The following is a 60,948-nucleotide window of genomic DNA, read 5'->3' as shown; positions in this document are numbered from 1 at the left end:
TATGGAGATGATGTAATGATGAACAGCTGGAGCGAGACAATCAACACACAGGTGAATGGAATTGCTCTAACGAGCACATGACAGGGGTAAGTGAACAACACACACACACAAACATGACACGGAGGAAAACAATGGATTTTCCTACCGTGACACCTACATAACCAATACTGTATGTCCAATGCAACATTTTATACTTTGACAAAGAAGCTTTATTTTTGGAAGGGGGGTATTAACTGGGCACTGCTATTTTACTCATCTGCCTGAATTCTACCCCCCCCCCCATTTCTTCTTTCTGTATACCCAAATATGTATTCAAATGAGTTTGATATACACCTACATAACCAATATTGTATGTCCAATGCAACATTTTATACTATAACAAAGAAAGCTTTATTTTTTTAGGGGGGTATTAACTGGGCACTGCTATTTTACTCATCTGCCTGAATTCTACCCCCCCCATTTCTTCTTTCTGTCTACCCAAATATGTATTCAAATGAGTTTGATATACACCTACATACCAATACTGTATGTCCAATGCAACATTTTATACTATAACAAAGAAAGCTTTATTTTTTAGGGGGGTATTAACTGGGCACTGCTATTTTACTCATCTGCCTGAATTCTACCCCCCCATTTCTTCTTTCTGTATACCCAAATATGTATTCAAATGAGTTTGATATACACCTACATAACCAATACTGTATGTCCAATGCAAAATTTTATACTATAACAAAGAAGCTTTATTTTTGGAAGGGGGGTATTAACTGGGCACTGCTATTTTACTCATCTGCCTGAATTCTACCCCCCCCCCCATTTCTTCTTTCTGTATACCCAAATATGTATTCAAATGAGTTTGATATACACCTACATACCAATACTGTATGTCCAATGCAACATTTTATACTATAACAAAGAAAGCTTTATTTTTTAGGGGGGTATTAACTGGGCACTGCTATTTTACTCATCTGCCTGAATTCTACCCCCCCCCCCCCCATTTCTTCTTTCTGTATACCCAAATATGTATTCAAATGAGTTTGATATACACCTACATAACCAATACTGTATGTCCAATGCAACATTTTATACTTTGACAAAGAAGCTTTATTTTTGGAAGGGGGGTATTAACTGGGCACTGCTATTTTACTCATCTGCCTGAATTCTACCCCCCCCCATTTCTTCTTTCTGTATACCCAAATATGTATTCAAATAAGTTTGATATACACCTACATAACCAATACTGTATGTCCAATGCAACATTTTATACTTTGACAAAGAAGCTTTATTTTTGGAAGGGGGGTATTAACTGGGCACTGCTATTTTACTCATCTGCCTGAATTCTACCCCCCCCCCATTTCTTCTTCTACTGGGTTCATTCACTTGTACGTCCATAGTAAATGCATGGCAACAGGAATGTAAAATAAAGTGTTACCATTTTACACAGTTATTACAGAGGACCTACCCACCACAATGCTCTCGCGGTATTTTCATACTAATAAATAATAATGCTGAAACTAAATAATACTGGGCTTGTTTGCAACTGCAGCTTCAAACACAAGTCCAAAACAAGCCCAATATTATAATATTGTTTAGTTTCAGCATTATAATTTATAATTAATTACCAATTAATGAACGTGATGAAAACGCTATAAGAGACACAATGTAGGTCATCTCTTTTGGCATTCCTATTCTGACACTCAAGAGCACAACAAGACATTTTCTAGTGAGTTATATTGTTCGTTTCACTCGTGTCTCATTCATTTCCACTGTTTTTCTGCCACCACGTTGCGCGCGTGACGTAACTGTGATGTCAACTCGCAAAAGGTCTATAATAATCAGAGTTGTTACTGTGTAACGCATTACTGTACTCTAATTACTTTTCCTGATAACGCAGTAACGTAACGCTTTACATTTTAAATGTATGTAATTTGATTACAGTTACCAATGACAACAAAATTACGTTACTAGCGTTACAAATTAAGCGTTGAAAAATTTATTAAAATATATTTTAAAATGACGTTTTGCCATTCCACGGCAACGTCTGTTAACGAGCATGCGCGCAGCATATGCTTTACTCACTCGTCGGAGACGCAAGCAAATGGATGCTATGTGAGCGGTGGTTCATCCTTCAAGTGGAATACAGACAATACATGTCCAAAACCTTGGCATTTCAGAGTGTGCTTTGCGCGATGACATCTGGTGTTTTTAAATCACTAATGTACAATAAGGTTTAATTTGTTAACATTATTTAACTATGTTATTTTATCATGAGCTCAATGCATGCACTGCGTTAAGTAATCATATGTTTATTTAAACAATTACCAAAACAACTTTTAATTGTTATATTAAATGAACTAACATGAATATTAACATTCTTTAACTTGACCAAAAAGCCCTCGCGAATGCGACGCCGTGTTAAAACTCTAGTTTCTGTCTCCGCGACCGCGAATGAACGTAGATAGTGTAGCATTCAAGAGAAATGCACTTGTTTGACAAAACTCCTGGCTTTATTTTAACAGAGCACCCGTAGGCCGGTGCTCACGCATCCAGTTGCGTGCCCGCGCCAGAGCGTGCACAACATCACAGCCCAAAATAAAAACAAAAAAACCCCGCCCCTCTTTGCACTAACCAATCACATTTCAGGGAATTCATGGCAAAGAGAACAGAAACTCAGCGTTAACCCTTACAGAACAGAGTTGTAATAAACATCCAAGAACATAATTTTAAACACTGCTACGATAGATAGATAGATAGATAGATAGATAGATAGATAGATAGATAGATAGATAGATAGATAGATAGATAGATAGATAGATAGATAGATGTTAATGAATGTAGAATGTTTAATGTTAAACATCTGTAACTTATTATAAAAGCTACAAATATTTCTGTATCACTATATGACCAGTAATTTTAGGAGGGGGCAAAATCACACCAAAAATAGCTTTAAGCATTCAAATATGCACTGTAATCATTACTGTTTTCAAATGTTACAAGAAACATTTTCACATTAACACTGCGTTTGAGTTTATCCGTCCTTGTTTCTGACAGTTTCACTTTGTAGTTTTTTACATTTGATGTTGTCAAAGTAACTTAAAAGTAAAGTAATTAGTAATTAGATTACTTTTTGCATGTAGTAATCAGTAATGTAATCAAATTACAATTTTAAAGTAGTAATTAATAATTTGTAGTGGATTACTTTTTTTGAGTAACTTACCCAACACTGATAATAATACATCCCTAAATGAATGCAAAACAATAGTTATAGCCTTATTTACTAAATTACTTTATTACTGATGTTATTATACAGTTGGGAAACTAATAGGCTTGCTCAGGTTTTGATAAAGAGCTCTGCATGCAGCAACTATTATGGGATGTTGGCGCAATTAAGCAGGATCACGTGAGGGATCGACCAATCAGGACTCAAACACCGATATGGCGATGCTGCATTTGCTACGGGATGTCTAGAACAGTACCAAGGAGTGCTAACTAAAAGGTGTGGTCAATAATGCACTTGTAGTGCAATTAATTTTTTTTTTATACGTTTTAAACAAAAGTTGCTCAAGTTTATAGGATTGAAGTAATAGGGACAAATTATGTCAAACGTTAATTTTGTATATTTGTGTTAAAAGCAGGACGCGAAGAAATTGAGAACTTATCTCGAAATTGTCATCTTTTAAAGGTAAATATGATTACATTATCACATTTCTACATGGTGGTAAAATAATAGCCAGATTTACATTAGGGCTGTAGTTGTTTGAAACACTTGTCAATTTGCTGAGTTAATATATGTGTAAAAGTTGTGGTGAGGGAAAAGTATTAAAAACTAGCAGCATAAAAACTCTCAAAGGTCTTTGTTAAAGTGACACCATGTAATTTTTCAACCTTCATAATACATTTTCAAGACCCTTGTGATAGTACATCGACTTTAAATAGGTTAAATGACATGTCTACCATAGCCTGACGGGGTCTGTATCACTTTTACTCGTATTTTAAAACTTAGGGTTTGTGGTAGTAACCAGAGCACAAAAAAACTACAAAATTCGACTGCTTTACGGCATACGTCACTTCCTCCACACAATTTGTTTTTAACGTGAATTTTGCTGGAGGCTACTTAAGGAGTGTAGAGAGCGGTTTCTGTTATGTGACTCTGTGGCACAGTCTTTAGTGTCACGGACCTATGACACGGGCGACCCGGGTTCGATTCCCCTTTAAGGCAATTTTTTATATAAACTGTTGATTCATACATAAATGCGATGTTCTTTATAAATTACGGCTATTATATTGCATATAGTTCCCTGTATTCAGATGCTGTGTTCACGTATTTACCTTTCTTTTTACTGTGTCTATGATATTTACATTACAATCCAGGATGCTATAGCACTCAAACTTGCTCACAGTGTAAAACCAAACCCTACTCATTCACCAATCAGATCAGAGCGTTTCTCTCTTCTCTCTTCCTCATTTGCTGCGTTCCGCTGTCACTCGCGTGACGTATTACAAAGCGGCAGACCTAAACGCATCGGTTTACTTGGATTTGGAGCGATTTTCACACAAAAAAGAGGAATAACGAGCGCCATTGCGGAAAATCCTGGTGGCGAGGGAGAGAGAGAGGATGCAACAATATTTGTTTGGAAAAAGGCAAGGAAATACGTCTGGTCGTTTCTGAATTGGAAGGCTGCAGCCTCCGGAGGTCAAATATGCAGGCTGCACACGTCATCAAGCCTGGGTTATTAAGGTAAACTGAGCATTACATTCGCAAGTCATAAGCATACTGCAACAATTTACGATTAACTAAGTATAATAGTCAACTTTGTAATTGTTAATATTGTGAAATAAGACAGTCTTGATGACGTATTAGAAATACGACATCCGGAGGCTGCAACCTTCAGATTGAGAAATGGCTTCTGCCACGACGAGTTCCTCATCAGAAAGTTGTAACATGACTGCGTTTCTCCCTGTTGTCTCAAAATGGTGATCGTTTAGCATTTTAAATGTTTAGTTTTTAGTTTAGTTTTAAGGTTGGCCAGTTCCTTTCCTTTGCGACAGTGCTGCGGCGCTTGTGGGCTCTAGCGGCGCTAGAAGTGAAAAATACGTGTCTAGCACCCCCTAGTGGCCAAAAGTTTCATGGTGTCCCTTTAAAAAAATAAAACAGACAAAATACCAACAAGAATTGTTTTAGGTCCATTATAAATTACTTTGATTTACTTTGAAGAGATGTGTGTGTGTGTGTGTGTGTGTGTGTGTGTGTGTGTGTGTTTGTTTATATTACATGGTGGGGTCCTCAACCTGTAAACACACTCACAAAGTGGGGACCGAAAACAAAGTGGGGACCAAATCCTCGGTCCCCACAATGTTTTGCTTTTAATAGGCTCTAGGGGCGCTGCTGATATGCCTCGTGCAGTTTTTTTTTGAAGCCCCACCATGAGCAAATACCTGACTTAAGTGTGTGAGTGTGTGTTCAAGCGGTGCTCTTCAGCGCCCCTGCAGCTCAGTCTCAGAACTGCACCTGTAAGCACACCTATGACGTCACACGCATAGATACACTCTTTTGCAGCAGCAGCACATGCGGTTGGTTTTGCAGGTAAGTTAATTAATTTGTTTATAGTAAATCATAAACGAGTTATTCTTAAAATCCAGTGATCACGCAATGTAATGACATGTGGTCTCGATGTGATGTAATTGAAGCTGTTTTGTAAATGAAAATGTGGAAAAAAGTTTTTAGCTCCGCGTTGATATGTAAGAAAGCATTGCTGAGTGCGGAGAAAAACACCATTAATAAACTTTTATTTCGCGTCGATATTTAAGTTAAAGTTGAACAATAGTACTATTTATTTTTCAATTTCGTCACGGCGTAGCGGGTCAAGGCCAAAATGAGACGGAGGAGGATAAACCCTATTAAAAATGCGGAGGAGCACGTGTTAAACGCCGTGGACAAAACTTATGCTCTGGAAACCAAGTTCATCAGTAATTATAAAGGTGAGTTTGAAGATAATTTTTACAAGTTTTTGGGAGTGTATGATACAGAAAATAAATCGTGGTTTTATTACTAACCGTAGTTTAACTCATAAAACAGTTCACCTCAAATGTACATTCGTTTTACAATACCAACCAATGTATAATGATACAGTATAGGTGATTTTAATACAATTAAAATATAACCATGACTAAGACCAAGTCATAATCTGTCTGAAATAAACATACAGTATTGACCCATGCACGCTTGTACAGTATGTATGCAGGCAGGTTCCATAAACATAGAATTAACTCAAATCAGTTGCACTTAAATAGCAAAATGTAGTTATGTTTCTGTTGCTGTCCTTTTTTATAATTTTCCTTCAGTGATTCAGCTTGTTAATAGAGAGACAGAAGTGTGTTATGTACCAGGATGCCTGTGTAACCCCCCTCTTTCAGCCATCAAAACACAGTGAATACATAATTTCCCAAATTTTCACAGGACAAAAACTCTTTAATAACTTGGATTATTAAAATTGTCAGTGATGATTGCATTGTTTCAGTTTTGGATAATAACCTGTTGGTTAATCACTAACGTCTAATGTTGTAAACAAATGTACCTTTTTAAAAAACATGAATATAGTGCTACAGTATGATATTTTATGAAACAATATAGATTTGTATATATTACAAGGAACAAAAAGTTACCAATACAAAGATACATTACAAGCTTGTGTTACTCTGTGGATTTAGCTATATTTATAATTGTTATAACAGTAAATATACTCAATACTTCAAATTCTAACTGTCATCAGGTGTATTTTTGATTTACAAATATTTAAATGCTCATACAAATGCACTACCATTGTCTAAAAATGAAAATAGGCTTTTACTTAATTATTATTACAAGACCATCATACAGCCTAATATTAGACACCCAAACCAAAGTGAAGAAAATTATCTTTAATTTGCAAGTCTGAACTGAACGTCATCAACGCAGACATTAATTTCCTCACAGAAGTTTAAGATCAACATGTCAGCAAGCTGATTAAAGTCAGTATAATGCAACAATGTTTTAATGTCAATTTCTAGACTTTAGTGTACACTTATATAGCATGAACATTGTTACATGTGAGTTTCTCTTGTCTGAAAGTCATGAGGCAATTAAAGTAATCTAGATACACAGCAGAATTATAAATTGTTTATCGTGGGCTAAACATTACTGTAATTATTACAATAGATTACAATGACAACTGTTTAATCTTTACTTTTTGTCAGGTCGTGGAGTGTTTGCCTTGTCCCCTTTTAATAAAGGAGATTTTGTCGTGGAATACCGAGGCGAATTGATTGACTTTAAGGAAGCAGAACAGAGAAGAGAGGTCACTCAAAGTCCTGTCTTTATGTTTGACTTCATTTGGGAAAACAAGAAGTGGTGGTAGGCTTCAAATATACATGTTGAAATGTTAGTGTTTGTGACAAACATAATTAATGTCATGTACTTTTTTTTCTTAATTTGAAGCATTGATGCAACCGAGGAGAACACCACCTTTGGAAGGCTAGTGAATGACGACCACTTGCACCCAAACTGTACAGTAAAAAAGATTGTTGTCCAAGGAAACCCCCATTTGTGCCTTTTTGCAGCGAGAGATATTATTCCTGGAGAGGAAATAACCTATGATTATGGACCAAGTGACTGGCCTTGGAGAAAGGTTTGACTCTTTTTGTCTTTTTGTCTTGTGTACTAGATACTTTTTTTTTTAGTACCACCTCGGTCGGAGTTCCAAGCTACCTGAGCTGATACCAAATCGTGAAGTGAAAACACATAAGATCACTGATTTTTTTTAAGAGAATCGTCACTACCAGCGTCATCGCTATAATGTAAAAGATTACCTTTACCTTTATGCTATCTTGCGCTGTCTCGATTGAACTTGTTGTCATTTGTGCTTTGCTGTAAGTTCCCAAACTCCCTTTTAACACATTTTTAACAATCTTAAATTTGTTCTTTACTTACTGGTTACAAGCATAAATACATATATTTGCATAACATGTCATTGAAGTGTTTTAAAAAGCTCATGTCAACTATTTGTACTGTATATACACACTTTAGGGTCATTTTTATTCCTTTTTTTTTAAATTCCAGTTTTCCTGCCGTGATAATGATGGCACAAGAGCTTCACAGGACCATACTGAGAGACCTATAGCTACTTCACAGCATACAGCAGAGGTATTAAACAGCTTAAACTTGTTCTTAACTTACTGGTTACAAGCATAAATAAATATATTTGCTGTTATTGGTTGCATAAAATGTCATTGTAGTGTTTTAGAAACTCATGTCAACTATTTGTACTGTATATACACACTTTAGGGTCATTTTTATTCCTTTTTTTTAAATTCCAGTTTTCCTGCCGTGATAATGATGGCACAAGAGCTTCACAGGACCATACTGAGAGACCTATAGCTACTTCACAGCATACAGCAGAGGTATTAAACAGCTTAAACTTGTTCTTAACTTACTGGTTACAAGCATAAATAAATATATTTGCTGTTATTGGTTGCATAAAATGTCATTGTAGTGTTTTAGAAACTTATGTCAACTATTTGTACTGTGTATACACACTTTAGGGTCATTTTTATTCCTTTTTTTTTTTAAATTCCAGTTTTCCTGCCGTGATAATGATGGCACAAGAGCTTCACAGGACCATACTGAGAGACCTATAGCTACTTCACAGCATACAGCAGAGGTATTAAACAGCTTAAACTTGTTCTTAACTTACTGGTTACAAGCATAAATAAATATATTTGCTGTTATTGGTTGCATAAAATGTCATTGTAGTGTTTTAGAAACTCATGTCAACTTTTTGTACTGTATATACACACTTTAGGGTCATTTTTATTCCTTTTTTTTAAATTCCAGTTTTCCTGCCGTGATAATGATGGCACAAGAGCTTCACAGGACCATACTGAGAGACCTATAGCTACTTCACAGCATACAGCAGAGGTATTAAACAGCTTAAACTTGTTCTTAACTTACTGGTTACAAGCATAAATAAATATATTTGCTGTTATTGGTTGCATAAAATGTCATTGTAGTGTTTTAGAAACTCATGTCAACTATTTGTACTGTATATACACACTTTAGGGTCATTTTTATTCCTTTTTTTTAAATTCCAGTTTTCCTGCCGTGATAATGATGGCACAAGAGCTTCACAGGACCATACTAAGAGACCTATAGCTACTTCACAGCATACAGCAGAGGTATTAAACAGCTTAAACTTGTTCTTAACTTACTGGTTACAAGCATAAATAAATATATTTGCTGTTATTGGTTGCATAAAATGTCATTGTAGTGTTTTAAAAAGCTCATGTCAACTATTTGTACTGTATATACACACTTTAGGGTCATTTTTATTCATTTTTTTAAATTCCAGTTTTCCTGCCGTGATAATGATGGCACAAGAGCTTCACAGGACCATACTAAGAGACCTATAGCTACTTAACAGCATACAGCAGAGGTATTAAACAGCTTAAACTTGTTCTTAACTTACTGGTTACAAGCATAAATAAATATATTTGCTGTTATTGGTTGCATAAAATGTCATTGTAGTGTTTTAAAAAGCTCATGTCAACTATTTGTACTGTATATACACACTTTAGGGTCATTTTTATTCCTTTTTTTTAAATTCCAGTTTTCCTGCCGTGATAATGATGGCACAAGAGCTTCACAGGACCATACTAAGAGACCTATAGCTACTTCACAGCTTTCACAGCATACAGCAGAGGTATTAAACAGCTTAAACTTGTTCTTAACTTACTGGTTACAAGCATAAATAAATATATTTGCTGTTATTGGTTGCATAAAATGTCATTGTAGTGTTTTAAAAAGCTCATGTCAACTATTTGTACTGTATATACACACTTTAGGGTCATTTTTATTCCTTTTTTTTAAATTCCAGTTTTCCTGCCGTGATAATGATGGCACAAGAGCTTCACAGGACCATACTAAGAGACCTATAGCTACTTCACAGCATACAGCAGAGGTATTAAACAGCTTAAACTTGTTCTTAACTTACTGGTTACAAGCATAAATAAATATATTTGCTGTTATTGGTTGCATAAAATGTCATTGTAGTGTTTTAAAAAGCTCATGTCAACTATTTGTACTGTATATACACACTTTAGGGTCATTTTTATTCCTTTTTTTTAAATTCCAGTTTTCCTGCCGTGATAATGATGGCACAAGAGCTTCACAGGACCATACTAAGAGACCTATAGCTACTTCACAGCATACAGCAGAGGTATTAAACAGCTTAAACTTGTTCTTAACTTACTGGTTACAAGCATAAATAAATATATTTGCTGTTATTGGTTGCATAAAATGTCATTGTAGTGTTTTAAAAAGCTCATGTCAACTATTTGTACTGTATATACACACTTTAGGGTCATTTTTATTCCTTTTTTTTAAATTCCAGTTTTCCTGCCGTGATAATGATGGCACAAGAGCTTCACAGGACCATACTAAGAGACCTATAGCTACTTCACAGCATACAGCAGAGGTATTAAACAGCTTAAACTTGTTCTTAACTTACTGGTTACAAGCATAAATAAATATATTTGCTGTTATTGGTTGCATAAAATGTCATTGTAGTGTTTTAGAAACTCATGTCAACTATTTGTACTGTATATACACACTTTAGGGTCATTTTTATTCCTTTTTTTTAAATTCCAGTTTTCCTGCCGTGATAATGATGGCACAAGAGCTTCACAGGACCATACTAAGAGACCTATAGCTACTTCACAGCATACAGCAGAGGTATTAAACAGCTTAAACTTGTTCTTAACTTACTGGTTACAAGCATAAATAAATATATTTGCATAAAATGTCATTGTAGTGTTTTAGAAACTCATGTCAACTATTTGTACTGTATATACACTAGGGATGTCCCGATCCGATCACATGATCGGAAATCGGCCCCAATCATGTGGTTTCAGACTCGATCGGAATCGGACGTTACCTCCCGATCAGGACTCGGATACATATGCAGGGTTTAAAATCCATTAAGGTCTCGCTCTGCTCCGCACCAGTGTACGCGCTGCGCTGGTGCGTGTGAACTGATGAGAAGAGAATAGGCTTGTTCGACTTCATGCATCGCCGCAACAACCGGCAGCCGGATGACGTCTAAGTTCCGCGAGAGCGATTTAAAAGCAAACTCCTCCGTATGATTTTGCGGATCACTCTCGCGGTAGTTTGACGTCACCCGGCTGTCGATTGTTGCGGCGCCGCATGAAGTCGAACAAGCCTATTGACGTGCTTTCAAATTCATTCATAGGCTTCACACTCGTGCGTGCAAGGAACCCACGACAAAACCGGGTTTTTACCGCTCATTTAAACGACGTGTTGATCGTTTTTGTCACCATGTGCTCAGACGCCGCTCCGCGTCTCTCTCAGAACCTCAAGAACGCGCATTCGCGCAGGATACTGTAGAGATGAGAGATAGAGAGAGAGGTAAGAATGGTGCCCACGTCGAGAAAACTTAATAGAAGTCTAGAAACAAAGTATTAAAGTATGTCTAGCCATGTCACTCATCTCATTACAATATGTTAACTAGATAACTGGATACAACTGATTGTATAGTTTAATAAAATAATGTATTTTGATTATACATATTAATTACGACCTAACTATAGGTATTTTATAACTAACTGCTGACCAGCTTAGGGAAGCTCTAATTTATAATTTATAAGATATATATTGCTGAATCAGTATGTTGTTTTTCTTGTTAATTGAGTCTTTTTGGGTAGTCTATCTTATGCCTAGAATTAGTCAAGGAGGTTGATTCTTATAACTTCCTTCAAAGTTTGATCAATAGTGCATAATGACATGTGCAACAAATGCATATAGGGTGTCAGACTCATAGATTTGCATAATTTAAAGTTCAGGTTTTAAAGTTTGGGTCAACATGTGGCACAGCTTTAAAACTGAAACTTATAAAATCCTATCAGAGGTCCAAAATGTCATTGAAACACACCAGTGGCTTTGCTGTCATCAGGATTAAACATGTTACCCCTCAAACCCTCCCTCCCAACAGAGCATCCCCACAAAACAAATCCCAATTTAACCCCTACATATACTATATATATTCTCATTATTTTTTAACACATCTGTAGTTATGCGCTGGCACAGAGTTAGACTCTTTTGACTCCACACAGAAACAGCAATGCGTGCGGCATGACATAAGGAACATCCTGGTTCTGTTTTTTTGCTCTTATTTATTCTTTTTTTATGTATTATAGAAGTATCGGATCGGGACTCGGTATCGGCAGATACTCAAAATCAAATGACTCGGTCTCGGACTCGAGGGCAAAAAAAACCTGATCGGGACATCCCTAATATACACACTTTAGGGTCATTTTTATTCATTTTTTTTTTATTCCAGTTTTCCTGCCGTGATAATGATGGCACAAGAGCTTCACAGGACCATACTAAGAGACCTATAGCTACTTCACAGCATACAGCAGAGGTATTAAACAGCTTAAACTTGTTCTTAACTTACTGGTTACAAGCATAAATAAATATATTTGCTGTTATTGGTTGCATAAAATGTCATTGTAGTGTTTTAGAAACTCATGTCAACTATTTGTACTGTATATACAGACTTTAGGGTCATTTTTATTTATTTTTTTTAATTCCAGTTTTCCTGCCGTGATAATGATGGCACAAGAGCTTCACAGGACCATACTAAGAGACCTATAGCTACTTCACAGCATACAGCAGAGGTATTAAACAGCTTAAACTTGTTCTTAACTTACTGCCCTTACGAAACAAAAATATATTGCAGTATATTGGAAAATATCATGTAATATATTAGGCAACATATTCCCATATATGGGATTTTTATATTTTCTAATATATTGAAATATATGCATGAAACATACATGTATATATGATACAAAATATATTGCAATCAAGAACAAAAAGGGCACTATATTTTTTACATGTAATAGTTTGTCTTTATATGCTTTAATATATTGCTATATATGCATAGACCATACATGTATATATGAGACAAAATATATTGCATTCAAGAACAAAAAGGGCACTATATTTTTTACATGTTATAGTTTGTCTTTATATGCTTTGATATATTGCAATATATGCATAAACCATACATGTATATATGAGACAAAATATATTGCATTCAAGAACAAAAAGGGCACTATATTTTTTACATGTTATAGTTTGTCTTTATATGCTTTGATATATTGCAATATATGCATAAACCATACATGTATATATGAGACAAAATATATTGCATTCAAGAACAAAAAGGGCACTATATTTTTTACATGTAATAGATTGTCTTTATATGCTTTGATATATTGCAATATGCATAGACCATATATATATATATATATATATATATATATATATATATATATATATATATATATATTAGGGCTGTCAAAAGATTAATCGCGATTAATCGCATCCAAAATAAAAGTTTGTGTTTACATAACATATGTGTGTGTACTGTTTGTAAATATTATGTATATATAATACACACTCATTCATGTATATATTTAATAAACATTTGCATTTATATTATATATATTAATGTATATAATTTTTGTTGTATAGAAACATATATATTTTATATATAAATTTAACCAATTCTTCTTAAATATATACATGACTGCGTGTGTTTTTATATATAAATAATAATTATACACACTACACACACATATGTTATGTAAACACAAACTTTTATTTTGGATGCGATTAATCAGGATTAATATATAAAATGCTCGAGTAGGAAGCTGAGATTCAGGCGCGAAGAGAGGACAGTATGCGTAACAGGCACTAGCAACAAGGAGGCTGATAGATAGGTCCTGACATATGATCCTGACCCACACTCCTAATCAGTAGGTGGCTGTAATGCCCCTAAAAGTTGTTTGCCAACTGCCAGTAAAACTCAAGAAGAAGAAGAAGAAGAAGGCTGATGTCAGCAGGCTCCAAAGGAAACTTCAAGTTTTAAAAGGTATATAGTTTTCAGAGCTGGTGGTTTTCAGTTTTTATTGCATCTCTGAGAGATTTTTGTGAACAAGAGGGGCAGCAGGAGGAGGGAGAGAGTAATCCTTGTTGTTCTGCTCCACAGATGCTGTTTTAAAACAGTTTCCTATAAGGCCAAGGAAGCTGATGTCAGAAAATCTATCAACAGTAGAATCTGCGAGCTAATGGCATTAAGACACCAGGTAAAGAGCAAAAGCATGGGTATGTAAGTGGTTTACATCAGTGAAGAACCAAGGTGGACTCCTAACCAGGATAATGGACTGTTCTTTTTGCAATTTTTTTTTTTTGCTTTTTCACAGTTCCCAAAACTTCTTGAAAGTTTGTTTATTATTTATTTGTTCATTATTGTCTGTGCATTTTGTTTATTGATATTGTCTTTATTGATAATGTCTTTAAATTGTATAATGGCACTGCTGAAATTTTGAAATGGACATTGGTAATTTAAGTTGCTTTAATTTATATTTTGTATATTTTTTGTTTAATGGCACTCTTTTAAAATGTAATTTATGTAAATGAAATGCAACACATTTATGTAATGTAATGTAAAGCCAATCACATTTCCTTTGACTGACCATATGCAAAACCTCTTGTGGTTTTAATAGGCCTATAGAGCTCTGTACCTCAAATTGGGTTTAGTATCTGTGCCTGATTAAAAGAAAATAAAGGTGGCTTTTGATAGAGTACCCATCAGTCTGTGTTAATATGTGGTGTAAATGTTTGTATATTGCAGGTTGCATATTTAAGTATTTATATATTTTAGATGTTTCATGTACATATACTGTATATATCCCAAATATATTCATACATTGTATGTGCATGTTCTCATATATGTACACATATTGTGCATACATTTACAATAAATATGTACATATATTTCCATCTAATTTTAAATATATGTCAAATGTATTCCACAATATATCGAACACATATCTACATATATATTTCCATATAGTTGTACATATATTTGAAATATATTCTACCATATAGTGAACATGCATGTGACACTATATCTGTACATATATTGTCAATACATGTTCCCATATATGCACATATATTTCACATATTTTCAATCTAATTTTACATATATGTAAAATGTATTCCACAAGATATCGAACACATATCTACATATATATTTCCATATAGTTGTACATATATTTGAAATATATTCTACCATATAGTAAACATACATGTGACACTATATCTGTACATATATTGTTAATACATGTTCCCATATATGCACATATATTTCACATATTTTCAATCTAATTTTACATGTAAAATGTATTCCACAAGATATCGAACACATATCTACATATATATTTCCATATAGTTGTACATATATTTGAAATATATTCTACCATATAGTAAACATACATGTGACACTATATCTGTACATATATTGTTAATACATGTTCCCATATATGCACATATATTTCACATATTTTCAATCTAATTTTACATATATGTAAAATGTATTCCACAAGATATCGAACACATATCTACATATATATTTCCATATAGTTGTACATATATTTGAAATATATTCTACCATATAGTAAACATACATGTGACACTATATCTGTACATATATTGTTAATACATGTTCCCATATATGCACATATATTTCACATATTTTCAATCTAATTTTACATGTAAAATGTATTCCACAAGATATCGAACACATATCTACATATATATTTCCATATAGTTGTACATATATTTGAAATATATTCTACCATATAGTAAACATACATGTGACACTATATCTGTACATATATCGTTAATACATGTTCCCATATATGCACATATATTTCACATATTTTCAATCTAATTTTACATATATGTAAAATGTATTCCACAAGATATCGAACACATATCTACATATATATTTCCATATAGTTGTACATATATTTGAAATATATTCTACCATATAGTAAACATACATGTGACACTATATCTGTACATATATTGTTAATACATGTTCCCATATATGCACATATATTTCACATATTTTCAATCTAATTTTACATGTAAAATGTATTCCACAAGATATCGAACACATATCTACATATATATTTCCATATAGTTGTACATATATTTGAAATATATTCTACCATATAGTAAACATACATGTGACACTATATCTGTACATATATCGTTAATACATGTTCCCATATATGCACATATATTTCACATATTTTCAATCTAATTTTACATATATGTAAAATGTATTCCACAAGATATCGAACACATATCTACATATATATTTCCATATAGTTGTACATATATTTGAAATATATTCTACCATATAGTAAACATACATGTGACACTATATCTGTACATATATCGTTAATACATGTTCCCATATATGTAAAATGTATTCCACAAGATATCGAACACATATCTACATATATATTTCCATATAGTTGTACATATATTTGAAATATATTCTACCATATAGTAAACATACATGTGACACTATATCTGTACATATATCGTTAATACATGTTCCCATATATGCACATATATTTCACATATTTTCAATCTAATTTTACATATATGTAAAATGTATTCCACAAGATATCGAACACATATCTACATATATATTTCCATATAGTTGTACATATATTTGAAATATATTCTACCATATAGTAAACATACATGTGACACTATATCTGTACATATATCGTTAATACATGTTCCCATATATGCACATATATTTCACATATTTTCAATCTAATTTTACATATATGTAAAATGTATTCCACAAGATATCGAACACATATCTACATATATATTTCCATATAGTTGTACATATATTTGAAATATATTCTACCATATAGTAAACATACATGTGACACTATATCTGTACATATATTGTTAATACATGTTCCCATATATGCACATATATTTCACATACTTTCCATCTAATTTTACATATATGTAAAATGTATTCCTCAAGATATCGAACACATATCTACATATATATTTCCATATAGTTGTACATATATTTGAAATATATTCTACCATATGTGACCAGTCACGGAAAGTAAGGACACAAGTCGGATCTGGGGCATTTTGAGTTATTCATAGATTCTGAAAGTGCAGATTCTAAGCTTTCCAACGATGTGTAACACATGGAAATCTGATAAGATTTGGAGAAGTTGTGGCCATTTGAATGTAACACATTCAAGAAAGAGAATGCTGAGAAATTTGAGAAAGAAAAAAGTTAACACTTTCCCTTTTCCCTGGCTGGAGAGACAATAGGGCTCATTTACATCTCATTTAGCTAAGCCATACCCCCTGTAAAGCCGTTTTGAGATACAGAGGTTCTACCATCATATGTAGTATTTTATTACAGAAGTCCGAATGACAAAATGCAAAGATAAACAGGACTTTTAACGTTACCTTTGCTGGGATCACAAGTCAAATCCAGTCTGTTTCAGATGTGTGAATCATCCAATGATTTTTGTCCACAAATGCTTATAATCCGTGAAATATAGATATATAGTCTATTTCGCATGAACTTCTGGTAATACAATATAATATACAATCTGAGGACTATTTACATCGTAACATGTAAGGTTATATCAGATTACACTCCGGTATTTACGTTCCGTTAAACACATGAACCCGCCTTCAAAGTTTGTATTTAACCCCCAGGGGTCCAAAAACGCGGGGACGCGTTTTGACGTGTTTTCTCCTTATCATAGCAGAATCAACTTAAAATACTCCATCATTAATAATCAAACACTTACGTGTTTGACATCATTTGAAACTCTGAAGGGTCCTCTTTAAGTAGTGTACATTCACAATAACAACAGATCTTTGTGTTTTTGTCAAATAAAGAAAATAAACAGGGTGCTCATTCAGACATTTCTGTCTCCGCCAGCTGTCTCTCAAATCACGTTACAAAAATTAGTTGAAACTCCGCGAATACTCGTCACACAAACATAATACACATATCCAAAGAAAGCCTGAAATGTCTACTTTTAAACAAGCTGATTATTATCAAAAACAAATATTTCCTGTTTATATAATCTGCATTGAAGTAAAGAGAGTACCGTTTTTGCTGACTGAGCTCATTATCTCTAATGCGGTCACGCCCACACGCTGTTGACATGGTAATGAAGAGACGAGCTGTTCAAACCAGCAAAGCGTAAAGTTTGATCAGATTTAAAGACTTTACCGCATGTTTGGATTATAAACTTTATACACACACGTGAGGAATATCTTCATTTATGTCTGGACATTGAGGAAGAGAAGCGTTTATCTTTAACGTTACCTAAGAAGAAGAACAATGGAAGGCGCAATGGAGGCGGATATATTCCTGAAGAAACTGTAAGTCATTTGTCTTCATTTATATTTGCTATCATGTAATATGTTATGGCTTGTGCAGTTCAGCCTACATAAGCAACCTCAACAGACTGCACGCTTCGGATTGAAAAACGTTCGCATTGTTTACAAACGAGTAACTTACGCGTGATCATGTAATGGCGGATTTCATTGTTTGCTGTACAGTGTTAGACACAGTTATTCACTTTCGTATCCTTCGTGGCAACTTTGAGTAATGATGCACTGCTGTGTCTTTTAAGTGTGTGCTGTAAGTTAATATGATTCCATGTTTACATGCTTATTTACAAACGAGTACGCGTGATCACGTAATGGCGGATTTCATTGTTACATGCTGTACAGTAGACACTTTCGTATCCTTCGTGGCAACTTTGAGTAATGCTGCACTGGGGGGATCTGCTGTAATATGATATTGTTTACATGCAACGCATTCCATACATTGCGCTTTACACACGACACCGTTTTATTATGAGCTCCGCGTTGTTTACACGGAGACTCACCTTTTTTTTTAAATTATAAATTTACCTTGGCCAGTCTACCTAGGTGTGTGAAAGACGCCAATCACGTGACCAAATGGTGGCGCAGCGGTAGTGCGTTAGGCTGCCACGTGGTAGACCTGGGTTCGAAACCCGCCTAGGCCGAGTTTTTTTTATACAGTATATTGAGTAAATTGAGTTTAGGCGACCACCGTTACAAGTGCTATCATTTACCCATCAGTTATGTATGTAAGGGTATTTCTGTGAACAATTTATGCTAACAGCTGTTCATAACTCTCTTACAGGTCTGCATCCCTCTCATCAGTAAACTATGAAGTGGAAAAACATATTCACACTCTTTGGACATAAAGTTGTATGGTAACATGAGCCACATGAAGTTTACAGCTCTGTTGTTTATCAGTTTCTTATACAAGTTAAGTTTTTGAATAGGGTCCTACTGACCTTCATTTCTATTTTGATTATATTGTTAACTTCTTAATAAACCTCAAACAAACATGTTCATTTGTCCTCACATTCTTTACTGTAGTTCCCTACTGCCTCATTATTATGCAGCTCATTATGCAGCTCATTATGCGAGCCTTTGTTTGCTAGCTGTCAATCAATCCTTCTCGCATACGGCCCCTCTTAACAAAAAGTGTCTTACAATTTCTAAATCAATATATTGGTTTATGAGAATAAGTAGGCAGGATGATTTTCACATCATTTTAAAGAAAAAACTCTAGACTACTAGATTCTGTTTAGGAAAGTCTTGTTAAAACATGTTTAGTATGGGTTTTGTGGACTTATATCAGTGACTTAAAATTTTTGCTTTTTTAAAAACCACGCATAAACCTTTTTCTCTCAAAAATACAAACATGTACATACATGTAGCTCATATAATATTTTAGCCCAGTTTGTGCTGAACACAGTGGTATGAGACACTTGCCATTATTATGTTTTAAAGCAACTGAAAAAAGACCAAATGTAAGAGCATGTCAGAACCTCTAACAGTGTCCCAAAATGGTCGGACCCCAGAGGGTTAAAATAGATAATCCAAAAACAGCACCGTCGAAAACGTGAAGTCCTTAAGAGATGTTACCAATCGCTCGCTCGTTCCTCCATCAGCCAATGACTTCATGGAAAATATTGATAGACAAAACATGTAGCCAATTATATAAAGAATACAACGATCTCTGTGTAACTTCTGTGTGTTTGGACAAATAACAGTCAGCCGCATCACTGACTTTATGGGGCACCGCAGTCAGATGACGTCAGAGTACCGCGAGAGGGAGTCGAAATTAAACTACTCCGTAAGATTTCTTAAAGAGCTCTCACGGGACTTTGACGTCATCCGACTGCGGCGCCTCATAAAGTCAGTGACGCGGCTGACGTATATGCGGTTGACTGTTATTTGTTCTGCCCCAGCTTCTTTTATATTTCTTTTGTTTTGTGCGCCCGAGCTTCATTTACAGTCTGGGGAGACGCACGCTATAAGTTTGAAAAAAATAAATAAAACTCAGCAAACATGTCTTAAGGGACAGAGCAGCCACGTCACTACAGTCACGTGACTTCACGCTCGAGCCGGAAGAGAAGACAATGCTGAATAAAGTCGTACTTCTTGCTATTTTTGGACCAAACTGTATTTTCGATGCATCAACACAATTTTACTGACCCACTGATGTCACATGGTTACTCTGATAATGTTTTTATTACCTTTCTGGACATGGAAACCGTACATAGATTTTCAATGGAGGAGACAGAAAGCTCTCGGACTAAATCTAATGTTAAAACATCTTAAACTGTGTTCCGAAGATGAACGGAGGTCTTCCGAGTTTAGAACGACATAATGGTAAGTCATTAATGACATTATTTTCAGTTTTGGGCGAACTATCCTTATTCTGTAGTCACGCTGTTCCCTTTGGGGGCGGAGGCGAAAACACAAGCTTATACAGTATGTAAATATACACACAGACAATGACGCCCCCCGCTGCACGCTAGAATCTCCGGAAAACAAGCCTATTTTAACCGCAAAATGTACGCTTTTAAATATACATAAACTGCTATCTCAAACATGGAGCGGCTTCTTCGTGATCTCAACTAACAGATTCTGCAATAAAACGAAAATCACAAATTTTGGAAAAAAAAACTTTGTTTCTCATTTTCTCGAAACTAGTGCTGCCGACTTGTGTCCCTGGTTTCCGTGACGGGTCACATATAGTAAACATACATGTGACACTATATCTGTACATATATTTTTAATACATATTCCCATATATGCACATATATTTCCCATCTTATTTTACATATATTTAAAATGTATTCCACAATATATCGAACACATATCTACATATATTTCATGTATATTTCCATATAATTTTACATATATTTGAAATATATTCTACCATATAGTAAACATATATGTGAAACTATATCTCTACATATATTGTTAATACATTTTCGCATATAAATCGAAATACAATATTGCATATATTTTTAAATATATAAACACATATATTATATCCATGTACAATATATTGAAAGTGGCAATAATTTGTATATTTTGCAATATACTGCAATATATTACACATATATAGAATATATGTACCATCAATATATTATTCCGTGTATTGCCAATGTATAATATATTGGAAAATGGAAAGTAAAATAATATATTGCAATATATTACAATATATTTCAAGTAATATATTGGTAAATATATTTTCCTTTCGTAAGGGTGGTTACAAGCATAAATAAATATATTTGCTGTTATTGGTTGCATAAAATGTCATTGTAGTGTTTTAAAAAGCTCATGTCAACTATTTGTACTGTATATACACACTTTAGGGTCATTTTTATTCATTTTTTTTAATTGCAGTTTTCCTGCCGTGTTAATGATGGCACAAGAGCTTCACAGGACCATACTAAGAGACCTATAGCTACTTCACAGCATACAGCAGAGGTATTAAACAGCTTAAACTTGTTCTTAACTTACTGGTTACAAGCATAAATAAATATATTTGCTGTTATTGGTTGCATAAAATGTCATTGTAGTGTTTTAAAAAGCTCATGTCAACTATTTGTACTGTATATACACACTTTAGGGTCATTTTTATTCATTTTTTTTTAAATTCCAGTTTTCCTGCCGTGATAATGATGGCACAAGAGCTTCACAGGACCATACTAAGAGACCTATAGCTACTTCACAGCATACAGCAGAGGTATTAAACAGCTTAAACTTGTTCTTAACTTACTGGTTACAAGCATAAATAAATATATTTGCTGTTATTGGTTGCATAACATGTCATTGAAGTGTTTTAAAAAGCTCATGTCAACTATTTGTACTGTATATACACACTTTAGGGTCATTTTTATTCCTTTTTTTTTAAATTCCAGTTTTCCTGCCGTGATAATGATGGCACAAGAGCTTCACAGGACCATACTGAGAGACCTATAGCTACTTCACAGCATACAGCAGAGGTATTAAACAGCTTAAACTTGTTCTTAACTTACTGGTTACAAGCATAAATAAATATATTTGCTGTTATTGGTTGCATAAAATGTCATTGTAGTGTTTTAGAAACTCATGTCAACTATTTGTACTGTATATACAGACTTTAGGGTCATTTTTATTCATTTTTTTTAATTGCAGTTTTCCTGCCGTGTTAATGATGGCACAAGAGCTTCACAGGACCATACTAAGAGACCTATAGCTACTTCACAGCATACAGCAGAGGTATTAAACAGCTTAAACTTGTTCTTAACTTACTGGTTACAAGCATAAATCATTAAACTGAGCGTATTATCGTTTCTACGCAAGACTTGGCATTTATTAATATGAATGTAAGCGGTGGCTATGAATTTAGTTTTAGGTTTCAACTTGTGTAAGCAAGTTTTAAATTAGCGTTATGTATGATTAAAATGTTTTATATCATATCTAAAAAAATTATGAGAAAAAGTTAGAACTAGTGTTTTCGTTTAGTTTAACAAATGTAAAATGAGATTACTGCTCAGTTTTTCCTTACAGAAAAAAATACATTGCTTTTTACTGTAACTTTTTACTGTAGTAAATACTTATTACAGTAGTTAGAGCTTTAAAGCTTAAACAACTTTCAACAGCCTTAAACAGCTATTTAACTGCTGCTCAGAAATAAGACTGCATTTGATTTACATGCAGCTGCCTGTGTGAGCGGGAGTTTGTTTTACAGTCCTTCTAAAGAGAAAGATAAGCGTATTTTATGATTCGTAATTACTTTACCAATTCTACCTACAGTGTTATGTGCAAACCTGTAATGAAATTCACATATACAGTATCATATTGACATTTACTTATATTTTTCTGCATCAATGCAGAATATTTCTTCGTTAAAATTAATATAGCTACTATACGCAGTAGTGTTGTGCCGATAGACTATAGTATCTGCCACTATAGCATCGTCAACTTTCATGACGATAGTTGCCATTTTTTATTATTATTATTATCATCATCATAGTTTCACATTAACATGCGCATTGTGTGTTTTTCCTCGCATGATTGGGTTTGTGGGCTTCATTTCGCGTGAGAGAGCCTGTAATGTGCACGGATTTGTTCTCGCATGCACATGGACTCTTGCTCGGACCTGAATGCGTGTGGCATGGACTCATTCTAGCACCTTAACTTGTAATACGCGCAGATTTGACATTTCCTTGTAGGTTGTTAGGCATGCAGAGGGTTAAAACCAGCAAGTTTGTTTTTCTCACCCCCGGCACGCAGGAAATTTTAGGACGCCTGGACATTTGATTCAGAGCTAATTTAACTGTGTTAAATGTAAATTAATTAGTTAAATGTAAACTATACAAGCTATAAAATGTAATGCATACAATGGTAATTATGGATCAACAGCCAAGCTCCCTTCACCCCTTACAAAATTAACCATGGTTTTACTACAGTTAAACAAAAAAACATGGTTACCACAAAATAACCATGGTTTTAACAACCATGGTTTTTAAAAAACCATAGTTACACCATGGTTACTGTAGTAAAACCATTAAACAAACAGAGACCGGAAGTTAAGTTCTGCCCAGACGCGTAACTGTGACAATGCACCGGTGTCCGATGAAACAATTTATATATTTTCTTACATCAAATGTTGAGTGTTGTCATTAGCTAATATTTTGGCTCTGATGTACGGTGGTTTTAACGTTCGTTTGATAAATGAGGGCCAATGAGCTGACATGGGAGAAAATGTACTTGGAAAATGTTACTTTGATTCATTTTATATGAATATTATATTATATTATATTATGAATATATATTTTATAATTTTAAATATTACTTTTGTTAAAAAGCACAACATTTAGTTGTTATTAAGAGCATACACAATTAAAAGGAGCTTTAATAATAGCTTCAAGTCAATTGATTTGAAGTTGTTTTGTTACATTTTAGAAAATTATTTCTTAAATTTGAAAATCAGATATTGAGAATAATTTGCAATAAACTTTTAAGACTTTTATTATTTTTATTTTTTGTTTTCTTAATACAGCCTTTGGTTGACTACATGGACAGTGAAGATGAGGTTTTCCCTTCAAAGGCTATGATGTCTAAGAAAAAGGTATGATATTGATGATTTTTTTTTGCTATTTTCAGTAATTGTCTTGTACTTAAAATGGTCTTATACCTAAAAAGCTGCATAGCTTAGAAACAGATTTGCATTATACAAAAAAACATACAGTTGTATAAGCATACCTATTTCTGCATTTGTTGAACACTTAACATTCTGACATGAGTGTCCAAATTGTTTTTCTTAGATGAGGCCTGCAATTCATGATGACTCGGATGATCTTTTTAACTCTGAAAATTCCAGTGTAAGCAGTGAAGATGAAAATACAGACATCACCGAAAAACATCATAGACCTTGTGTCAGGGTAAGCATTTAGTTTATTACGTCTTCATTATCTTTAAAGAATAACCTGTGAATAAGGACTAACTGAAATGAATGGTCATTGTCTTTAAGGCAGGAAGAAAGATTACCAAGCAGTCAGATGTTGTTTCAAGTGAAGATGAGTTATCTGATGTCAGTGTCAGTGAGGAAGAGTACATTCCTGACACATCCGGAGAGACTTCAGATAGCATAAGTAGCATAAGTCTAAGTGGTTCACCAAAACATAAAAGAAAGTTCCAGACTGTAATCCAGTGCAGTTCATTTGACAAGAAAGGCAAACACTGTGATCCTCAGAGTAGTGGTGACCTAGGGAGTTTACAAAACAAAGATGCATCCTCACCTCCTGACAGAAAAAGATCAGTACTTATTCCAGCTATTATTAAAAAGAGGGATGGAGCAAGAATGTATAACAAGAAGCAACACTGCTTGTTTTGTGGCAGTGATTTTACAAAAATTTCTAGACACCTGGAATGCAAGCACAGCAACGAGCTAGAAGTAGCAAGGGCACTAAGTCATCAAAAGGGCTCCAGGGAAAGGCGAATGCAGCTCGAGTTTTTACGTAACAAAGGTAACTTTGCTCACAATGCTACTGTTATTAATGCAGGAGAAGGAGAGATGATTCCACGAAAACTGCCGAAAAAAAACCTGGATGGGGAACGTTTTATGCACTGTATATACTGCCAAGGGCTCTTCTTAAAGAAGACTTTGTGGAGACATTTGAAGATTTGCAAATTCAAGCGTTCCGATGTGAAGCCTAAACCTGGAAGAACTCGTGTGCAGGCTCTTTGTGGCTTTGCACAGCCTCCACCACCAGGCGTAACTCATGGTGTTTGGAAGCTGTTAAATGCTATGAACCAAGATGAAGTGGCGCTGGCAGCTAGAAATGACTGGTCCATTTTAGAGCTGGGGAAACATCTTTATAACAAGTGTGGCTCAAGAATTAAAATGCATGAATACATTCGTCAAAAAATGAGAGAGCTTGGAAGACTTCTTATATGTGCAAGAAAGGTTTCACCCCTTACATCTATTAAAGAGCTCACCAACCCCGAAAACTTTCTGCATACTGTTGATGCAGTTAAAGAAACAGCTGGATATAATGAGGAGACAGGTCTCTATGAAAACCCTAGTATTGCAGTAAAACTCGGACAAAGTCTTAACAAAATTGCAATGCTTATTGAAAGTCAGTCTATCAGTTCTGGAGACAAAGCAACAGCAAAAGCTGCGAACAGCTTCCAACAGTTGTATCAATCCAGATGGTCTGAGTACATTTCCGCTTCAGCCAGGCGAACATTGGAGGAAGCCAAATGGAACAAACCAACATTACTCCCATTCACGGAAGATGTTAAACTTCTCCATTTGTATCTAGATGAGCAAGAGAAAATTTACTACAAACTCTTGTCAGCACAGCCTTTGTCTCACCACTGGTCAAAGTTGGCCAAGGTTACATTAACTCAAGTTATGCTTTTTAATCGAAGACGAGAGGGGGAAGTTTCACAAATGCCTTTGTCTGCCTACACCTCCAGCATCCAATCAGATGCCCATCCAGATATTAGCATGGCCCTCTCAGAGTTGGAAAATAAACTGTGTCAGTACTTCAAGCGAATAGAGATCAGAGGCAAAAGAGGAAGAAAGGTTCCAGTACTTGTCACTCCTTCAATGCAAGAGTCAATTAACCTGCTGATTAAATACCGGGATAGGTGTGGAGTACCGAATGAGAACTCTTTCCTCTTTGCACGTCCTTTTGCAATGACCTATTACAGAGGCTCTGACTGTATTCGTGAATTTGCACGCGCATGCAATATTGAAAATCCTGAAACTCTCACTACCACAAAGTTGAGGAAACAGATTGGTACCCTCTCTGAAGTTCTTAATCTGAGCAACACAGAACTGGATCTGCTGGCTGACTTTCTTGGCCACGATATTCGTGTACATCGTCAGTTTTACAGGTTACCTGAGGGCACTCTCCAGTTGGCCAAAATGAGCAAAATTTTTCTGGCTCTTGAAAAAGGACGCTTGGCTGATTTTAAAGGGAAAAGTCTTGATGAAATCGACATAGATCCTGAAGGTACACACTCTCTCTCTCTCTCTCTCTCTCTCTCTCTCTCTCTCTCTCTCTCCTTTATCTCTCTATGTTTGTGTCTTTGCATAAACAAGGTGCTTCTGCGATTTCTTTGTTTAGAGAAAGTTACAGTGGACAGCGATTTAGAGGATACTCAATTAAAAGGTAACTTTTAATTACTTTTTGATTTTACAGTTGATTGACCAAAGCATAATTTTACTTGTGCATGTTTTTTTTTTTTTTTTGCTTTATACTATTCTAAAAATTAACTATAAAGATGGATTTGTTAATAATCAGAACTGGCTAATATGTTTTACTTTCAGAGTGCACTCAGGTATCAGCACCACACACTGCAATTGAAGATTGTAATGACTCCTTGCTTCAAGCAGACAGAGGGCTCAAAAAAAAAGGTATTATATATCTCCATATCATTCTTGCAATTACAACTGTGTGTAAAGCTTTAGAAATAAAATAAATGTTTTATCATGTTTGTATTAACGTGTTTTTTAAGCATCAGCACCACAAACTGCAATTGAACATTGTGATGACTCCTTGGTTCCAGCAGACAAAGGGCTCAACAAAAAGGTATTATATATCTCTATATCATTCTTGCAATTACAACTGAGTGTTTGTATTAACGTGTTTTTTAAAGCAGTTTGCCCAAGTATTGTCATGTCATGCGTGTCTGTTGTGCAGTGAAATGGTAATGTTACATCCAGTAATCTGTTATGTTTACAATTAGGGATGCACCAAAATGAAAATTCTTGGCCGAAACCGAAAAAAAGGAAAACAAGGCCGAATTCCAAAAATTTATTATGCCAATTATTAGTACAATTGCATTTATGGCTATCACCGTGTACTAACTTTACTAGGGGTGTGTGATGGATCACAAAACTCGCGGTTCGGATCATATTACAGTTTTTGAGGCACTGATCGGATTATTTTTCAGATCAGCAAAAAGGGGGTAGGAAAAATCTAATAACAAATAACGAAAGTGCAAACATTTATAAAAAAGAACAAAGTCCTACATAAGGTCTGAAATTAGCATTAGGTACAGAAATCAAATTAAATGAATCATAACACTCATAACCTTATTATTAATATAAATATATAATTATTTTAAGAGCTACAGAAGTGATTCTTTTCCTTGTCTTGGGTTGTCTGATCAACACTAATGACACAGATTTAAGTAGGTTAATTGAGGTTACTGTTTCTTTAAGACCAAATAAGCACAGAATGGTTTCTGACTGTAATCTATACATACACTTAAGACATAAACAAATGTTTTTATTAGAAAAAGAATACTGTGGAGATCATTTTGTTTGTATGTGCCCTGTCAAGAACAGAAAGATTTTATGTTCGCTTGTTTTTTTAAAACGCACTATTGAGGGCACTTAAACACTTTTCCCGCGCACACAGAGACCGAGGGCGAATCCCAAACAGCGCAGCATAAACAGTTGCTCCACATATAAATGTTACATTGTTTTTCATTGCTTTATTTGCTAAATGTATGTTAATGGATTACAGTATTAGACACGGTAGCGCAACTCTCTCTAAAGTTTACACATCAAGAGTTCTGATCTTTGAAGGGCATACTGTGATGATCACGTCTGGACCAAACACATTCACAACCGCATGTGCCTATGTGCGTACAGAAAACTGCTCACTTTAGCACCTTTTTGTGGCTAAATACATCCACAACGCAGAAATGTTGCTTCAGACAAGCACGTGCAGGTCGCGGTTTCTGTTTGCGTCCTCACAACATTTCGGGCGTATTGTTGCGGTGATAAAAGTCTTTCGGTCGAAAACCGAAAATGCTCTTTTGGGTTTTTTCCTTTGGTCTCTGATTTAAAGGTAAAGTCTGTAATTTCTGCCACAAAATTGCAAATTAATTATTTTTAACCAACCTTATGAAGGCATGTCTCAACAGCTAAAAGTAGGCTACTTTAAATAGAAGGTCCAACAGATAAGAAACACGGTTATCTTCATTCGCGGCAACCGGAATACTGCACGGTCATCTTCATTTGCTGCAACTAACCCTAGCCTTAAAGGGATAGTTCTGCCAAAAATGATATTAAACCCATGATTTATTCACTCCCAAGCCATCTGAGATGCATATGTCTATAATTTTTCAGATGAACACATTTTCAGTTATTTTATGTCTTAGATCTTTTAGTTAATCAAATGTAAAGTTACGCGGTCCACTCCTTCAAGTCCAAAAAATGTGTGTTTGTTCTTCCCTTAACAAATTCAAAAGGCTCCAGGATGATAAACAAAGGCCTTCTGGGGGTAATCCGCATGGTTTTGTTAAAGAAATATCCATATTTAAAACTTTAAAAACGAAAATAACTAGCTTCTGGTAACGTCGGCATCTTAGACTCCTCTGTATTTAGTAGAGAGTATCAGCATAGTGTGGGGGCCAGGGCCTGAAATTAACACCCGACCACGCGCCAAATGTAGGTGGATTTTGCAATTGGCGGGTAACACTGTCAATCTACCGGCCACACCCTCATCTATAAACAAACAACCCGCTCCTGACTGATGTTTTTAACTAACCCGCCTGCAGTTGTTTAAATTAGTTAAAGGAACACGCCCACATTTTGGGAATTTAGCTTATTCACCGTATCCCCTATAGTTAGATAAGTCCATACATACTTTTCTCATCTCCGTGCGTGCTGTAACTCGGTCTGACGCAGCCCCTGCTAGCTTAGCTTAGCACAGATTGAAAGTGAATGGCTCCAGCTAGCAAACTGCTCCCAATAATTGACTAAATAACGCGAACATTTTCCTATTTATGTGTTGTGGTTTGTATAGTCACACTGGGTACAAATAACAAGTTTATATGAGACACAGCCATCTTTTAACAGTATACATACTGGGAACAATATTCTCCGAAGGCGAAGCACTGCTACTAGGGCGGAGTGATTTGCACAACTCTGACCGAACTCTTTGCTCCTCACCAGGGGGCTTCTCGGTTGGGGCGAGCAAATCACTTCGCCCAGTAGCAGTGAAAATATAGTTCCCAGTATGTATACTGTTAAAAGATTGCTGTGTCTCATATGACCTTGTTATTTGTACACGGTGTGACTATACAAACCACATATAAATAGGAAAAATGTTTGCGTTATTTTGTCAATTATTAGGAGCAGTTTGCTTGCTGGAGCCATTCACTTGCAGTCTTTGTGCTAAGCTAGCGAGGGCTCTGTCAGACCAAGTTACATGCACGGAGATGAGAAAGATATGTATGGACTTATCTAACTCTGGGGGATACGGTGACTTGTGATTGTCATAACCATGGTTATTTTGTGGTTACCATGGTTTTACTACAGTAACCATGCTTTTTTTGGTTTTAACTGTAGTAAAACCATGGTTAATTTTCTTAAGGGAGGATGCGACTGCTGAGGTTGCAAACCTTTCTTTATGTCTTAAGTGTATGTATAGAGAGTCAAAAACCAGTCTGTGCTTATTTGGTCTTGAAGAGACAGTAACCTCTATTAACCTACTTAAGTCTTTGTCATTAACCCTCTGGGGTCCGACCATTTTGGGACACTGTCAGAGGTTCTGACATGCTCTTACATTTGGTCTTTTTTCAGTTGCTTTAAACATATTAATGGCAAGTGTCTCATAACACTGCGTACACCACAAACAGGGCTAACATATATGAGAAAAATGTTAATGCGTGGTTTTTAAAAAAGCTACATTTTTAAGTCACTGATTTAAGTCCACCAAACCCATACTAAACATGTTTTAACAAGACTTCCCTAAACAGAATCAAGTAGTCTAGAGTTTTTTCTTTAAAATGATGTGAAAATCATCCTGCCTACTCATTCACATACAACAATATATTGATTTAGAAATTGTAAGACACTTTTTGTTTAGAGGGGCCGTATCCGAGAAGGATTGATTGACAGCTAGCAAAGAAAAGACTCACATAATGCGCGGCATAATGAGCCTTTAGGCAGTAATCTGAGAGGGAACTACAGTAAAGAATGTGAGGACAAATAAATGTATACATGTTTGTTTGAGGTTTATTAAGAAGTTAACAACATAATCAAAATAGAAATGAAGGTCAGTAGGACATTTTCAGTTTATTTGGAAACAAACCCTATTCAAAAACTTAACTTGTATAAACTAAGAAACTGATAAACAACGGAGCTGTAATCATGTGGCTCATGTTACCATATAACTTTATGTCCAAAAGTGTGATTACCGGTATGTTTTTCCACTTCATAGTTTTGTACTGATGAGAGGGATGCAGACCTGTAAGAGAGTTATAAACAGCTGTTAGCATAAATTGTCCACAGAAATACCACATACATGCATAACTGATGGGTAAATATCACTGATAGCACTACATTCAGATAAACTATCATGTACATAAACTAAATTCAGAACATCTCAGATAAACCTCTGCAGTGATTAGTTTTATAAAAAGCTGTTTTCAGATGCCAATCCCCTTATCATCTAGCTTCTGTTTTAAACGCGTTTCTGTAAGTGCGTATGAACTTTAAAAACACATCGCATATGGCGTTCATGTGCGCGAGCTTGCGTCTCCGTGTAAACAACGCGGCGCTCATAAAAAAAACGGCGTCGCATGTAAAGCGCAATGTATGGAATTGCGTTGCATGTAAACAATATATTGAATCATATTACAGCAGATCTCGCAGTGCAGCATTACTCAAAGTTGCCATGAAGGATACGAAAGTGAATAACTGTGTCTAACACTGTACAGCATGTAGCAGATATCCGCCATTACGGGAGGTCACGCGTACTCGTTTGTAAATAAGCATGTAAACAAAATATGTAATCATAATCCAGCAGATCTCGCAGTGCAGCATTACTCAAAGTTGCCATGAAGGATACGACAGTGAATAACTGTGTCTACCACTGTACAACATGTAACAGATATCCACCATTACGGGAGGTCACGCGTACTCGTTTGTAAATAAGCATGTAAACAAAATATGGAATCACATTACAGCACACACTTAAAAGATACAGCAGTGCAGCCTTACTCAAAGTTGCCATTAAGGATATAAGTGAATAACTGTGTTTAACACTGTACAGCATGTAACAGTTAAATCCGCCATTACGTGAGATCACGTGTTCTCGTTTGTAAACAATGCGAAAGTTTTTCAATCCGAAGCGTGCAGTCTGCTGAGGTCGCTTATGTAGGCTGAACTGCACAAGCCATAAGCAGATTAAATGATAGGAAATATAAATGAGGATAAATGACTTACAGTTTCTTCAGGAATATATCCTCCTTCAGTGCGTCGTCCATTGTTCTTCTTAGGTGACGTTAAAGATAAACGCTTTCTTCCTCAATGTCCAGACATAAATGATCTTCCTCACGTGTGTGTATAAAGTTTATCACCCAAACATGCGGTAAAGTCTTTAAATCTGATCAAACTTTACGCTTTGCATGTAATGGTTTGAACTGCTCGTGTCTTCATTACCATGTCAACAGCGGGTACCGCCTGTGGGCGTGACCGCATTAAAGAAAATGAAGTTAGCCAGCAAAAACAGTACTCTCTTTACTTCAACGAAGATTATATAAATAGGCAATATTTGTTTTTCGATTATAATTAGCTTGTTTAAAAGTAGACATTTCAGGCTTTCTTTGGATATGTGTATCATGTTTGTGTGGCGAGTATTCACGGAGTTTCAACTGATATTTGTAACGTGTTTTAAGAGACAGCTGGCGGAGACAGAAATGTCTGGAAGGCACCCCGTTTATTTTCTTTATTTGACAAAAACACAAAGATCTCTTGTTATTCTGAATGTACACATATTACAGAAGACCATTTACAGTTTCAAATGATGTAAATCACGCAAGTGTATGATTATTAATGATGGAGTATTTTAAGTTGATTCTGCCATGATAAGGACTCAGAGAAAACACGTCAAAACGCGGCGCTGCATTTTTAATGTTAATCAAACAACCCAAGACAAAGACACAATCACTTTTGTAGCTCTAAAATTTAATTATTTAGTTCATACAATAAAGACAGTGTTATCATTCACTATTCGTGCAAAAAAAGCTGGCTGGTAAAAAGTCACTGTGGCAGGTGGTCAAAAAGTTAACTTCAGGCCCTGATGGGAACATAGAGCAGCAGCAGAGAACCCTCTGCAAACTGAATACACACTCATCTTGAATGTGGAAGCGACTAAAAACCAATTCTCACTGAGTCTTGTTGGGTCAGTGTGAAACCTCTGTTGGCAGTTGTTGGATCAAAGTAAATGAGACTTTGGAATGTTGGTTTCTTTTGAAGTCTGTTGGTATCTGTTGGGGTTGGTAGTTGTTGGACCAGTGTGAATTGGTCTTAATATGGCGGCATTACCGGAAGCTAGTTATTTTTGTTTTTAGAGTTAAAATATGGAAGCTTTTCCTTTCTTGGACAACTTCTGATAGGTAATGACCACTGCACACCAGTCAGTACCTATCAAAAATGGTCCAAGGAAGGAAAAGCAGTAAACCGGCAACAGGGTCATGGTTGGCCAAGGCTCATTGATGCACGTGGAGAGCAAAGGCTGGCTCATGCGGTCCGATCCAACAGATGAGCTACTGTAGCTGAAATTGCTAAAAAAGGTAAATGCTGGTTCTGATAGAAAGGTCTAGTGGAGTTCATGCCTCCACGGGTCAGGGCTGTTTTGGTGGCAAGGGGTTTCTACACAATATTAGGCAGGTGGTGTTATGGCTGATCGTATGTGTATAAATATGTTTGTGTGTGTATGTATATATGAAGAGTTTCGTTGCAAAACGAGATAACTCTGTTTTAAAATTTTTGTCAAAACATGTTTTTAGTTATGCTATCATGTTATTTTGTTTTATGGTGCTACTATTTTTTTTAAGTTATGAAGGTTTAAATCAAAACAAACCAACTGCAGTTAAATTGATATTAATAGGCTTTATGCCCAGCTGCACTACTTCCTGAACTTCAGCCAGCTCCTTGTTTCCTGTCTGCCATTATTGGACAAACTGATTAATCCAGGTGTGTCTGATTATTGTTGTTCTGACTACTGAGGTCAGGCACACCTGGATTAATCAGTTTGTCCAATAATGGCAGACAGGAAACAAGGAGCTGGCTGAAGTTCAGGAAGTAGTGCAGCTGGGCATAAATCCTATTGAAATGCACAACCAAAAAAAAAGATTTCTGAAAAATTAAAAAAAACGGGAGTTATCTCGTTTTGCAACAAAACTCTTCATATGTATGTGTATATAATGTTTTTATTTTTGCCTCTCACAGGTGAGGTTAAGAGGACACCCTGGAACCAGCAGGAAGTTCATGCTGTGGAAAAGCACTTGATGAAATTTATTAAGAACCGGAATGTTCCAAGAAAGACGGACTGTGTAAGGTGCATAGAGGCTGAACCACAGGCTCTTAAAAACAGAGAGTGGTCAGCTCTGAAGTTTTACATAAAAAACCGCATCTCTGCTCTGCAAAGAAAAGATTTAGCGCATAAATTAGGCTGAATCTATCCACCATGTCCTCGAGTTTTGGTCGATTTAAATCGATTTAATTCTGTTTAATTGATTTAATTCCGTTCTTTTAAAGAATGTTTTAAAATGTTTCAGATATTTAATGGAATTAATTATTTTGTTTTACTGATTTGCTGTTTTGTTTTCCTGTTAGGAGGACACTGTTCTTTCTTTTAGAGCAGTTATTAGTATGCCATCCTCGGTTTACAAACTTGGTTATTTCTTTCATGAAGGAAAACACCAGCGTTTTTCAATGTTTTGCTGTGTTTTTGCCTCGGCTTGGACGAGTTAATGCATGCCTGTCTTTGTTCGGTGCGTGCACTTGGTCTTTGTGCGGCGTGTTGTGAATGTGTTGGCATTTAGCTTAGCCCTCCTCCGTTCATTGGGATCCGGGCAGGGGTGGGTTTGGAAGCCATCAGGCACTTCCATGTTTTTCCTATTTAAAGACTTTTACATAGTTACATGAGTAAGTATGGTGGCACAAAATAAATCATGGCGAACGAAAGAGCACTAAGATTGCAGCACCTGGACCTCGGGCGCAGTAATATTGATAGAAGTTTGAGGGAGATGGGGAGTAGTAAGGAGTGATGATGTTACCGGGCGCCAAGGTCAAAGTGCTGCAAACTAGGTGCTCTTCTGCCATATAATATAGTTCTTATTTTTTTATCCGCTTAAAAAAATCACAATTTTATTTTGTGCCACCATACTTACTGTGTAACTACTCATGTAACTTTTGAAAGAGAAGGCAGTGGGGTGTTTGGTGGCTTCTGAATTCATCCCTGTTTGGATCCTGGGGAATGAATGGGGCTGGACAATTCCTGGCACGTTCACAGTGCACTGTACAAAGATTAAGTGCACACATTGAAAAAAGATAGGTATGTATTAATTCCTCTGAGTTGAGGTTGGAACATAGTAGAGTATTGATAAACGCTGGAGTTTTTCTTTAAATGTTAACTGTGAACACAGGCATGAACGAGTTTTATGCTGAAGTTATTTGTTTTACGATTTACTTAAAAGTTTCAAGCAGCCTTTTAGAATAGAAACAGTTTGTCATGAAGTGTTTTATAAGTGTTTTACACTGAGCTCAGGTTTTAAACATGGGTTTGGAATTTTGTCCACGAGCTGTTTTTTAACTCAAGTAATGAGTTTAATTAATTTAGGTGACACATGACGTTTATGTCAAAAGTTTTTATTATAAATGTGTTTTTGCTAAATGTGTTTTTTACTAAAGATTTAGCAGTCAAAGCACTTAATGATGTTCCTTTGTCATGAATTCAACATTTGTTGAACGTTTTAATAATAAAGCATGAAACATTTTCAGTATGGAGCTCCAAATTTGTTAAAAGTAGGTTCTCTAGATAAACAGCTTCAAAAAATGCACTTAATTGTGTTAAAAGGCACATATGCAAAATCCACTTTTGGACATTATTGGCAGTGTCTGAACAGAACCACCCTATAATAAAAAACCCTCCTTTTTTAATCCCTATTAAACCAAAGCAGTCTCATTTGACGTGCTGCTTTGATTCTCTTGTTAGTGTGACAAGCTTTGCCTACAGCCACCGACTGACTGGTTAATTTTCCCCAAAAGCTTTTCTAAATATGTTTTAGCACATTGTAACCCTAATTCAGCTAAAGATACTATTGTCTCAGATCTGATTCCTGTGAATACAGTCTATTTTTAAATGAATGCGTTCACTGTCTGTTGGTAATGGAGTGAGAAGCTGTAGCTTATTTGCTTTTAAAGGTACACACATGAAAACAGCACTTTTTTTGCTCCTGCCCATATATGGGTATTTTGGACATGTTATAAATTATCTGTGGGGTATTTTGAGCTGAAACTTCAGAAACATTCTAGGCACACTTGAGACTCCACATTTTGTAAAAATGGGCATAATATTGGCCCTTTAGGTTAAGCTGATCCACATGGGTAAACTGCTACCCGTATTTCTGGATTCTGGTCCCAAAATGCCTGTAACCGCTGCCAGTGTGTGTTAATTCTGGCCCCAGAACGCCTGTAAACCGCTGACTGTGTGAGTTCTCCCAGGCCCCATCATGCCTGTAAACCGCTGTCCGTGTGTGTTAATTCAGTCCCCAGAACGCCTGTAAACCGTTGCCTGTGTGTGTTCTCCCGGACCCCAGAACGCCTGTAAACTGCTGCCCGCATGTGTTCATTCGGGCCCCAGAACGCCTGTAAACCTTTGCCCGTGTGTGTTCTCATGGGCCCCAGAACGTCTGTAAACCGCTACCCGTGTGTATTCTCCTGGGCCTCAGAACGCCTGTAAACCGTTGCCCGTGTGTGTTCTTATGGGCCCCAGAATGCCTGTAAACCGCTGCCCGTGTGTGTTAATTCAGTCCCCAGACCGCCTGTAAACCGTTGCCCGTGTGTGTTCTCCCGGACCCCAGAACGCCTGTAAACCGCTGCCCGTATGTGTTCTCCTGGGCCCCAGAATGCCTGTAAACCGTTGCCCATGTGTGTTAATTCAGTCCCCAGAACGCCTGTAAACCGCTGCCCGTGTGTGTTCTCATGGGCCCCAGAATGCCTGTAAACGGTTGCCCATGTGTGTTCATTCGGGCCCCAGAACGCCTGTAAACCGTTGCCCGTGTGTGTTCTCATGGGCCCCAGAATGCCTGTAAACCGCTGCCCGTGTGTGTTCATTCGGGCCCCAGAACGCCTGTAAACCGTTGCCCGTGTGTGTTCTCATGGGCCCCAGAATGCCTGTAAACGGTTGCCCATGTGTGTTAATTCAGTCCCCAGAACGCCTGTAAACCGTTGCCCGTGTGTGTTCTCCCGGACCCCAGAACGCCTGTAAACCGCTGCCCGTATGTGTTCTCCCTGGGCCCCAGAATGCCTGTAAACTGCTGCCCGTGTGTGTTCATTCGGGCCCCAGAACGCCTGTAAACTGCTGCCCGTGTGTGTTCATTCGGGCCCCAGAACGCCTGTAAACCGTTGCCCGTGTGTGTTCTCATGGGCCCCAGAACGCCTGTAAACCGCTGCCCGTATGTGTTCTCCTGGGCCCCAGAATGCCTGTAAACCGCTGCCCGTGTGTGTTCATTCGGGCCCCAGAACGCCTGTAAACCGTTGCTCGTGTGTGTTCTCATGGGCCCCAGAATGCCTGTAAACCGTTGCCCGTGTGTGTTCTCATGGGCCCCAGAATGCCTGTAAACCGTTGCCCGTGTGTGTTCTCATGGGCCCCAGAATGCCTGTAAACCGCTGCCCGTGTGTGTTCATTCGGGCCCCAGAACGCCTGTAAACCGTTGCTCGTGTGTGTTCTCATGGGCCCCAGAATGCCTGTAAACCGTTGCCCGTGTGTGTTCTCATGGGCCCCAGAATGCCTGTAAACCGCTGCCCGTGTGTGTTCATTCGGGCCCCAGAACGCCTGTAAACCGTTGCTCGTGTGTGTTCTCATGGGCCCCAGAATGCCTGTAAACCGCTGCCCGTGTGTGTTCTCATGGGCCCCAGAATGCCTGTAAACCGCTGCCCGTGTGTGTTCATTCGGGCCCCAGAACGCCTGTAAACCGTTGCTCGTGTGTGTTCTCATGGGCCCCAGAATGCCTGTAAACCGCTGCCCGTGTGTGTTCATTCGGGCCCCAGAACGCCTGTAAACCGTTGCCCGTGTGTGTTCTCATGGGCCCCAGAACGCCTGTAAACCGTTGCTCGTGTGTGTTCTCATGGGCCCCAGAATGCCTGTAAACCGTTGCCCGTGTGTGTTCTCATGGGCCCCAGAATGCCTGTAAACCGCTGCCCGTGTGTGTTCATTCGGGCCCCAGAACGCCTGTAAACCGTTGCTCGTGTGTGTTCTCATGGTCCCCAGAATGCCTGTAAACCGTTGCCCGTGTGTGTTCTCATGGGCCCCAGAATGCCTGTAAACCGCTGCCAATGTGTGTTCTCCTGGGCCCCAGAATGCCTGTAAACCGTTGCCCATGTGTGTTAATTCAGTCCCCAGAACGCCTGTAAACCGCTGCCCGTGTGTGTTCATTCGGGCCCCAGAATGCTTGTAAACCGCTGCTCATGTGTGTGAATTCGGGCCCCAAAACACCTGTAAACCGGCTGTGTGTATTTTTGGTCCTCAGATTTACCTTAAACCTGAAGTGTCCCCACAAGTGATCTCAGTGTCAGGTTTGAAACTTTTATAGTGAAATACTTGTAATTTGAAGTGATATTCTTAAAAATATATATTTTTTATTACTCAAAATATTTTTTTTAGTTCTTTAGGACCATGAGAAAGGGTGGTCCTCACAATGTAGCATATGGACAGGTGGCCCCCACAATGCACAAAAACAAGTGTGTGTGTGTGTGTGTGTGTGTGTGTGTGTGTGTCCAGGTGTTAACAACACGTGTTAACCTGTCCCTTCCCCCACCACACTCCCAGAAATATCAGTCCATTAAAAAAATTTGTGAAATAGCTTATTATAGACTAGCAAATCTTAATTGAAAAAATAAAAACTGATACCAATCATTGTAATCAAGTAACTGCTGTCATATTTAAAATATATGTTTCTTTTTATCTGGGAGGTTTGATTTTAAATAACTAAATTACTAATAATATATAATAATTAAATTAATTGATAAATTAATGAAACAATGACATTGTAACATTTAAGTTATAATTACCTGTACATGAAATGTTTACTTTAAGAAGGTATACAATTTAGATATGACCCTTTTGTAAAGTAAATTTTGTGCTAACCCTTAAGGATTAATTTCTGCTTTTGGTCTGTAGATAATGGATTCTGCCACATACTCCAGTATTGTGGCCTACAAAACAGGTGGTGGGTATCCTCAGGGACTATCCAAGGATCAGATATTTAAGGCGAGTAAAAAATATGATATTTAAGGCGAGTAAAAAATCACTATTTTTTTACACGCTTTGTTTACATATTTGAAAACTACAATGCTAATTTCTCACTAGAATTGCAATTAAAAGGGGTAAAACAGTGGTTCTCAACTCCAGTCCTCGGGACCCACTGCTCTGCACATTTTGGATGTCTCTCATATCTGACACACTCAGTTCAGTTCATGGAATCTCTCCTTACGAGCTGATGATCTGAATCAGGGGTGTTAAATAAGGGAGACATGCACTATATGCCGAGGACTGGAGTTGAGAACCACTGGTGTAAAAACTGAAAATGTACACTTTAATCAAAAGACGTGTTCTGCAAGTAAAAGTTCTCATGACAAAGTTTGTCATTTAGGCTGTTTAAACCATGTACATCTTTAACTCATATATTACCACCAAAAATACAACCCCAAAACAGAAAAAGTTGGGACATAGTAGAAATTGTGAGTAAAAAAGGAATGGAATAATTTACAAATCTCATAAACTTATATTTTATTCACAGTAGAATATAGATAACATATCAAATGTTGAAAGTAAGATATTTTGAAATGTCATGAAAAATATTGGCTCATTTTGGATTTCATGAGAGCTACACATTCCAAAAAAAGTTGGGACAGGTAGCAATAAGAGGCCAGAAAATGTAAATGTACATATAAGGAACAGCTGGAGAAGGACCAATGTTTAGGAATAGGAATGTTGTCCCATTCTTGTCTATTACAGACTTCTAGTTGCTCAACTCTCTTAGGTCTTCTTTGTCGCATCTTCCGCTTTATGATGCACCAAATCTTTTCTTTGGGTGAAAGATCTGGACTGCAGGCTGGCCATTTCATTACCTGGATCCTTCTTCTACGCAGCCATGATGTTGTAATTGATGCAGTATGTGGTCTGGCATTGTCATGTTGGAAAATGCAAGGTCTTCCCTGAAAGAGACGACGTCTGAATGGGATCAAATGTATCTAGAACTTGGATAAACCTTTCAGCATTGATGATGCCTTTCCAGATGTGTAAGCTGCCCATGCCACACGCACTCATGCAACCCCAAACCATCAGAGATGCATCTGAAAAGAGCGCTAATAACAAGTTGGTTTGTCCTTGTCCTCTTTAGTCCGGACGAAATGGCGTCCCAGTTTTCTAAAAAGAACTTCAAATTTTGATTCGTTGGACCACAGAACAGTTTTTCACTTTGCCACAGTCCATTTTAAATGAGCGTTGCCAAGGGAAAACGCCTGTGCTTCTGGATCATGTTTAGATATGGCTTCTTTTTTGACCTATAGAGTTTAAGCTGGCAACAGCGAATGACAAGGTGGATTGTGTTCACTGACAATGTTTTCTGGAAGTATTCCTGAGCCCATGTTATGATTTCCATTACAGTAGCATTCCTGTATATGATGCAGTGCCGTCTAAGGGCCCGAAGATCACGGGCATCCAGTATGGTTTTCCAGCCTTGACCCTTACGCACAGAGATTGTTCCAGATTCTCTGAATCTTTGAATGATATTATGCACTGTAGATGATGATAACTTCAATCTCATTGCATTTTTTCTCTGAGAAACTCAGAAAACTATTTTTCGCTGCAGCATTGAGGGAATTGGTGATTCTCTGCCCATCTTGACCTCTGAGAGACACTGCCATTCTGAGAGTCTCTTTTTATACCCAATCATGTTGCCAATTGACCTAATAAGTTGCAAATTGGTCTTTCAACTGTTCCTTATATGTACATTAAAATTTTCTGGCCTCTTATTGCTACCTGTCCCAACTTTTTTTGGAATGTGTAGCTCTAATGAGATCCAAAATGTGCCAATATTTGGCATGACATTTCAAAATATCTTACTTTCAACATTTGATATGTTATCTATATTCTACTGTGAATAAAATATTAGCTTATGAGATTTGTAAATTATTCCATTCCTTTTTTACTCAAAATTTCTACTGTGTCCCAACTTTTTCTGTTTTGGGGTTGTAATAAATTACACCACTACCTACACTTTAACACCAGACAGAACGGTAAATTCTGTCTGGTAAATTATGTTACACTAAAATTTGTTCTCTAGCTGCTTCTTGGCCACCATTTTAATTTTCCGAACTCAACCAGGCACAACCAAGCAATCACATTCCCTGTGCACGCATATAATTGTGTGGAATTGACAGGAACCAAACATTGGATTTGGACATGCCTTGATGCCTCCGAAGGCAGCATTTTAGAGAGTTGAATCCAGCCTAGGTGTGTTCTGCTTCATGTGCTGCAAGAACCTACAGGCAGATTAAGTAAAAGTACCGCAAGAGCAATTTGAGAAATCATAAGGGGAATTTTAGAGCTAATAGATGTTAGAGCTTTCGGATTCACCACTACACCTGTAGGGACCACACCTGTTGGGACAGTCTACTGGTTTGTTTTATTTAACACCACTGAACTGCCATAACATGCATACCTGCTGATTTACTTTGCCATACCTGTCAGGTGTGTTGGCACTTCTTCTTGGACTTTTCAGTCCACAATTCACTGCTCCCTTCATCAGCCATAACAACTAACTCACACCTTTGTTTAGTTTTCTGTTTCCCTGCCTTTATAAACCCGGTTCATTGAGTCATTTATTGTTTAGTCTTACATATGTCACATTTTAGTTAAGACAATTCCTGTTCTAGTCCCAGACTGTGTTTTCCTTTGTTGTTACCTTGTCTTTGTTTGTGGTACTTTGCATACCCATGTTTTTGACCTCTGCCTGTTTTATGAACTATGATTCTGGATTACCTTTACTATTGTGCATAGAGTGATGAAACTAAATACTTTTACACAATGACCTGATTTTGTTCTGAAAATTGGGCTTTTAATTTTTGTAAGCATTTTGTACATTTGTCTTTAAAGAGACAAAAATAAATGTAAGTAATCATACAAACTTTGTCTGGATAATTAGCACCTGTGGCTATATTGTTATTTATACTTGATGCTTTAATTGGTTATTTCATTTTCAGGGGCTCGGTTGTACTACAGAAAATGTAAAGGAACGTCTCGTGAACTTAAAGTGAAAGTGATCTGTGGTGCAGAAGATGCAAACAAATGCTTTCTAGAGTTTCATGCAAGCAGCATTGGTGCTCATTGTGGACAAAAAAAAACAAAGATGCAATATCCAAAAGATTTTACTGGCCAGGGATGACAGTAGATCTTGACAAATGGGTAATAACACAAAGTTTTTTTATCAAAGTCTATAAAATCTGTAAAATGGTTATATCTTGATGTTACTCTATGTAATTGTTAAGTTCTTTTTTTACTCAGGTGTGTGAATGTGTGTCTTGCCAGACAGCAAAGGCATCAATAAAAGAGGAGGTCAAATATACACCTATACAGGTAATCTCTCTGTTCTTCTCTCTCTCGCCCACTCTCTCACTGTCACTCTCTCTCTCTTTCTCTCTCTCTCTCTCTCTCCCCCACTCTCTCACTGTCACTCTCTCTCTTTCTTTCTCTCTTTCTTTCTCTCTTTCTCTCTCCCCTCTCTCCCTCACGTGCAAACATCCAATAAATGGGAAAAAAATTGTGGTAATCATTTTTATCATCCAAACATAACATGCTTCAAGTTCATGCCCACTGCTTTGTTTTTTCGGAGGCCAGTTTGCTGAGAACCATTAGACATTACATTTCTTAAATTGTTTAAAGGGGACAGAGGATGAAAAAACATTGTACCTTGTCTTTGTTGAATAATGATAGTCTACCCGCATTCACTATCACGTAACATACAAAAAGTGCTAGACATGCTAAATATCTGAGTCTCATAGAAATTCCTCTTTTAGAAATGTCAGCCAAAAAACGGCCCAATCTGAAAAACTGATGCTTATGACATCACAGGCATCTCACTGCCCCCCCACTTTAAAATAATTGGCTACATTTTTTGAGTTGCAGCAAAGTCTCCAATCAGTAATGAGAATCCAAGTTAAGCCAGTAGGGGGAGCCAAATAGGTGCACACCACTTGTTTAAAATCCCCCACCCTAATATAGCTATCTGAGAGAGGTTTTTAGGAAGCTTCTAAGGCATTACAGACCCAAACCAAAAAAATGTGTCTACATGTCGCATCACAGAACTAGGATAAATACCCGGTTCAATCATTCTATGTCACCTTTAAACAGAACATAACTATACTGTCAATACCAGATTAGGTTTATATCAGTTCTTTTTAAAAGCCAATACATCTTTTAAAATCCCCAAATAACATTTGGGGGAACCCCCCCCCCCCCCCGGCACAATGTTATATATACAGGTATGCAACATAAAATGTTAATAATTTTTAATAATTTGATCCTCATCACATTTCTTGCAAGGTCACTCAACCCTTTGAACTTTTGGGGATGGATCTGATTGGCAAGCTTACTCAGACAGATTCTGGCTATCAGTATGTATGTGTTATGGTTGATTATTTGACCAAATGGCCACAGGCTTATCCACTAAAAACTAAGTCTGCAGAGGAGGTCACAAACTGCATAATCAAGTTTTTTTATCAGTTTGAGGCACCAAAACGCATACTTACTGACCAAGGAAGGGAGTTTGTTAATCAGGTAAGTTAAAACTTATCCATTATCCTTATCCATATCATGCAATGGTAAAATGTACGAATTTTGCCATAATTAATATTAATATTTTTGTTTTATTATCAGATCAACCAAAATGTGTCAAAAATGTTAAGAATCAAGAGGAGTTTATGTTCGCCTTATCATCCCCAGACCAATGGTCTGGTCGAAAGGATGAATGGGACAATACAGAGGTACTTCATTTATCCAATTTTATGCCAAGATATGTGAAAGATTTTATTTGGACATTTTAAAGCTGTATTGGCTTTTTGAAGAACTGATATAAACCTAATCTGGCATTGACAGTATGTAGGGTTCCCATGGGTCATAGAATTTTTTAAATAAAATAGAATTTTAAAAGGTCTATTCCAGAAATTGGAAGTCAGGGATTTTTTTGTCCGAGTCATGGAATATCGGGCATTTTTTGTCGCTTCAAAATCTACTTACAATTTTTATCAAAATGTAGTCAGCATGTTGTGATGTAAGGAACGTAAGGAATTGTGAAGTAAAGAATGCCATTTCCGGGTCCAAGCCTCCACTGATTTCAAGAGACACTACAATCTAAACAGCCGTTTTTTATCATTGTGTATTCATTTCATGCATTTAAGCTAATTTTTTAATAAACTCAGTGTACACTAAATTATAAGGCTCATGACATCTCAGACATAGGTCATTTGTCGTACGGACTGAACTGTACGCTATACTGCCTACACGGCTGTCGGTTTGATAGGTGGATGCACAGAAAGCACGGGCCGGCGCATGTTAGTGAAGGATTGTTCTGCCCCCCTGCTTTTCCTCCTCGGACCAGAGCGCAGGACTCAAACGTCACTGGTCCCTACACCCCCCAAGCTCCGGTTACAAGTTGTATTCCCCCTTTACACATCATCAGTAATGAACCTCAGGATCATCGGACGTTTCGGCCTTTGAATCACTAGACGCCCTCCCCTGAGGCGGCCCGCACCAGGTGATCAGTCTGGGCGTGTGTCTTCCCACCCCACTATGCCAGGCTACCCACATTGCGATTGGAACTCAAAAAGTTCCTCATAGCAGGCAAAGGTAACAAAGTTGTTAGCCCTGGAGCCAACATGTGGCATAAGGCCACAACCTCAGATTTAAATACCTAAGGGGGTTGGAACTCAATAGCTCCTTATTCTAAGGTCAGAGGTCACTAGCTTTCAACAAAACGAATAATAACCAACTATGCATCGACTTCCTATAATTCAAGAACCGAGAATACGTTAGACAACCAAGATTTATAAAACCTGTTTAGACCAAGATCACTCAAGTTAATGATACCCGACCTTGGGGTTAGGGCCCTCAAATCTCCTGGCCTTAGCGTTAGGGCCTTTAGGGCTCCTGACATTGGGGTTAGTGACCTTAGGGTTAGGGACCTAAAAGTCCTGACTTTAGGGTTAGAGTTAGGTTCAGGTTAAGGCATAAAATAACCTAAGAAACTCTGGCGTTCCAAAATCACTAAAAGTGTTGACTCTGGACTCAGAATAAGGTATAAAAATAGTTTAAACACCAAAGGAAGCTTCAAATCTAAACCTCAAGACAAACAACGCACCTCTTAACAGACTTAAGGTCCACCACAACATAAGTTACTGTGATCCCTCCCCTCCATTCCCCGTACCTGAGTTTAAGCCCCTGGATCCCTCCCAGTGTATGCAAGGATGTGCTGTTGAGTGACTGAGGCTATCCCTCAAAAAAGACTTGGGATCCAATTAAAGCCTGCTAACCCCAGGCTACCAACCTGCGTGCTGTCCTAATGGACCCAGGAAGGCTGGATACCTACCTACCCCCCACAAGTAACCATTCGTTAACACCGCAAGGTATCCCTGGTAACCCGAGAAAGGCCTGAGTTCACGAGGTATCTTAACTGGCGGGTGTCTTACAACACCAAGCTTCTACCAGCCAAAAACCCCTAAGAGTTCTTTCCCTAAACAGACGTCTCACTCACCTGAGCAAAACCGTTAGGTTCCAAACTCCTGTTGTACTGATGTAGCTACCAAACTAATCAATATTGGACCCGGTAAGCACAACTGCGGTATCCTTATTAAAACTCACCCTCTTTCCGATCCTGAGTTCCAGACATGACCCAATTCTGCCTAGTACTAAAAAACCTTTTGGTTCAAAGAATTGACACAAGCCACAATGGCTCAAAAACATAGCAAAACCGCCCCTAACCCACTATAGCAATTCAATTAAACCTTATTTCAAATTAGACCCACCTATTAAAAAAGTCACCCACTCCAGTTGGGTTCGAAGCCAACAATGCCTCCCTCAATCAAACTGGTAAAAGTTTAATTATTATATCCTTCCCATGACCGGATTCGGATTCTTCTCCTCCCATCCTATCGTCCTCCAAACTTAACCACCTATCCACCCCAAGTGAAATCTAATTCATCTTATGACTACATAGTTTTCTCCCCCTGTACAACCACTAACTCCCTTCCCAGAAACCTCAAGGCACTTCCTCACCCCTCTCTAACCTTATGCTTAATCCAATGTTTTAGTGTCAACCTACCGTCCTCCGCCAGGTTTGAAACCATACACTACCGCATTCAATGTCAGTGTATTAACCCCTACCCCAGAAAGGCGCTCCTCTTAATTGCATATCCACTGTAGTTTGGGCTTCATCCACCTAAAGAAAAGGATTAAAAATCCACCTCAACCCTCTTTAATTTACATTTAATGTTTCCTTTATACATAGGGCTTCCCTACCTTCCCTTCCTCAAATACTAAAAAACCATGTGGACCCGCTTCAGACTCGAACCCCCTACTACTGAATCAAACGTTATTGCATTAACCCCTACTCCAGAAAGGCGTTCCCGTATGTTACCTACCCTCCATAGTGTGGGACTTCTACCTAAAAAAACATACCAATCCCCATCAATACCCCTTTTTTATATATATTTTTAATATTACTTAACGTTTCCTTAAAAGTAGGGCTTCCCTCCCTTCTCTCCATAAGTAATAATCCCACCTTGAATCGCCTCAGACTCGAACCCACGTACTAGCGAACCAAATCTTCCTGTATTAACCCCTACACCAAACAGGCATTCCTGAATGTTACGTACCCTACGTACAATGGGACTTCCTCTACCTAAAAAACTTTATAAAATCAACCCCTAAAAAACCCCCCTTTTTTATTTTTAATTGTTGAATGTTCCTTGTGATGTAGGGTTTTCCCTTCATTCTCTCAAGAACTAATAATCCCACCTCGTCCCACCTCAGACTCGAACCCACGTAATACCGACTTGGTGTCACCGTGATAACCCCTACTCCAACCTGGTAGTCGTATAAATCTAGTTCTCTTTTTAAAAAAATTACTCTTTCCCATCCAACACCTAACAGAGTTTCCGATCCAATGAGCAAAGACCAGTGTCAAAACGTGAAAAAAAGTTTTTATTTACATAACTATAAACAATAAATTGTTATTCCTTCCCCCCAAAAAATGTTAACCAAATGTCATCATCAGTACCTAATATTTAAACCTTTTGGGTAAGTGGTGCCCAACCTCCTAATCCAAAGTCTCTCCCTTTTCCTCCTAACCTGGATTGTCCATCCCTCATTGTGCTCTATGACCTTAGACAATAACTTCTTAAGTCCATGCCTCTTGAAATGTGCCACCACATGTCCCTTACCTAAAATCCCTTTTCTAATATTCCACTTGTGGCTATAAATCCTGTCCCTAATCTTACCTCCAGTTTCCCCCACGTATTTCTTCCCACACCTCCTACACTGCAAAAGGTAAACCCCATTCCATAGCTCTTCTTTCCCCCTTGGAACTTATAAGTTCTCCCCCCAGTTGCTTTCACTACCGCCCTTCTCCCTACCACTATGCTCTTATGACCTTTCTCCGAAAATCTACTGTGGACAAGTACGTCCCTCAAATTCCTCCCCCTCCTGAAGGCCACAAGTACCCCAGCCCTCTGACTCAACTCTTGGCCCTGCATTACCTCCCTAAAGTTCCCCTTTAATTTGTGAGCCAAAACCTTGTTTGTCTATGAATATCCTAGAACTAAGGGGATCCGTCTAACCCCATCCTCCCCTCTGGGTGCCCCTTCTCCTTGCTCTACCTCCTTCTGTATCTTCCTCAAAAAGTTCCTGGGATAACCCCTGGTTCTCAAGGCCTTGAATAATTGTACCCTAGCCTCAGTTTCGTCACTTTCCCTCGTGCAAATCCTCTTATACCTGAGTAACTGCCCTTTCACAAAGTGTGTCTGGGATGACTGCTTGCTCTATGTAGCAACATGTGCCTGTTAGTTGGTTTGAAATAGACTTTAGTGTCTAATTTCCCCGTTAGCTCAAAATTCTGTCCCTTGTATACAGTTGTGTCCAAGAAATTAATCTGCCCCTTGTTACATTCCACCTGCAACCGGATGGACTCATGGTGGCTATTCAGGATATCTACCCAATCCTTAAAACCCTGGTCCGTACCCTCCCAAACACCAAAAATGTCATCTAAGTACCTCCAATACACAGTGGGCCACTCCCTTTATTTCCTAGCCACAGTTTCTTCCCACTCTGCCATGTAAATGTTGGCATAGGCCGGGGCAAATCTCTTTCCCATAGCTGTACCCTTAACCTGAAGAAAGAAATCCCCAGAAAACTCAAAATCATTGCGCCTAAGACTGAGTTCCAGTAGCTTTAAAATGGCCACGTCTGGCCTCCCCTCCATTGGATACCTCAACAACCATTCCCTCACTGCACCCAAACCCTTCCCTATGTCAATATCTGTATATAAATTGGACACATCCATAGAAAAGAGCTTGGAGTTAATCCCTACTTGTATGGTCCTGATTTTCCCCAGAAAATCCCATGTGTCCCTAAGGTAGCTGGGGTGTTTAGCTGCAAAAGGGTTCAGGTGGCTATCCAGCCACTCCGCTACCCCATAGCTTTCACTCCCACAGTCCGACACAATTGGACGACCTGGTGGCATGTCTGGGAAAGGCCATGAGTCCCTACCCTTATGAATTTTGGGAAGTATGTAGAATCTTCTAGCTCTATGGGGCCCTTGTCCTATGAGGTACTGTAGCTGTTCCTTAGTCAGAACTTTTTGCTCCACCAGAGCCTGTAGTTCTTCTCTAATCAATTCCGCAGTCTCCTGATACATAGGTTTGTCCAATTTCTGGTAAAACTCCTGATTCTGGAGTTGCCTATAGGCTTCCTTTTTGTATTGGGACACACGCCCAGACTGATCACCTGGTGCAGCCGCCTCAGGGGAGGGCGTCTAGTGATTCAAAGGCCGAAACGTCCGATGATCCTGAGGTTCATTACTGATGATGTGCTTTCTGTGCATCCGCCTATCAAACCGACAGCCGTGTAGGCAGTATGGGGTGGAGTATAGCGTACAGTTCAGTCCGTACGACAAATAACCTAACGCTAAGGCCAGGAGATTTGAGGGCCCTAACCCCAAGGTCGGGTATCACTAACTTGAGTGATCTTGGTCTAAACAGGTTTTATAAATCTTGGTTGTCTAAAGTATTCTCGGTTCTTGAATTATAGGAAGTCGATGCATAGTTGGTTATTATTCGTTTTGTTGAAAGCTAGTGACCTCTGACCTTAGAATAAGGAGCTATTGAGTTCCAACCCCCTTAGGTATTTAAATCTGAGGTTGTGGCCTTATGCCACATGTTGGCTCCAGGGCTAACAACTTTGTTACCTTTGCCTGCCAAGAGGAACTTTTTGAGTTCCAATTGCAATGTGGGTAGCCTGGCATAGTGGGGTGGGAAGACACACGCCCAGACTGATCACCTGGTGCGGGCCGCCTCAGGGGAGGGCATCTAGTGATTCAAAGGCCGAAGCGTCCGATGATCCTGAGGTTCATTACTGATGATGTGTAAAGGGGGAATACAACTTGTAACCGGAGCTTGGGGGGTGTAGGGACCAGTGACGTTTGAGTCCTGCGCTCTGGTCCGAGGAGGAAAAGCAGGGGGGCAGAACAATCCTTCACTAACATGCGCCGGCCCGTGCTTTCTGTGCATCCACCTATCAAACCAACAGCCGTGTAGGCAGTATGGGGGTGGAGCATAGCGTACAGTTCAGTCCGTACGACAAATAACCTAACCCTACAGTAAGTACATGTTGTTGATAATTATTACTTAGTACTTAAATATATAATTACAATGTAACAGTGACGCCTTAAAATAAAGTGTAACCGAATTTTCTTATATCAAGAGTAGGGTGGGGGGGTTTACAGAGGTGAGATGTGGTGATGTTTATGGCTGTGTACTCACAAACTATCAACAAAAACTGCAAAATAAATTTTTTGAAACTACCTGAACTTGTTTAAGGTTTTAACAAAAGAGTAAAGGGTTTTCCAAATTAATTTAGGGAAATTGGAATTTGGTTCACATAATGTGTTAAAAGCTTAACGCACAAAGATGTGTAAAAAGTTATTTCTAAAAAAAAGAGTTATCTTGTTTTGAAACCAAACTCTTCAGATATTCTTATTTTTTTGTAGATTGACAACTCTGTCGAAGATGTCATGGAAGTTGAACAAATTACAGAAGATGTCCTGAAACTTGATGAAGTTCTTCAGACTGCTCTTACACACACTCATCGGGTGCAAAACAAAATGAAAAGTAACAAACAGAAAACACAGAAATTTAAATTCTCTGTGGGTGAGAGGGTATGGAGGTCCAATGTTCGAAGTCAGCAGAAAAAAAGAAGGAAAATTGGATCCAAATTTTTTAGGTCCATATACAATTAAAAACATTGAAGGGAAGAGTGCTGATGTTGTAAATGAGACAGGGGTAATTTTCCCAAAAATCAACATTGATCACCTGAGATTGCATACTGAGGAGACACCACACATTCCTCATAAGATTGTGTCTGGAAAGTCCACAGCTGCAACTGCATCACAAAACACCTGTTCAACTGGTGTATCACAAGCCATTGCATCTGTGGCACAATCACCCACCATTTCTAAAGTGGCTGCACAATCTCTTGCTTTAGCTGCATCTCTGCCACCGTCACCCACCACCTCCAAAAAGGCTTCACCATCTCTCGCCTCAGCTGCATCTCTGCCACCCTCACTCACCACCTCTGAAGTGGGTGCACCATCTCTTGGCTCAGCTGCATCTCTGCCTCCTTCACCCACCACCTTTGAAGTGGCTGCACCATCTCTTGGCTCAGCTGCATCTATGCCACCTTCACCCACCGCCTCAAAAGTGGCTGTACCATCTCTTGGCTCAGCTGCATCTCAGCCACAATCACCCACCACCTCTGAAGTGGCTGCACCATCTCTTGGCTCAGCTGCATCTCTGCCACCTTCACCCACCACCTCCAAAGAGGCTTCACCATCTCTCGCCTCAGCTGCATCTCTGCCACAATCACCCACCACCTCTGAAGTGGCTGCACCATCTCTTGGCTCAGCTGCATCTCTGCCTCCTTCACCCACCACCTCTGAAGTGGCTGCACCATCTCTTGGCTCAGCTGCATCTATGCCACCTTTACCCACCGCCTCTAAAGTGGCTGCACCATCTCTTGGCTCAGCTGCATCTCTGCCACAATCACCCACCACCTCTGAAGTGGCTGCACCATCTCTTGGCTCAGCTGCATCTCTGCCTCCTTCACCCACCACCTCTGAAGTGGCTGCACCATCTCTTGGCTCAGCTGCATCTATGCCACCTTCACCCACTGCCTCTAAAGTGGCTGCACCATCTCTTGGCTCAGCTGCATCTCTGCCACAATCACCCACCACCTCTGAAGTGGCTGCACCATCTCTTGGCTCAGCTGCATCTCTGCCTCCTTCACCCACCACCTCTGAAGTGGCTGCACCATCTCTTGGCTCAGCTGCATCTCTGCCATCTTTACCCACCACCTCTAAAGTGGCTGCACCATCTCTCACTTTAGCTGCATCTCTGCCACCGTCACCCACCACCTCTGAAGTGGCTGCACCATCTCTCGCCGCATCTTTATCTCTGCCACCATCACCCACTGCCTCCAAAGTGGCTTCAACACCTCTTCCTCTAGCTGCATCTCTGACACCTTCACCCACCACCTCCAAAAAGGCTTCACTATCTCTCGCCTCAGCTGCATCTCTGCAACCATCACCCACCACCTCTGAAGTGGCTGCGCCATCTCTCGTCGCATCTGTATCTCTGCCACCATCACCCACTGCCTCCAAAGTGGCTTCAACACCTCTTGCTCTAGCTGCAACTCTGCCACCATCACCCACCTCTGCAACAACAGCAGTACAGCAACATCTCATCAACAGCAGTAAGTCCGTAATAGAACAAAGTAAAGGTATAAACTAGTGCCCAGTTGTTTAAAAATGTTTAATCTGGTTTAAGTTTTAGAACTTTTTATTGTATGTTTATTACATTTTTGTTCCTAAAAACCATCCTGCTGGGATCCGAATTACCTAGTTAAAAAATGTAACCAATCAGATTACTTCTAAACAACTGGGCCCAGGGGTTGCCAATCCTACTCCTGTGATCAACTTTCCTGCAAAGTTTAGAGCTCCAACTCAAATCAAACACACCTGCTTTTAATTTAAGTAATCTTAAAGCCCTTCATTAGTTGCCTCTGGTGTTTTTGATTTGGGTTGAAGCTAAACTTTGTAGGGCATTTTAATTCCAGGAGAAGGAATAGGTCTCACTGGTAAAAACCTATGAATGTTGAAAATCGTATTTACCTATGTTTACTATTTTCACGTCTACCAATACAGTTGTTCAAGAGGCATGGGCAGGAAAGAATGTATATGTGTTGCTGTCCAAAATTGGATGCTACAAACTCTTTTACGCAGACATTAAAAGAACTGCTCCAAATAATGAGCTTGAAAGCGAGGTAAGATTTTTAAGTCTTTATAAACTTTTTGAAACAATGTAAAGTATATTGACTTCAACTCTTAATTCATCATTGTCTTTCTCTTTGAAGGTTATGAATGCTTACATGTGTCTTCTTGTAAAGCATTTCAATGAAAGATCAAAAGATCAAGCATTCCACATTGACTCGTATGAAATTACCAATATATGGAATGGGAAAAAATCTAAACTGAAGGTTTGACTTGTTCATGTTTAGTTGTGTAGCTACAAATTCTGGAACATCAAGTTCTGAACAAGCACTTTTTAGCACTTTTTCTCAATTTCAGGTTGATCCCTCAATGTACCATTACCTCATTGGTATTGTCAATGACCATCACCACTGGACACTTGTGGTAATACAAACATTCACTTTACACATATAGGGAGGTGTTTTAGCCCAAAAGAAATATGAATATATTTATATAAAAATTAAAGTTTTACGTTCTATGGACTGCTTTGGGGAGTTCTTAAAGGTCACTGAATGGCTATGCTAAGCTAAGCTAGTGTTGATACACAATCAGAACTCGTTACGTATTTCTGAAGGAGGGACTTCATAGAACAAGGCAGACATCAGACTGAAAACAGTCTGATGTCTGCCTTGTTCTATGAAGTCCCTCCTTCAGAAATACGTAACGAATTCTGATTGTGTATCAACACTAGCTTAGCTTAGCATAGCCAATTGAGCCAAAGCTGGCGACTGACGTATTCCTGTAATCCAAACAGGTGTTGTGCTGAAATCCGACTCTCTGCCAGAATCTGAGTCCCCCTCACGTGCACGCACTTGACACCGCTCTATGATTCTGGTGCGATTGGTTTAATTTCCGTCTGTCTACAAAATGTTTAAAATAATTGTTTTTCTTAAATCAATGCGAAAATTGATCGAAGGCTTAGACAATGTCTGTAATACTATCTGTTTTGATGAAGACTAAACTAAGTTTAGGTAAACTTCTTAAATGTTTAAAGTTACTTATATTTCACATATGAACTGTCCCTCTGCGTTATCGTTGGTTGCAGCCTGCTGTTCTGTCCATTGGTGTGCATGTGTTTTGTACTGTAATGTAATTGTAACGTTAAGTGGGCTGCTTAGTGACAGAATTTTGGGGGAACATTAAGGCCTTATACCATTTCTCTGTCTTAACCCTTCATCTTACCCCTACCCCTTAGTTTTGCACGTTCACATGAGAGTAAGGCCCAATAGGCTTTATGCCCAGCTGCACTACTTCCTGAACTTCAGCCAGCTCCTTGTTTCCTGTCTGCCATTATTGGACAAACTGATTAATCCAGGTGTGTCTGATTATTGTTGTTGTGACTACTGAGGTCAGGCACACCTGGATTAATCAGTTTGCTTGTGACTACTGAGGTCAGGCACACCTGGATTAATCAGTTTGTCCAATAATGGCAGACAGGAAACAAGGAGCTGGCTGAAGTTCAGGAGTGCAGCTAGGCATAAAGCCTATTGGAATAGCCCTTACTCTCACGTGACCGTGTAAAACTAAGGGGAAGGGGGAAGACAGAGAAATGGGATTGGGCCTTTATAAGTAAAGTTAAATTAAACTTTTTTTTAACATTCGTTATTAATTATTAACACTGTGATGTTGTTGCATTATTGTCCCACATCAACAAGTCATTACACCTTAATGTGAACACCACCAATAACATGTCTAGTAATGGATCTGTATTTTACACAAGAGATTTGTGTACACGTAACGTTACATTTATATATTATACATTAGACCAGACCTTTACCTGCAGCCGTTGTGGTAGGATATGCCTGTCTCGCATAGGCCTCACCAGCCATCAGCGTGCCTGCAGATGACGTGGGTGTCACAACTTAATTTCTTGTGATCTCGAGATAACAGAAGTTGTTTTCTCGTGATCATGACTTAATTTCGCGTGATCTCGAGATAGCAAAAGTTGTTTTCTCGTGATCATGACTTAAAGGTATTGCGGAGGATTTTCTTTTTCCGGGTGGATAATCAAGACTATTGGTCTTCCTAGTTGTCAATCAGGAGTGTTGCGCAATTGCATTTTTAAAAAAGTGGAGAAGGCGGTTCTTTTTTTAAAATTTGAGAAAATCCTCCGCTACATCTTAAATTTCTCGTGATCTCAAGATAACAAAAGTTGTTTTTTCATGATCACATTATTCATGTCATAATGTAATTTCCTGTCTATAATATTTAGATATCTATTTTGAAGTTTACTGCTAATGTATATGTGTAGATATAGTTAATAAATAAATAAAGTTGGACGATTCCAATGCTGGGTTTAAAATAACCCAACATTTTTAAGAGTGTACGAAAGAAGTGTAAAAATATGCTTTAAGTTAAGATTATGCTTATTAACTGTTAGAATTTTAAGGGGGTCCTTGGGAATTTTTCTCCCCTATAAAGGGGTCCCTTGTCACAAAGTTTGAGAACCCCTGATACAGGATGAGATGTGTCACCAGAATGATTTATGGGTCTCTTAATGCCATTGTCGAGAATGGTTTGCTATATCAGAACTTTTTGCTAAAAAAAACAAACAAACAAATGCACAGTTAAATCAGAAAAAGTACTAGGATAACTGCCAGCCACCTAGTGGCCCATTCACACCTCCAACACATTTGTTGGATCAGTATGAATTGGCTTATACAGGACAGAAAGTGAGACCTCAGTATCAGACTGGGAAGAGATATTTCCACTGGTCCAAAGTTTCTTCTTACCACCAAACATCATCTACTTTTTTTCTGAGGTTCAGGCCAGAGTAATCGTAAAATTTCCAAGGGCATCCAGTTGTGGCATGTAATTGACTGGTCATGCATGAGCATTGACACTTCTGACTCCTACTCTACTGCAGAAAGGCCAAGCCTTAGTTGAAGATGTTGCCATTACTAGACTGCTCACCTGATTTCATGTAATGTAATTATTGCTAACCAAACCTCTTTTTAGTGTATATTGCAAGTGTAAATACACAGTATAGTGTATTTAACAGTACAAAAAATACACAGTGTGTACATGATTGTATGCATATGTGCTTCATAAAGAAGAACAGAACATTATTTACATGAACACATTTCAGCATATTAGAATTCGGAAACAATTTGAACACCTGCTGACACATCTCGTATTGTAAAACACCTGCAAAAAAGCACAAACATATGTATTAAGTAATAAGCACTTAACCCTTTATATCTGAGGTTTGCAAGGATAGTGACCCATAAAACTCATTCTGCTTACTCATCTCGTATTGTAAAACACCTGCAAAAATGCACATGTGTTTGGATATAATTTAATGCAGTGGAGTATGATTTTGGCAACACCTGCCAAAATTACCCCCCCCCCCTAAATCTGAGTTTTGCAAGGTCAGAGACCCATAAAACTCATTCTGCTTACACAGCTCATATTGTAAAAAACCTGCAAAGAAGCACAATTGTTTAGATTCGATCTGAAGCATTTAATATAGGGGAGTACGATTTTGGCAACACCTGCCAAAATCATACCCCCCTTTAAATCTGAACTTTGCAAGGCCATAAAACTCATTCTGGTTACACATCTGGTATTGTATAACACCTATTAAACAGCACAAGTGTTTAGATTCAGTAGGAACAATTTAATGCAGGGGAGCATGATTTTGGCAACACCTGCCGAAATCATTACCTCCCATTTAAATCTGAGGTTTGCAAGGTGGGATATAAATAAAACTGATACTGGGGACACATTTTACTCTGTAGTTTATCTCCTGAAAAGCACAAACCTATATCTATAACAATAAGTCTTTAGTGTAGGGGAGTATGACTGTCCTATGTGAAACCAAAGGAACAGACTCATTTGCCCACAGGCTTCAGGACCCAATAGCCGTGTTTGCACTATCGGGCTTCAAGCGGGCGTGCCAGTGCTTGCCGAGGCCTGTGGCGTGTGCATTGTCACTTCCGGGGCATGATCGTGCTTCACTGGTGCTTCGTTGGTGCTTAAGGCCCGGCTTTTTTGGCCCGCCGAAATCCTTGGGCCAGATCGGGCTTCTCGGGGCTAGGGGAGTGGTAAAGGTCAAAGGCGGAGTTTATCTGAGTCTCTGGCAAGATGCGCATCCATCTGTCTGCAGATTTAAAACTTAAAAAATAACCGGGATCACCAGTAATTTACTGTTTCACGGAAGATGCCTGCTATGTTTGTACTTCGGACTGTAGAAAATGATCTGCATATGTAAAAAACAAATACGCGTTACAACGCCGAACTCGCCACGCTAAGGATCCGGCGCACAACGCTACCGGTTCGGGAGAAGTCTATAAAGTTTCAGGCACAAAACAAAGTGTTTAAAGTGCAACAGTGCTGAGAAATTAAAGATGTGTGTTGGATCATCATTTCATCGTCCATGTATTAAAGAAGCGATCACTCGAGTCACGATGGTATCTACAGTCGGTGAGTTAACATGCTACATAACGTTTGCATACAAAACACTTAAAATACAAATACAAATGCTATATTACGTTTGCATACAAAACACTTAAAATACGATTGCATAAGTGTCTTAAATGGGTGTTTGTTCTGTTATAGTGTCATCTCTGTTAAATTTTTTAGTCAGCCCTTAGAAGAAGTAACCATGGATTTATTATATTAGTCATAGCCATGCTTTCTGGTATTTTGGTGATTAATTAAACTCTTATATGAATGTAGCAAACTTTATATACTGTATGTGTATTTATAAACCCTTTATACAAAACGTCACATGTGCTGCTTTCTTTTGTGTCCGTTTTACAGAAAAAATGCCAACATAAAGCTTTCAGTTTGTCATTCAGGAGTTTTTATTTTGTATATATGAGAGATGACACAGCAACAGATGAAAGAGCAGGAGATGAAACGAAGATGATGATGAGACGACAGGAGCCATGGATGTTGAAATCCGTCCGGAGGAGATGTCTTTAAATACACCTGTCTGTGCACTGATTTAAAACTTCATATGTTAATAAAGTAACGTTACCGCGCTATTATTACTACGGCTGCTTGTCAGTTTATTGAAAATTATTGCTTAATAAGGATCACATCTGAAACACAGAAATGGTAAGATGCAACAAAATGGTAAATATAACCATCATTAACTTAACCACTGTAACATAGCTTTTTAAATACTTGTGTATATTCAGAGTTGATTCTTAACGAGTACATTTTCTAATGATTTTTCAAACGTTTTTATTTTTGAGATCCAAGTAAAGTGATTTTCAGTCCTATTCAGGCAGTTCTTTATAGACAAAAGTATTTATTGACACATTATTGAAATAGCTATTAAACAGTTACCTTGTGTTTCATGTGATGCTCAACTATTAACGTTTTCATGATTAAAGATATCACACCTCTTATAATGTGTAAGTATGTTTACATCGCCATAGAACTATAATTACAAACTTAACGTTACATATTTAGACACACGTGCATACCTGTATTTTAAAATAAGATTATTTTACATAAATGTAAAACTAGGACTCGTTGTATTCTTTAAAATATTGTGTATATAGTATAATGGCACATTAGGTAAATGAACGCTTTATTTGTAATTATCCTACTTCATAAAGTTTACTATTGCTTATTGATCTGATACTGTCTCGTCATGAGATCGCTCGTGTGCAGCCAACATAAACTTCAAGAGTAACAGCGCGGATGGAGCAAACATCTCTATCTTCTCATCTTGGCTTTCACCGTGCAAACAGCCGCCTCAGTTATGTTTTTTATGTTTGTTGTATGATGATGCGATCTCACTCCCGTCTCCTGTCAGATTGAAGTGACTTCCTCACGGCAAAACAGGCGGAGTTGTGTGACGTTACATCCAGGTAGGCGTATTAAGGGCGGGGTTTTCTGAAGCGCTGCGGCGCTATTGGCTTGTGATTTTGGCTACACAGCTGGAGGTCTGAGGCTATTGGCTCCGTGAGGCCCGTTTGAAGCCCTGGCTCGCACAGGCCCGATAGTGCAAAAGCGGCTAATGTGTCACTAGCAAATGTGTTGTCTCTGTGAGCTTGTTAATCTGTGAGCTTGTTAAGCTTTGTCTTGTTAAAGGGGACCCATTATACAAAATCCAGGTGTTTGGACATAAATGTGTTGGCAGTGTGTGAACACAACCACCCTTCAATAAAAAAATCTATTCACCTCTTCTTTTTTAATCCACATTAAACCAAAGCAGTTTCATTAGACATGCTGTTTTGATTCTCTTAACAATGTGATATTGCAGTGCTAAAGCCCCACCCATGGTCACTGACTGACACTTGTTCTACCATAGCTTCTGCCTTCAGTGAGTTAAACGCTGTGTGCTATTCTTCTGTACTGTTTTGCGAAATCACATCTATTTTAACCAAAGCATCTCTTTTATAAAGGAGCGAAGAACAATAGCTTATTTGCTTTTAAAAGTGCAAACACAAAACAGTGCGTTTTTGCTCCAACCCAAATAGCGACATTATGTAAATGTTATATTAAATAAACTGTGGGGAATTTTGAGCTGAGAATTCACAGAGACTTATATTGCATATTGTAAAATACTTTAACACTGCTGAAACAACTGTATGGTTCCTCCTAAAAAAGATCCTGTTATAGTTCATCATAAGGTATATTACAATGCAGCAATGGCAGGGAGAAATGCACTAGCAACAACAGTAATACAAGCATTGACATTTACGTTTATCCACTTCCAAAAAAGGTTCATTAAACAATGAATTTGAAATTTTAAATTAAAACAAAACAATTGATTTATATTGCACTGTGTATTACAGTTCACGAGTTCGCATTAACATGTAACCGATAGGGAATGAGATAAAGCATATTTGGCGTGCTGTCCGAGGAGAGGGCTCCGAGCTCGGAATTTTAGCCCGAACCCAGAGTACTCCCCTCTCTTTAACTGTGATGAACAGGGACGTACTGGGACTGAAATTCAGCCCGGGACTTTAAGATGGAGAGGCCTTTTACGCGAGTGCCCTTGATGCACGAGGAGGATTTTTTGCAGTTATTTTAATTCTAGTAGTGTTTTTATGGTATGAAGAGAATCAGATTATGCTGAAGACCTTAAAGAAAATTTAGGATAACACCTGCCTCCTCAGGTTGTATAAGCAAGTCACCACTGCACTAAACACAACCAGGTCAGCAAAACCCAATCTCGAACACATAAGTCACAGTATACTACCAGCATGTCATGTGTACAGTCAGTTGGAGTGATAAAATTGTTACAAATACTCACACATACCCACTCAGATAATCAAAAACTACAATACAGTCCCATAAAATAGAGATTGTGTGTGTACGTACTCACTTTCAACTCTCCCTGGCTTAGCTTCCCCTGTGCTGGACCTTGCCTCTGCTGGATCCTGCTCTGCTTACTGATTGTACAGCTACATATGCATGAGAAGAACATCAGTAAAAAATATGACTAAGAATAATTCCTTTTTTTAATTCAATCTGTGCTTTAGTCAGGTTATAATCTAGTAAGTGGAACTATTGCATTTTATCCTATATGTAAATATGTAATATTGTGCTGTATTTTTCTATTTGTGTGTCCTTTATAAACCTTTGATTGATTGGTTGATTGATATGCCTACCCTGCTGAAAAAACAGCATCAAACCAGCATGGGAATTATGCTGGTCTATGCTGGTTTGATGCTGGTTTAGCTGGTGGTCACCAGCATAAAAGCACCAAAACACAACATATGCTGGTCTTGCTGGTATGCTGGTTTTTCCAGCAGGGTAATATGATTGCCTACCCACCCCTGCACACTGCCCCATCACTGTTTTTGTACTGGTTCCATTCTCCTCCTCCTCTTGTTCTGCTTTCCTTCCTCTTCCTCATCAATATGACTGCAAGGGTCATCATCAACCTGTCTCTCTCCATCAGTGACCTTAACAGCTAATATACAGACATACAGGGATTCCTTAGACCATTTTACTGTTTGAACACAATGATGACGTGGAAACGTATGAACGCGCATGTTGGCAATGGAAGTATGGAAAGAATCAGCAGTGAAGCAACACAGACAGAGAAAGTTATATTTAAAAGTTGACTTTATCAAGTTTTTCAACACAGCTACCAGATCCGTGTACTATAGTGGAGTGAATAGAAGACGTTAGCAGATGGCCAAATATAAAGTATATTATTAGTGCAACCAAACGCAATTACCAGACATTTTGATGCTGGGAAACTGTTTTGATAAACTTACTGAGTTGCTAACACGTTAAAACCACTGGGGAACAACACCACTTCTGTTGCCAAAATGTGCACGCAGTCTATTTCATCAATTTCATAAGCGGGATAATGTAGAGCGAGGCGGTTCTTATAGCGAACAAAACCCCGTAAGGCTGATTCAAGCTCCGCTTTGCGTGGGGTCCTGATAAGCCTGTCGGGGTTGTATTCGCGCTTATATATGCCTATATTTAAATGCAAATATAAATGATTTCAGTGTATAATAGATGCATCACTAATTGTGCACCTG

General features: G+C 38.0%; 2 protein-coding genes and 1 long non-coding RNA gene across 3 annotated transcripts; all 3 read left to right on the top strand.

The window, feature by feature from the left end:
- The first annotated feature begins 5,223 nt into the window (after window positions 1–5,223).
- Window positions 5,224–34,482, top strand: LOC129414488 (uncharacterized). The gene is made up of 12 exons (XM_073873683.1): window positions 5,224–5,581; window positions 5,856–5,976; window positions 7,231–7,387; window positions 7,472–7,661; window positions 8,093–8,176; window positions 9,639–9,731; window positions 24,369–24,437; window positions 24,634–24,750; window positions 24,840–26,832; window positions 26,947–26,991; window positions 27,150–27,236; window positions 34,074–34,482. The coding sequence occupies exons 1-12, from the start codon at window positions 5,564–5,566 to the stop codon at window positions 34,298–34,300; spliced, it is 3,201 nt and encodes a 1,066-aa protein (XP_073729784.1). The 5' UTR covers window positions 5,224–5,563; the 3' UTR covers window positions 34,301–34,482.
- On the top strand, window positions 17,665–19,367 carry LOC141369002 (uncharacterized). Its single transcript, XR_012372452.1, has 2 exons — window positions 17,665–18,361; window positions 19,155–19,367. It is a non-coding gene; the product is annotated as an uncharacterized lncRNA (long non-coding RNA).
- A 15,689-nt stretch (window positions 34,483–50,171) lies between the features above and the next one.
- Window positions 50,172–52,985, top strand: LOC129445866 (uncharacterized). The gene is made up of 4 exons (XM_073874725.1): window positions 50,172–51,927; window positions 52,379–52,497; window positions 52,588–52,710; window positions 52,802–52,985. The coding sequence occupies exons 1-4, from the start codon at window positions 50,349–50,351 to the stop codon at window positions 52,895–52,897; spliced, it is 1,917 nt and encodes a 638-aa protein (XP_073730826.1). The 5' UTR covers window positions 50,172–50,348; the 3' UTR covers window positions 52,898–52,985.
- The last annotated feature ends 7,963 nt before the right edge of the window (window positions 52,986–60,948 follow it).

Source organism: Misgurnus anguillicaudatus, chromosome 12 (genome assembly GCF_027580225.2).
Source record: "Misgurnus anguillicaudatus chromosome 12, ASM2758022v2, whole genome shotgun sequence".
Classification (NCBI taxonomy): domain Eukaryota; kingdom Metazoa; phylum Chordata; class Actinopteri; order Cypriniformes; family Cobitidae; genus Misgurnus; species Misgurnus anguillicaudatus.
Note: the sequence above shows the minus strand (reverse complement) of the source record. Positions and strands in the feature narration are given on the sequence as shown.

What these genes read in the sequence shown, in the direction of transcription:
- LOC129414488 (XM_073873683.1), top strand. An exon ending in GTTCATCAGTAATTATAAAG is followed by an intron (nt 5,977 to 7,230) that starts GTGAGTTTGAAG and finishes ACTTTTTGTCAG; the next exon opens with GTCGTGGAGTGTTTGCCTTG. An exon ending in CTATGATGTCTAAGAAAAAG is followed by an intron (nt 24,438 to 24,633) that starts GTATGATATTGA and finishes TGTTTTTCTTAG; the next exon opens with ATGAGGCCTGCAATTCATGA.
- LOC129445866 (XM_073874725.1), top strand. Translation starts at nt 50,349, where the DNA reads ATGTTCGAAGTCAGCAGAAAAAAAGAAGGAAAATTGGATCCAAATTTT. An exon ending in GCAACATCTCATCAACAGCA is followed by an intron (nt 51,928 to 52,378) that starts GTAAGTCCGTAA and finishes CTACCAATACAG; the next exon opens with TTGTTCAAGAGGCATGGGCA. An exon ending in GGAAAAAATCTAAACTGAAG is followed by an intron (nt 52,711 to 52,801) that starts GTTTGACTTGTT and finishes TCTCAATTTCAG; the next exon opens with GTTGATCCCTCAATGTACCA.